Source organism: Lathyrus oleraceus, chromosome 1 (genome assembly GCF_024323335.1).
Source record: "Lathyrus oleraceus cultivar Zhongwan6 chromosome 1, CAAS_Psat_ZW6_1.0, whole genome shotgun sequence".
In the NCBI taxonomy this organism is placed as follows: domain Eukaryota; kingdom Viridiplantae; phylum Streptophyta; class Magnoliopsida; order Fabales; family Fabaceae; genus Lathyrus; species Lathyrus oleraceus.
In genome coordinates this window covers 76,100,603-76,172,691 of record NC_066579.1, presented here as the reverse complement: position 1 = coordinate 76,172,691, position 72,089 = coordinate 76,100,603, and the positions used below count along the sequence as shown (strand labels likewise).

Sequence of the window (72,089 nt, the reverse complement as noted above, 5' to 3'; positions counted from 1 at the left end):
AAGGTTACACTCAAATGGAAGGAGTGGACCTTACGAAACCTTTGCTCTAGTGGCTCGCCTGGAGTCTATCAGATTGTTAATTGGAATGGCATGCCTTTTAAAGTTCAATTTTTTCCAAATAAATGTTAAAAGTTCCTTTCTAAATGGCTATTTAAGTAAAGATGTGTATGTTAAGTAACCAAAAGGATTTGTTGATCCTACGTTTCCAAATCATGTGTTCAAACTAAAGAAGGAATTGTATGGTTTAAAACAAGCTCCAAGAGATTGGTATGAAAGTTTGATTGAGTTTCTCATCAACCATGGATATAGAAAGGGTGGAATTGATAAGACTCTCTTTGTCAAAGAGAAGGATGGAAAACTTATGATAACTCAGATCTATGTGGATGATATTGTCTTTGGAGGGATGTCAGATGAGATGATCCAATATTTTGTCAAGGAAATGCAATCTGAGTTTGAAATGAGATTGGTAGGTGAACTAACAGACTTTCTTAGACTCTAAGTCAAACAAATGGAAGACTCCATTTTTCTGTGTCAAAGCAAATATGCAAAGAGTATTATGAAGAAATTTGGATTGGAGAATGCTAGTCACAAAATAACTCCTGCACCTACTCACTTAAAGTTATCTAAAGATGAAAATGGCATAAGTGTTAATTAGTGTTTATATAGAAGCGTGATTGGTAGCTTTCTATACCTTACAGTAAGCATGCCAGATATAACTTTTGTTGTTGGAGTGTGTGCTAGATATCAAGCAAAACCCAAAGTCAGTCACATCAATCAAGTAAAAAGGATTCTAAAGTATGTGAATGACACATGTGATTATGGAATGTTGTATTCTCATGATTCAAATTCCATGTTAGTGGGGTATTATGATGCTGATTGGGCAGGTAATGCTGATGATAGGAAGAGTACCTCTAGAGGATGTTTCTTTTTGGGAAACAATTTGATTTCATGGTTCAGCAAGAAACAGAATTGTGTATCCTTATCTACTGCCGAAGCTGAGTACATAGCAGCAGGAAACATCTACTCTCAACTAATGTAAATGAAACAAATGTTGATTGAATACAATGTCACACAAGATGTCATGACATTATTCTGTGACAACTTAAGTTCTATTAATATCTTCAAAAATCCTATTCAACATAGTAGGACTAAACACATTGATATCATGCATCATTTTATTAGAGAACTTGTTGAAGACGAAGTCATAACACTTGAGCATGTTAGCACATAAAATCAGCTTGCAGACATTTTTACCAATGCCTTGGATGCAGTTCAATTTGAAAAATTAAGAGGAAAACTTAGGATTTGTGTTAATGAGCATTTATAGCAATTACAACTATTTAAGTGTGTCAAACAAGATTTTAACTCTCATCATTACACTAGACATGCTTACCTAAACCCTTTACCTTATTGTGTATCCTTTTGGACAAAAATATGCTACCCATTCCATTCAAATGCTTCATTCCTCTCAAGATATATGTGCTCACCCTCTCTCAAGTGCCTTTCCCAATTCCATTTGTATCAAGTGTTACCTAAAATGTCGAAACAGTCTTCACCGAAACACATGCATGTTCCAATTGAAACTAGTGGATCATTTTCCCCAAATATTAGGGCAAATAAACCATTCCAAATGATCAACCTGGATGATCTGGTCTTGGATGTTGCTCCCTTATCCACGATTCATCCACCCCCTCATAAGAAATCTACGCCATCTGTGTCTAAGAATGTCAAGACTACTGATAACTCTTCTGAACCTATAATCCCTAATGAAGATAAAACTATTGTTGAAGAAGGGTCTAGGTCTAAAGGGTCTGAGATAAGAAACCCTATTATGCATGCTGGCGGCACTGAGAATCAAACGGAAGAGGAAAGGAGTTCCATTGATAAGGAACTTAGGAAGTTTGTTACACTTGTTTTAAAGGAAGTGAACTCATATGTTTTTCTATATGTTCAAACATCTTTGGAAAAAGAAACTAGCTCTGACAATGATTCTAGTGAAAAAGATGAGGAATATGTTCGTGAACGTGCTTCTCTTGAAAGAAGGAGTAAGAAGAAGGCGGGTGATATTGTCACTGAGCATGTTGCTCATGAGAGAAGAAGTAAAAATAAAGGTGATCATGTTGTCAATGTTGATGAACTAACTTCTGATGAAGAACCTCTTACCAATATTGTGACTCCTGGTATAGCCAAGAGACTGCAGAGACGAAAACGAAAGACAATGGTGTTTGAAGATTCTCCTTCCAAGGAGATAAAAAGAAAATCTGGTGGTTTGAAAAGCACTCCCTCTAGAAGCTCCATATAAAAATCAGTTGTTGGTCCTACTAGATCATGGAGTAAAGTTGTTAACCCTGCCAGGAAGAGGAAAGTTGTCTCTTCTAGTGATTCTGAGTTTGATGTCAAAAAGAATGTCCAGGACATCACGCTTGTAAAAAGATTTGCTACCAAGAAGCCAAATCTTGTTGTGCCCGAGGCTCCACTAGACAATGTTTCTTTACATTATGTGAAGAATGATGAAAGGTGGAAGTATGTTATTCAAAGGTGTGTAGCTCTGGAGAGGGAATTGGGTAAGGATGCCCTAAAACGTAAGGAGGTTGTAGAGATTATATAAGTTATTGGGTTGATGAAGACTGTCACAAAATTTGGCCCTTGCTATGAAAGTCTAGACAAGGAGTTTGTGGTGACTATTCCTTATGGGTGTAATGATATGAAAAGTGATGACTATAGGAAGGTGTATGTTAGAGGAAATGTCGTGACATTTTCTCCAGCTGTGATCAACAAATTTCTGGGAAGAACAGAAGAAACTCAGGCTGAGCTAGAGGTTACAGATGACTTAGTGTGCAAGGAGATAACCGCCAAGCAGGTAAGACACTGGCCAAACAAAGGGAAGTTGTCTGCTAGAAAGTTGAGTGTCAAATATGCTATCCTTCATAGGATTGGGACTGCCAACTGGGTACCCACTAATCACACCATAACCATATCTACTAGTCTTGGGAAGTCTATTTATGCTATTGGGATAATAAGAGCGTTTGACTTTGGGAAGTATATCTTTGAAAAAGTTTTGAAACAAGACTTCTCTAATGTTGTGAACATACCTATCTGATGTCCATCTCTCATCTGTGGGATAATCCTGAGCCAACATCCTGGTATTTTACTGCCTATTGATAGTGTGAAGAAAAGTGATTCTCCTTTATTGCCATGACATCTTCTCAGGTACCTGGCCCTGCCACCTGCAAGAAGAGTGTTATTGCACAACTGAAGGAGACTTGTAAAGAGTTAGAGGATTCCATCAGGTCTAGCACTGCTATAAAGATCAAACTTGATAAATTGATGAAGGCTTTGATGGAAGAAGAGAAGAAGGAAGCTGAATAGGGTGGTGATGACAATGAAGGAACTGATGTTGAGGACTCTGTTGTTGGGGATGATGTCGACACTGATGAAGAGAAAGAAGCTATAGGAGAAAACTATGCAACTGCTGACTCAGATAGTCAAAAAGATATCTGATTGCAGTTTTGTTTTGTTTATTATTTGTTTATGTTTTATGGTCTCTGGCCAGGATTTTATGCACCCTTAGGTGCCCCTTTGTGTGTGATAATTAACTTTATGAATGTGGTTTCTTTGTTTTGTTTAGATGCTTACCTTTGTCATATTATGGCTAAAAATGGGGAGTATTGTCTATGTGTTCTAACCACTAACCACTAACCACTAACCACTTACTGCCTGGCTATGTTTAAGGATGAGTTCCTGTTCTGGAACTTTCTGGGGTGCTGTGATATGATGTCAAACATGATGTTTTGACATACACTTAACTGAGGAGTGTTTTTGTGTGAAGTTATTTTTCTGCTGCATATACCTCTGATGTCTGTTCTTGAACAGGTCATCTCTTGATGGGGAGTTCTGGTTATGTGTGACAGGGGGAGTACAAAATCTGTCTAGTGTGATTGCTTGATTACCTCTGTGATGTGTGTGTTTGATTTATTTTCAAACCTATGATGTTCTTATTGTAACTTGGATTGTGGTGCTTGTGTGCAAGGGGTAATTGGTTATTTTAGCCAAAATTTGCCAAAGGGGGAGATTGTTAATTCTTTGTATTTGTAATTGACAATAATTTTGGTAAAACTAACTTAACTGCAACATGTTGAACAAGATGTCCTAACATGTGGACATCTTGTTTGAAACAAGCATTACTCTTGGCAACGATTGATTGAAACTGATTCCAGAATATTCTAGGAATATTAAGTAATCCCATGTGGCGTCCAAGAGTGAGTAATCATAGATTCTAATTGATTTTAAACTTATTATGTTTTCTAAATGTTGAGATATTTTAGGAAACTTTTGATAATTAACCTAACATTGTGCAGTTGTTTAACTGCGTGCATAAGGCCCAAATCTAGTTCAATATATGGCTATATATAGAATTCCTCAAACCTAATTGAAGTACGAAGAAAAGAAGGTGTTAGTGTGGTGTTAGTGTTTGAGTGTTCTTGTTAATTGTGATCCTCTCTAATATCATCTTGATATATGAGTAGGACTGTGTCTATTGAGTTGTAAGGTTTGTCAAACACTCACAATCTTTTAAGCATTGAGTGGTTGTGTATCTGTGAAGTGTGACTTCAGAATATTTTGTAATTGTTTGAATTATCAATGTTGTGATTGGAAAGTGAAGTGAGAAGGGTCTCATAACTATGAGTGTCTTAGGTAGAAGTTAAGCATGGGTAGTGCAGCGGGAAATTCACGATCATCAGGCTATTGATAAGCTAGAGATCAATTAACAAGAGTCGCCACCCCGATTTTATTGTTTCCCAGGGAAAAGGGAAAAAAATGCGAACAAAACCCAAATAGTAAGAAGTTTTCAAATAAAAACTAATAAAAGTCAGAGATCACAGGTAAGGGGGTTGGTTACACAGAGGGAAGGTGTTAGCACCAAAAGTGTCCTAGGTACTCCTAGGGAGACCTTTTTTGTGTGCATATGTATTTTGTACAAAGTGATGTTTACAGAGAAATAGAATAGGGGGGGGGGGTGAGAAAAGAATTCATTAATTATATTTTTGTGTTTGACAAGACCTTCGGTCTCGTGCCTACGTACGAACATATAAATGAGGGATCAAAACCTCGTAGTTCGGGCTAGAAATTTCAAAGTGAGTATGTTGGTTTTAACAAAAATTAAGTTTGAAAAGCCACAAAGGCTTAAAATGGTTGGAATATTAGTTCTTTTTGGCTTTTTGAAAGTTTAAGTAAAATATAGTTAAGTTTATTTGCAAGTTTGATTTAAGAAAATGAGTTTAAAAATGCAATGGCATAAGGCCAAAGTTTCTATCTTTTGCAAAAGTGGTCTAAGTTTAGAACAAAAGTAGTTCACACAAAGAAGATTTTGAAAATGGAGGGAGAGATTTTGTAATTACAGAATCGGGGAGAAGATGAAGAGACTACCCTAGATACAAGAAATTTAAAAGTTTAAAGTTGAAAAGATTTGAACAAATGGGAGCAATCCAATAGACAAGTATGTCAATAGAAACCCAGAATTCCCTTGGACTTTTTAGATTCAAGCAACACACAAATGGACAATTATATCAATCTTGAAGAGCAAAGGCAACAAATAAAGATGGTCTCTTCGAAGCTTATCCACTTCATGATCTTCTTCAAAATGGCCTATGTAGCAGTTGAAATCCACAAGTCACGGGTTCAACATAACAGCTTAACAAGGATCAATGTTGCAGATGAATCTGGAGAGATCTTGAATGATGTATCAGATGAATTCAAACTTGCAAGTTCTTGGTCTTTCAACAAATTGGCATTGGTCAAGTCCATTAGCAAAGGAATGTTGCCTAAATTCTAAGTCCAATTGGGGAGATCAAACCAACAGTCCACTATAAAGTCTTTTAGGGTTTTTGTTATTATTATGTATATTAATGGTCAAAGACCAATCAAACAAACAAAGCAACAAAGTATATTACACAATATGGTCCAAGTGGACAAAGTGAAAATTTCATAAACATAAACAATTAGAATGACAAATGATAATAGAGCAATAAAAATAAATTGCATTCAAAGTAAAAGCTTGAAAGTAAAAGTTAATGGTTAGTAAGTTAATAGTTAGTTTTCTTTTTCTTTTATGATGTTAAGACATTCTTTGGAGAACACTCAACCCACTTACCACAAGCATGGATCCTTGAACCAAAACATCTTCCAAAGGAAGGAAAGAAAGCCAAGTTTCCACACGATACCATGGAAGAGGGGAGACTTACAATCTCACTAACTAGAATGCTTATGTCTTTTATGTCACAAATTTAGCGTTATGTTAAGCAATCGTAATTGGACTTACGTAGAAGTCATAACTATTTGAGGCCGGGTAATAAACTTTTGGTGTTAATGCATGTTGGAGACATAGTATTAAGAACTATGCTCATTAAACATACCACACACAAAAAATATGCAAAGGTGTGGCCTAATCTCATCCATACTCATGTTAATCTTTCAATCAACTAGCATTTGGACTTTGAGATGTCATTGGCCAATTGAAATGAATGGATGAAGAAGGGGAATTAGATGAAGAGGGAAAGGGATGAATGAGATCACAAATTGGTCAAAGGAGGACTTTTACCAAATTAATATTATTCATTCATTTTGGGAGATGGAATGTACATTCCATCAATCCCCTAAATCCAATATTATTAATTTGACAAAGTCAAATCAACCTTGACCAAGGCCCAACAACAAATGAGAAACCAAAATAAGTCAATCCAAATGGTCAACATAATTAAAATGGCATTTATTCAATTAAAAGTATTAAAATAATGCATTAAATTCAAATATGTTTTTTCTAAATCCTAAAATCACATCAAACACCAAATATATGGGAATGTGATTTATCATAGGTCAAACAAGGTCAAAGGACCTTGGATAAAAAAATTCATAATTTTTGGACACTTAAAAATATTTTTAAACAATTAAAAATAAATGAAAAATCAATTAATTCATGAAAAATATTAATAATGATCCAAAAAATAAATTTAAATCAGAATATAAAAGATAAAAATATTTGAAATTTTTTGGTGAAAGTCCCATATTTTTTTGATCAATATTGAATTTAATATGAATTATTGAAGAAAATAAAAAAAAAGGGAAAATCAGAAATTGCAAAAATACGTGGACCATCAGATCTCCCTCATTAATTGAGGTGGCAGGTCTGATGGTCTACAGCGCGCGTTCCACCATTGCACGAGTCCACTATGCTGTAAACTTCGTAATCACAATGCACGACTAAGATTAGAACACAGGAGTTGGATCATACGGTCTAGACCTCAAACACATCATCATCGGAGCCAGAGCTCCGGTTGTCTTCTCCGGCGAGCCTCGCCGGACTGGTCATCATCAACCATCACCAAAATTTCAAACAGGGACATGATTTTAAAGAGAAAACATCACTGAGCACGAATATCACCTCCATTTCTTCCAATTCCAACTATATTGAGAGATATATGGAATTGAAAAATGAGGTTCATGATCTGAGTTGCTTCGATTCATCATCAAAACAACTCAAACACCTTGCCTACATTGGTAGGATTTCAGCCAACACAATAATCAAGAGAATTGAGCAAGAAACAAGGAGAATCGAAGAGATCAAATTTTCTGCAAAATACCTTGAATGGAGGTCTGAGCTTGCTAGATCTTGATCTAAATCGTGCTTTGCTTCACTCCAATTGCTTGCAGAAGAGGAATGGAATGGCTTAGAATCAAAGGACTCCTGGAGAATTGAATTCCAAAACAGTGGAGATTCAAGCTCAAATTCAACAGAATTTCTCAGGTTTATTCTCTTGGTATAAAGGGTTTTCTGTGGGGAATCAAAGCTTGTGCAGTGTGTGTGTTCATTCTGAGTAATTGAGCTTCAATTTATAGAGATTTCAAGTGATAATTGCACACTCCTTTCAAGTTTCCAATTTTGGCAAAGTGAGGTAAGCAGCTGCATGGGCGTGCATAGGCCCATCAAATGATTGTTCAAAAGTCCACAATGAAGTTCAAATGCATTGGAGGTGGATTGGATTGCAAGGCAATTGAGCATTGTTGTTTGAAGTTTGATCCATGACACAGGATACCAGTCTGTTTAAGCCATGCGCAGCCTATGCATTTATCCTCCAAAATGCATGAATCTTATCTCTTTGGAAAGGTGAGATCAAGAGGAACAAGTTTTATGTTGACCACTTTTTCATTTTGAGCTTGGAACTTGGAGGTATTGGAGGTGGAAGTTTGGAAAAATTTGACATATTGAAAATTTTCTAACTGTCAAGTTATATGTCTCAATATTCCACCTTGCTTAACTTTTTATGGGAGCTTCAAATGAGAAAAGTGTCTTTATAAAAGTTGTAGATCTCTGAAAGACCTTCAAAATGGTCACCAATTTCATGTCATCTGTATTTGAAATGATAGAGTTATGAATTTTTGAAGTTTGGTAAAATCACTTGATCAATGGTATAGGTCAAAAGTGACCTATAATTTAGCCTCATATCACATGTGCAAAGAAGTTGAATTAGCTCTCACTCAAAACATCAAGGTTAAAGTAGACACATTTAAATTTATTTTGAAACTTGGAAATCTTTCATCTCATAAAAATTGAGCAAGTTATGGCCTTGGGAAGTTGACTTTCAAATTAGGGTTTAGACAAAATGACCTATAATGTTTCAACATAGAAAATGATTTTCCAAGAAAAACTAGCTCTAGGTCTCAACATGAAAGTTGTTTATAATGTCATTTAGAGTAAGGTTTCTCTTGGAATCAGTTTCATATGGTGAAAATTGTAGGAGATAGGGTCTAGAGAGACCCAGCTTTGATTAGATGAATTGATCTGGCCAACCACCATCAACCAACTTGCTAATTTCCAATTATCTTGACTTTCTTGGCTCATGGTAGATCATATATGAATAAGATGATGAATGTTGAAGTGTACCTTGATAAGTTTGATAAATTGGTGAGATATATTGTTGGAGAAGTTACTCAAGATACCCAGTCAAACTAGGGTTTCTAAGGCAAATCACCCTCAAACTTTTGAAGCAAACTTGATCAATATAACATATAGAAGAAATTGGGACTCATTCATGATGCTCATAACCATTCTTGAATCAATTCTTGATAGTATTCTTTGTTCATGAGGGCCTCAAACCCTAGATGTGATCAATGAATCAATGATGTCATGTCCCTACCTACAAAAAGTTAGACAACTACAAAGACATATTTTTTTGGTATTTTGGTTAGTAAAAATGATACAATACAAGTATGATATAATCACAAAGTGATTGGTTATCTCTCCCAAAACAAACCCAATGAAAAGGGGTAAGGAGGATGCCATGGTATGATCCCAATGTTAATGCTTGTGATGAAATGCATGAGGGATCTTAGGGTCAAAATTGGGGTCTTACAGCTGCCCCTATTTAAGGACATTCTAACTGAGGAGGTGAAGGTTAAAATCTTCGGCTCGACTCAGTAGAATGGACTTAAATAACAACATAGAGAAACAAATTTTGGTCCCTAAGAGACCTCATGATGCATATGATATGAATGCAAAAGTTAATGCTTTGTGGGGAAATATTGCCACAAAGGAAAAGAAATCAGAAAGACCGAAAGTCCACAGGAGTATAATGCATTTCATAAGGAAAACTCACTGGGGAGTCAGAGACTCTGGGGGACTTGAGGGGATCCATATAAAATGGAAAGACTCAGCCGGGGAGACAAACATCTATAGGGGATACGAAAAAGCCAGGATAAAACTGAAATATTCGACTTGTGCAGGGAAAAGCGATTTCACTAAGGAAATGCACACTCAACTCGACTGGGGAGAAAATAAAATTTCAACACAGGAGGAGAAGACATCTATTATCTATTACCTGCTACTGGGTAAGGAGATAATAAAGACCTGACAGAGGGAACATCCGTCATCGGTTAGGATGAACATATCAAGGATGACTCGCTGAGGAAAAGGCCAGGAGGGAGTACTCATTACCGGTTACTGGGTACCTTGCTGGGGAAAACTGCAGAAAAAGGATTTACAACTACCAGTTACTGGGCAGAAGACCAAAGGGTGAGAGTATCCGTTATCAGTTAAGATGAACATATCAAGGATAAACTCAACAGGGAAGAAAATTCGTCACCGGTTAAGATGAACATATCGAGGATAGACTTGCCTGGGGATGTCAAGGAGGATACCCGTTATCGGTTAGGATGAACATATCAAGGATATACCACCTGAACAACAAAAGGAAAATTACATCTATCAAAAACTGGATAGAAAACCGTCGAAGAGGGAATCCGTCACCGATTAAGATGAATATATCAAGGATAGACTCTGAAAGGGGAGAAAATAGGGATTACATCTATCAGTTACTGGATAGAACACCAAAGAAGAGAATATCCGTCATTGGTTAAAGTGAACATATCAAGGATAGACTCCGAAAGGGGAGAAAATAGGGATTACATCTATCAGTTACTGGATAGAATACCAAAGAAGAGAATATTCGTCACTTGTTAAAGTGAACATATCAAGGATAAACTCCGCCCAGGGGAACAATAGGATTTACAACTACTGGTTATTGGGTAGAAGACCAAAGAAGAGAAAATCTGTCACCGGTTTAAGTGAATATATCAAGGATAAACTCTCTGGGGAACAAAAGAGTAGGAATTACAACTACCTTTTTACTGGGTAGAATACCAAATAAGAGAATATTTGTCACTGGTTAAAGTGAACATATCAAGGATATACTCTTGCGGGGAAAAGAAAGATATCTGTCACCTGGTTAAGATGAACATATCAAGGATATACTTCCGGAGACTCCACTAGGGAGAAAAGGGATACTTTTACCGGGTATTGGGAAAAAATTAACAAACTGCCGACTAAGAAGAATATTACCAGTTACTGGGTAATAGACTCTTAGGGGACCAAAATATCTATCTAGGTAAGAGATAGAAAGAAACGGTCAATCAAGACTCAAACCAATGAGGACATAACTCAAGGGGAGTAATTCCATCCAGAAAATTTGCTGGAGAGGAAACTGAAATAACAATCATCCACGAGGAAACAAACTCAGTGGGGAAACAGAGAAAGGTTAAAGTCTTTTCTGCTTAGGGACTGACACTCTACACTTGAACGAGGACAGACACCGGATTTGGTATGGGGATAAAGTACCGCCATAACAGAGAATGGAAATCTCAAACCAATCAAATATGAAGATGCAGGATATGTAGATCATGAAACTATATGAATGTATATGTATATGTATATATGGTGATTATGCTGACAAAACGATCACGAAGGATACAAAGGTGTCGCAAAGAAGTTGAACCACCGGTACAATCCTCGGTCAATCCACAAAAAATCAAGGAGACAAACTGTTGGAGGACGGAGAGATCAACATCCCAAAAGCTCAAACCCTAGCTGGGGAAGGAGGATATTTGCTAAGGAGAAAGCAAATCCAACTGTAGGGAGTTTTAGGTCAACACCATAAAAATGGGAGACAACCCTACTGGGGAGGAATAAAAAAGCTGCTCAGAAACCAGGAGGAAACTCTGACTGGGAGCAAAGATGCGACGATGGGTGGGGATACCAAAGTGAACTACTGGGGAGAGATCAAACATCTTCTGATGATGATCTACCTGCTGAAGAAATACGAACTCCGCTGGGAAGGCCGAAACTTTGTTGGGGACAGGGATACACCGCTGGGGATTTGAATCAATCAACTCAGCTGGGGAACAGAAAATAAATTCCACTGGTGTATCAAACACTACACCGGGGAATTGAATCCGCTAGCTGAGAATAACAACACTCTACTGAGGAAATGAATCAACATTGATGCCTAGAGATACCCAAAGAGTTACTGCTTGGGGAACCTCGGATGCTTCACACTTAAGGACTTGCTTCTTACTGAAAGGCTGTTGATATTACTGTTACTTGCTTTGGAAAAGTTTTTTGCTTTTATATTTTTAAGAAAATTTGATTTTGATTTAAAAATTTAATTTAAAAATGATCATAATAAAATTTAAAACTATTGGATGAAGTAAATAAGAGTAGAAGCAATTGGATAAAAGCTCAACTTTATTTATAGAATGGTAGTCTGTAAATGACAAGACTCCATAGATTTTACAAAGTTGAAAATGGTAATTTACATGGAAAAGGGTTACATTGAATACAAATGATCCTTAATCCTTCTATCAAATCTTGATATCCACTATGCTTTTTACCGCTGTTGAAGATGAACCGACGTCAACCCTTGTGCTAAAACAAGTCTTCAAAAAAATCACTGAAGATCAGCAGAATGCAGTTACTTGCCGTAATCCCTAATTTTTGCATAAGTTTCCCCAAAGTGGGGTACTCAACTTATCGGGAACTCATTTTCTGTTTTTATGTCTCTAATTTTTTCCTGGATCGCCCGTTCGGGTTTTCAATGCACTGAGACGCTCATTTTTGCCTAAGCCGCCCTTTCGGGTTTTCAACTTAGCGAGTTGTTCTTTTCTTTTTTAGGCGAAGTATTTCTTGACTGCATCTGCGTTCACAGGACGAGTGAACTCTTCACCATCCATAGTTGTAAGAATCAATGCACCGCCTAAAAAGTCTCTCTTGACAACATATGGGCCTTCATATTTAGGAGTCCATTTTCCTCTAGAATCTGGTTTGAACGACAAAATCTTCTTTGAGCACAAGGTCACCTTCTCTGAACACACGAGGTTTGACCTTCTTATCAAAATATTTCTTCATCCTCTGCTGGTATAACTGACCATGACATATGGCAATTAATCTCTTCTCTTCAATTAAATTCAACTAGTCAAATCTGGTCTGACACCATTCAACTTCATTCAACTTGGCTTCCATGAGCACACGCAATGAAGGAATCTCAACCTCTACGGGGAGCACTGCTTCCATACCATAAACAAGAGAGAAAGGGGTTGCCCCTGTTGAAGTGCGGACGGATGTACGATACCCATGCAAAGCAAATGGGAGCATCTCATGCCAATCCTTATACGTAACAACCATCTTCTGGATAATCTTCTTGATGTTCTTGTTCGCAGCTTCAACAGCCCCATTCATCTTGGGTCTATAGGGAGAAGAATTGTGATGTGCAATCTTGAAGGCTTTGCAAAGAGCTTCCACCATATTGTTATTCAAGTTCGAACCATTATCAGTAATGATCTTACTTGGCACACCATAACGGCATATGATCTGATTCTTGATAAACCTTACAAGAACTTGCTTGGTTACATTTGCATACGATGTCGTTTCAACCCATTTTGTGAAGTAGTCAATTGTCACTAAAATGAAACGATGTCCATTTGAAGCTTTGGGCTCAATCATCCCAATCATATCAATTCCCTACATGGAGAAGGGCCATGGGGAAGAGATAACATTCAATAGTGTCGGAGGAACATGAATTTTATCAGCATAGATTTGACACTTGTGGCATTTCTTCACAAACTTGCAACAGTCAGATTCCATTGTCAGCCAATAGTAACCTGCTCGCAACATCTTCTTCGCCATTGCATGTCCATTGGAATGAGTACCAAAGGAACCTTCATGCACTTCGGTCATCAACAAGTCTGCTTCGTGTCTATCCACGCATCTGAGTAAAACCATGTCGAAGTTTCTCTTGTACAGTACATCACCATTCAAGTAGAAATTACCGACTAATCTTCTCAAAGTCTTCTTATCTTTCAAAGATGCCCCAGGCGAGTAAATTTGACTTTGAAGGAAACATTTGATATCGTAATACCACAGCTTCTCGTCTTTGATCTCTTCAACAACAAACACATGAGCTGGCCTATCAAGACGCATCATAGATAAATTGGGAACTTCATTCCAATACTTCACTAAAATCATTGACGCCAACGTTGCAAGAGCGTTCGCCATCCGATTCTAATCTCGAGGGATATGATGAAACTCAACCTTTGTAAAAAAAGTTGAAATCCTCCTCACATAATCTCTATATGGTATTAAACCGGGTTGATTTGTCTCCCATTCTCCTTTGATCTGATTAACTACCAAAGCTGAATCACCAAAGACATCCAAATATTTGATTATGAGATTTATGGCCTCTTCAAGCCCTATAATGCAGGCTTCATATTCTGCCTTGTTGTTTGTACACTTGAAAGTCAATCTAGCTGAAATGGTAGATGTGTGCCTTGAGGAGTAATAATCACTGCCCCAATGCCATTTCCATATTGATTAAACGCTCCATCAAATACAGTGCCCCAACGGGAACCAGGTTCTGGCCCTTCTTCTAGCAATGGTTCGTCACAATCTTTCATTTTCAAGTACAAAATCTCTTCATCAGGAAAATCATACTGCACTGACTGGTAATCTTCAATTGGTTGGTGAGCCAAATGGTCAGCCAAGATACTACCTTTGATTGCTTTCTGAGATCGGTATTCGATATCATACTCTGATAACAACATCTGCCAACGGGAAATTCTCCCAGTTAAAGCAGGCTTCTCAAATATATACATGATTGGATCCATTTTGGATATCAACCAAGTGGTATGATTCAACATATATTGACGCAAACGCTTGGCAGCCCAAGCCAATGCGCAACAAGTCTTCTCAAGCATTGAATACCGAGTTTCATAGTCGGTGAACTTCTTACTGAGGTAGTAAATTGCAAATTCTTTCTTTCCAGTCTCATCTTGCTGACCAAGAACACAACCCATACTATCTTCTAGCATAGTTAAATACATGATCAAAGGTCTTTCTTCAATAGATGGAGACAAAATCGGAGGTTCAAGCAAATACTCTTTGATACTATCAAAAGTTTTTTGGCAGTCTTCAGTCCAATCACAAGACTGATCTTTCTGAAGAAGCTTGAATATAGGCGCACATGTGGCAGTCATGTGGGAAATGAATCTGGAAATATAATTCAAGCGGCCGAGAAAACCTCTAACTTACTTCTCAGTTTTGGGCGCAGGCATATCTTGTATTGCTTTGACCTTGGCAGGATCAACTTCAATACCCTTCTCACTGACAATAAAGCCCAACAACTTACTAGAACGAACACCAAAAGTACACTTATTGGGATTCAAACGGAGTTTATACTTCCTCAAACGCTGGAATAACTTCAACAAATGCTCAACATGTTCCTTTTCATCAATCGATTTAGCAATCATGTCATCGACATATACTTCAATCTCTTTATGCATCATATCATGAAAAAGAGTAGTCATTGCTCTCTGGTAAGTTGCATCAGCATTCTTTAGACCGAAAGGCATCACTCTATAACAGAATGTTCCCCAGGGTGTAATGAATGTGGTTTTCCCCATATCCTCGGGTGCCATCTTGATTTGATTATATCCCGAAAATCCATCCATAAACGAAAAGACTTTGAATTTAGTAGTATTGTCTACTAACATATCAATGTGTGGCAGGGGGAAATCATCTTTCGGACTGGCTTTATTCAAATCTCTATAATCGACACACATGTGGACTTTTCCATCTTTCTTTGGCACAAGCACAATATTGGCCACCCATTGCGGAGACTCAACGGTTACAAGGAAACCGACATCAATCTGCTTCTGAACTTCCTCTTTGATCTTCACTGCCATATCAGGATGCGTTCTTCTCAACTTCTGCTTGACTGGCGGGCATTCTGGCTTCAACGACAATATATGCTCCACAATCTCAGAATCCAACCCAGGCATGTCTTGATAGGACCAAGCAAACACATCTGAATACTCTTGAAGAAGATTAATCAACCCCTTCTTAGCATCTGGACACAGTCGAGACCCAATCTTCACTTCCTTCACATCATTTTCGGAACCCAAGTTGACTAGCTCAATCTGTTCTTCAAACGGATGAATAATCTTTTCATCTTGCTCAAGAAGACGAGACAATTCATCACTTACTTCTACATCACTTTCCTCTTCGGCTTCAAACACAGGGAATTCAAAATTTGGAGAAGGAGAAGGATCATTGTATTCAATGGGGTTAGGAACCAACCTGCATAACGATTTGATATTTTGATTTTAGAGAAGTGAATTTGTGACCAAATATTATGCAGATGGACAATTATATTGTTTATTTATGTTTTTTGTGATTACCATTTTCAGAAATAAGCAAAAAGTAAAAACAAAACATCAAGGATGTGGATGAATAGAATTAATTTTATTGATGATCAATTTAAAATGCCCAACAATGTTCACTTCTCCCTTAGGCATAGGAGAAGGATTTTAAAATATAAAAGCAATTACTTATTTCGATGCAAAATAACAGGAATATCAACAACAGTCCAATTGTTGCATGTCTGTCCATGCGTCACAAAGTTGGTGCAGTCTTCCTCTTTATTATCCTCTAGCACAGCAGCTAAGTGTTGTTCATCCCCATGAATGAACCCTCCGCTACGGAAATTGAGTTGCATTTCTTCAGATCTAGCAGTTGACGAGCCCTTCTGGAACCCCAAACCAGTTCTTCCTTTGTTGTCGAATACCTCTACCACACGCCCCCACTGATCAACATGACCTTCTTCAACAATCTTTTGCGCATCTTTCAGAGAGGACATAGGTGCCCCAACTCTCTTCTCAACAACAATAGACAAGGCTTGGAACGGCATCCCAACCTCATCCTCAACTTCCACATATGGAAAAGATGACAGATGGCTGACCAACAGCGCTTTCTCACCTCCCACAATCACTAACTTGCCATTCTTGACAAATTTGATCTTCTGGTGCAGAGTGGAAGTAACAGTTCCTGCTTCGTGAATCCATGGCCTTCCCAACAAACAACTATAGGCCGGGTGAATATCCATTACCTGGAAAGTAATCTGAAAATCACTCGGACCTATCTTGACTGAAAGGTCCACTTCACCAATGACAATCTTGCGCGAGCCATCAAAGGCTTTAACAATCACCCCACTGTACCTCATGGGAGCTCCTTGGTAAGATAACTTTGACAATGTTAATTTTGGAAGCACATTGAGTGACGACCCGGTATCAACTAATACGTTTGACAAAGCATCTTCTTTGCAATTCATCGAAATATGTAAAGCCAGATTGTGATTCCTTCCCTCCTCAGGGAGTTCTTCATCATAAAAACTCAAACTGTTGCACGAAGTGATGTTAGATACAATGTGATCAAATTGAGCCACATTAACATCTTGCTCCACGTATGCCTGTTCAAGAACTCTCTGAAGTGCTTCTCTGTGCGCTTCAGAATTCAAAAGCAGAGACAACATGGAAATCTTTGAGGGGGTTTAAAGTAACTGCTCAACCACATTGAATTCACTCCTCTTGATCAGTCGGAGTACCTCATCATCGTCACTATTGGTCTTCAACTTGCTGGATTCACCAGACTTATCTCTTGAACAACCAACAGGATCTACACTAGGCACCTCCGCCTTCTTACCACCAATCAATTCTTCCTTACTCCCTGGGACAACTGGCCCAAAAACTCAACCACTGCGGGTCACCTTTGTAATATCTGCAATGCTTACCACTGAACTGGTCGTAGGCAACGAGACCTCTTGACCATTCTCCATCATCGTAGCATTGTATTGATACGGTACAACCTTATCAGATGCACACAGGACTGGGCCCGCCAACCGTATTACCAACGGAGAAACTGATCTATTGCTGACGTTCTTGCTACTATCATACTGCATCACCAACCGCTCTAGTTGCTTGTAAACGGGAATAATGACATTAACACCGTCATCTTCATGACGGGATTGGCAAATTTGGATCATGCCTTCATCCATCAGACGCTGGATGTCCCTTTTCACAACAACGCACCCCCTTGGATTCACACTACAAATATCACAACCTTCGTGATCATGTTCACATTCACTCACCAAACAGGTGTCCTTATGGATCTGCACCAAGGATCCACGAATGAAACGCACATCAAAAACTTTATATTTACCTGGACAACCGTCCACCATATTCACTAAGGTATTCCCATGAGCGGGCAAGGGATTAGCGTTCACATTAGGCGCGCGGTCTTCAAAAGACACCATGCCACTCTTCATAAGCTTTTTCACCTCATACTTCAGTGGATAACAGTTCTCAATATAATGCCCAGGTGCACCCTGGTGAAAAGCACAGTGAAGTTCAGGTTTATACCACCATGGAAGTGGTTCTGGTATCTGCGGCGGATTCCTCGGTTGAATCAAATTCTTGAGGACTAAAGATGGTTACAGCTCGACATATGACATAGGAGTCGGGTCGAAAGAGACCTTCTTCCTCTCAAAGTTCTGTTGCTGGTGATGATTGTTGTTGGAATTGTTGTTGTTGTAGGTGTTTGTTCTTTGTTGCGGTTGTTGTTGACGTTGATTTTGATACTGATGTTGTTGTTGTTGTTGAATTGGTATTGTTGACTGATTTGAAAACACTGGAATAATAGAAGATACTCGATGATGATGATGTTGACGGGGTTGTAAATTCCTTCTTGCTTGAGGCCTCCTCTGCCTCCCACTGCTCACTGGATTTGTTTCATTTTCCTTCCTCTTGTTAAAATTACTCTCATACTCCTTGCTAGTTGACGCCTCTTCTTTCGACAATCGTCCTTCACGGACCCCCTCTTCAAGTCTCATCCCCATATTTACCATTTCGGTAAAATCACTGGGGGCATTGGCAATCATACGTTCATAATAAAATGAACTCAGGGTTTTGAGAAAGATTTTTGTCATCTCCTTCTCCTCTAAAGGAGGAGTAATCTGGGCAGCCAACTCCCTCCAACGCTGGGCGTACTCTTTAAACGTCTCTTTGTCTTTCTGAGACATGGACCTCAGTTAGTCCCTATTGTAGCACCTCAAATTTGCCCCCTCATTCATGTATTCATTTTAGGTCATTTAACATTTCATATTGCATTGCATCATGTCAATCAGCATTAGCTCCAAGAGTTTATCTTCCAAGAAGCTTGGATATCATCCAAGTCTGTTGGTTTCATTTTCAGAGGTTTTCTTCAACAGATCAAGCTTAACCGGCTCAGTACAGTTCAAAATTCAACTGTGAAATCGAAAGTCAACTATTGGTCAACTGAGGGTCAAATGGCTAGAGGATGACTTGAGTTACTTCCAAAATGTTCGAATGAGGCATATTCATCATTCGATATATTACTCTTGAAAGAACAAAGGCCCAGCGCACAGGTTACAAACTTGGAAAGATGACCTGAACTGTCATGCCCGCTAGGCGAGCAGAATGGTTCGCCTAGCGAGCCACCAGAGCCTGAACTGTCATGCTCTCTAGGCGAGCAGATTCTTCACTAGGCGAAGCCCATGTATTTTAAAAATATAACAGAAAAATCATGGACTTGGACCTCTCTCATTTGAGCCCACAAAGCCACAAAGTCAGTATAAATTCTAAAAAGATTCAGAAGAACTAGACCTAGGAGAAAAAAGGGGAATTTGAGGCAGCCTCCAGACACTGAAGAAAAAACTCCTTTTCACAGGATCACCTCTACCAATTCCATCTCATATAAACCCTAAGATTGCTTTGCAAACCCAACCGGGCAATTCAATTTCTTCCGATCTCTCCAATCAGGTTTGCCCTATTTTCAACACTTTACGCTTTCAATTTGAAATTTCTGAATGCATGAAGTATTATGGTTGAATCCGGGAAAGTGGGTATAGTTAGGTTTCACATGTGGGTTTAGACATGCATGAATGTGTAGAGCAATGGCTCGAATGTTTGATCATTTAATTTCTGAAATGGGTACCATAGGATTTGGGGTTTCGGAAATCGTACTGTTATCAAAGAAGAACCCAGAACCCGCAAGCATTCGCTAGCACCTCGCTAGGAGAACATGTAGAGAAGCTTCGCTAAGCCTTCGCTAAGCGAAGCAATAGCGATCGTGATAGTAGTTTTTTTGTTTGCTCTCTAACCTGTTTTGCGTTTTATTGTGACATGTTTTCTATTGCATCCGTGCACTATTTACCTGACACTGTTATTGTTATGTTTCTTTTGTGCAACTCTTGATTGCACCCTATATTTTTATTCTAACTTGTTTGTTGAGTTTTTGTGAGGGCTCACATGACTCTTGAAAAGATAGCTTGCTTGGTATTCCACTTTATTTGTGGGATACCATTTGGAGATTTATTCTGATTGCTTTGCTGACTTGTTTTCTTTGATGGTGCTAGCCTGAGAGATCTCCGGGTTTCTTATTTCTTTAGTTGCTGTTACTTCGGATCTTTATCCGTGTGGTAGATATCTTGATCCCTTTTACATCTTTCCCGTATTTTACCGCTTTCTTAGCTGGAAGACCTCAATAGGAGGCAATGTTTTCTTTTGTTTGTTTACTTTTGTGCCCAAAGACCTCCAAGAAAAGGCACCAGTGCTAAAGACCTCCACGAAGAGGCAATTGACGGATAAAAGGGATTAGTAGTCAATCCCCCGTTATTCAGTGTGTCGTTCTTTATGCTCGCACTACGTGTCGATGCTTCAGAACAAAAGTCCAAGATCTTTTGTCTGGTCGGTCAGTGGAGAGGGTTCCACCTTTCTGAATCCCCACTTTTTGTCATGAGCTCACCCTGTCCAGGGTTAAGAGCTATGAGGTCTTATCCTCGTTACCCTTTTGATCTGCTCACCCTGACGTTCAGTGTCAGTGGTTAAGAGCCCATTTGATTACCCTTCCATGGCTTGTTTGTCGAGGTTGATATGACCCCTCTTGACTAAAGCCCTACCCATGTATGTTTGAGCCCCCTTGTTGGCGTGTTTACTTTATGCATGTTTGTTTCGTATGGTGTGATCGTCTCACCCATAGGATTGCTAGGCTTCGTATAGTCTCTCGTTTGCATGTCAATCAAGGAAGCACGGTTCCTTCGTCTAGGACTTCCTTTTTGCATGAGCATTCCTAAAACACAAACAAACTCATTGATTTTTCTTCTCCTAAGAACACGTTAACTCCTTCTACTACAGGTGAGTAAGTCTCCAAAGGTCGAGCATCCGGTAGATTGCATAGTAACGTCGTTCACCTAAAACACAAAACAAACAAATAGGTAGCCGAACTACGTTTTGCTCTGATTCTCGTTCCAGATGAGATACGTAGGCATAAGACGCGATGTCTTAACGAGCACACTCCTCTTTAACCCATAGGTAGCCGAGCTACGAAGACTCTGATTCTCATATTCAGATGAGATACGTATGCAGTGGATGCGACATCCGTGCGAGTCATTTTCTTTTGACCTCTCTTTTAGTAAATAGTACACTAGATAAACCCACACCCTTCAGACAAGAACAACAAGAGTGGATCCCGTAGAGTACTACGGATGCGTAGGGGTGCTAATACCTTCCCTTCGTATAATCGACTCCCGAACCCAAGATTTGGTTGTGAGACCTTGTCTTCTCCTTTCCTTTTTCCAGGTTTACTTCGAGCGTTTCCTTTCCCTCTTTTGGGATAAATAACGCACGGTGGCGACTCTTCTGTCATTTCTTTTTTTCGTCGGTTGTTTTTTTTCGCATTTCCTTTTTTAGGTTGCGACAGCTGGCGACTCCGCTGGGGACTTGGTCTCCCTAAGCGAGTCCCTCCTTGCTTTTGTAGTTTTCTTGTTTGTTGGGTGTTTATTCTTTTGTACAGTTATTTATTTACCTGCTTTACCTTATTGCATTCATGTACATATGGCTGCTGTATCTGTGGGTTCTGTTGGGTTGTTTGTTTGTTGGGGTGGGATGTTCGATGAGATAAGCCCACTACCCAGGCTTGAGCGTACACACAGGTTTTAGAGTGGATGGTCATGAGGCTTGCGTGGCATGTTGCTACGTTAAGTCGTTCATGAAGACCCACATTCCAAACGAGGTTTCTTTTGGATATATTCGGTCCTATGGGTGTTCCATAACGACAAATGTTCCTTTAGAAATCGTCGACTCTGGTGACCATTTCCCGAGAACTCAGTCGAGGTCTCTCCTCTTAGACGCGTTTATGTTAGCTCTGGTGGGCGCATTCTCGGTGCTCAATCCGAGGACCCCGAGGCTGGGAACCTGCTATTAGGATGTCCTGTTGAGGGGAGTCAGTGGAGGTCTTTTGTTTCGTAATAATGCCAAACCTTCAGTGGTAAACGTATTATTCGACTGAAGGGCAAGAAACTGACAAACTTCTGTTCTTAGAACCTACCAGTGAGGGGCGCGCTAAATTCAGGAAACCTTAACCTTCAACCAACCCGGTTTTATGGAGTAGAGATTTGGTCTTGTATTATATTCCTCAGTGGGTTTCTCTTCAGACAGTGCAACCTGACAGATGTTCAAGCAGATACAGCGATCCTGATTCCCATGTCACTGCATTGCATCACATCATTTTGCATCATAGCATGTTCATTTTCAAAAAAAATAATGCATAAAAAAGAAAAAAAGTTAACCCGCATATGCATATCATTTTTCTGGTTTATTCATGATAAAACATAGCATACGCATCATACACATATCATTCTTGCATCATTATAGGTTTATTCAGGAGTCTGTTCACTAGTGCTGGATTGATGAATCACGAGGATGTCTTTGCAACAGATAATGAAGATGGTGACAGTGATTGTGATATGGATAGTTGGGTGCGCCCGTGTGCTCCAGGGGAGAAGATCAACAACTGGACTGCTGAAGAAATAGTCCAAGTTACTCTTCAGACAGAGTAATTTTCTTTTGTTTTGCATTTTGCATGAAAGCCCTACGCTCTGCCCAAGGCGTAGTGGTTCATTGTAGGGCCACATTATGTTTTGAATTTTCAATGATTATCATCAATAAAGGACGTTTTTGAAATCAAATTTGTGCTCATTGTCTTTCTGTTTTTTTCGTTTTCAAAACCATAAAAATGGCAATGTTTTTTTCCTGTGCCTTCCTTGAACTCTTTTCTAAAATAAAGCATGAAACATCGTTCGTGCAGAATTGATCTTGCGGATTCCATTAAAAACAGTTCTGTTATGGCTCAGTATGACTTTGATAGTCCCATTTACCAAGCCGAAGAGGAGAGTGAAGAAGATTGTGAACTCCCCAAAGAATTGGCCAGACTATTCAAACAGGAGGAAAGGGTCATTCAACCTCATCAGGAAGAGTTGGAAGTCATTAACCTTGGTACTGAGGACGCAAAGAAAGAGATCAAGATAGGGGCTGCTTTAGAAGAAAAGGTCAAGAGAGGGTTGATTGAAATGCTGCAAGAATATGTGGATGTATTCGCATGGTCGTATCAAGATATGCCTAGTTTGGATACATATATTGTGGTGCACAGGTGTAGCGGGGTATTCGTTACCATTAGAAATATTGACTAAATCCAAGGTAAATCATACAAAGTCGAGTCGCCACCGCACTTCTATTTATCCAAAGGAATGGTTAGAAAGCGAACAAAAACCTAAAAGTTTTAACAAAAACTAGTAAAAGAAACAGAGATCTGGGTAAGGGGGTTGGTTATGCAATGGGAAGGTGTTAGGCACCCAAAACATCCTAGGTACTCCTAGGGAGCCCTTTTCACACTTGTTGTAAGGTAGTTGTTTTTGTGAAAATTTTTGTTTGTGCAAACATGATTGAAGAGATGAGAAGAGAATATACAAGTTATTTACATTTTGTGTTTGGATGGATAAACCCATTGCCTACGTACCATCTTAAAAATGTAGGATCAAAACCTCGTAGTTCGGGGTAAAAATCTCAAAAACAAATTGGTGAATTGATTGGTCCAAAAGCCTTAAGGTCTTTTGTTATCAAAGGGAGAAAACTCAACCAAACCACAAATCCACCATGTGAGGATAACTTCAACATGCTAGTGAGGGGTTAACCCTATAATAAGAATGGAAGACTTATTGTCCATCACTAAGGATATAGGTGAGTATTACATCTACCACAAGGATAACTCAAACCTAATAGCTAAAGGTTATGAAAGATTTTGATTAAGAAAGTGGCCACTGGAACCACAAAAAGGAAATTTGAATGGGTTATATTTACCAATTAGAAGTATATACAAAAGTAGTCAAAGTTGACTTAAAGATTCAATTCAAAATGAGTGTTATGAAAAGAAAGTTTGAAAATCAAAAGCATAAGGCTTAGGTTTCTAATGTTGAAAACAAAGGTTAAATGTTTGCACAAAAAGGGTTTTGGCTTGGGTTAGAGTGGAGAGATGACGAAGAAGGGCTAAGTCCTAAGGAAAACAAAAAGATGAGGGATATGAAATGAAACCACACTAGGAGTTCCTCTCTTGAGATCATATTGATGATCCAAGTAGCTCCCATCCTTTGGAATAAGCAAGCACAAAGTATAAGCAATCAAACAAGCCTCATAAGAGATCCTCAATGTATCTTGTATCTTCCACTTGGATGAACATGGTAATGATCCTCCAATTAAGCTCAAATGGAAACTCCTAGTTCAAGAGCACACGCATCAAAAGTTCCATGGGGTAAAGCACTCTCCTAACCAGAGACCAGGGAAACAACAAACTAATAGGGAGATTAAGACTCGAGCTTAATAGTTGTCATGCAATCAACATCCCTAAGTTGAGGTCTCTAACAAGAACTTAACTCACAAGTAAACAAACATAACACACTATATCCATACAAGAGGCTCAAACAATGGGTGGGCTTTAGTCAAGAGGGGGTCATGTCAACCTCGACAAACAAGCCAAACTGTAAAGGGTAATCTGTAGCTCTTAACCACTAACATTGAACGTTAGGGTGAAGCTGATCAAATCGGTAATGAGGATGAGACCTCATGCTCTTAACCTTGGCCAGGGTGAGCTCATGACAAATAAAGCGCGGGGATCCAGAAAGTGGGATCCTTTTCCACTTGACAGACTCTGGACAAAGATCTGGGGCACATGTTCAAAAGCATCAGTACATAGTCCGAGCATAAAGAACGACACACTGAATAACGGGGGATTGGCTACTAATCCTTTTTATCCGTCAATTGCCTCTTCTCTTGGAGGTCTTAACAAATAACACATGCCTCTTCTTGGAGGTCTTTGAGCACAATTTTAAACAAACACAAACAGAGCCTCTGAAGGAGGACTTGCCAGCAAAATGCCTGCAAAAAAGGTGACAGGACTTCAGACTACATGAAGTAAGAAGCTAATTACCTGAGTGGTGTGTCAACCATAATCCAATGCTCAAGCAAGTGCTAAAGCAAGCAAGCAACTTAGGTACCTGTACAAACTAAACAGTTAGTACTTCAGTCATAAAACCAGCAGACAAACAGTGAAACCCTCTAACAGTTACACAATTCAATGCATAAGTGCCTTAGCACTCAAATGAGCTCATGAGTTCACCATATCAATTAAAACCCTTCAAAACAACAAATAGGTCAGTACTCAATGTATTTGCATCTCACAAAGTGAGAACAAACCCAATTACCAATGCTAAGTATCCATTCCTGAAACAAAACAACAAAGTTAACTTATGTACATCCAATCAACACAACAAAGCAGAAACAACCAATGGCATGAGATGAATCAAATCACAAGTCCCAAACAGAACCATATGAACCCCTAAACACCAATCACCATGGCCAAAGATCCATCATACTCCAAATATCATTCAAATGCTTCAAAAGCCTAAAAAATATGCACAAAATGAGCATCCAACTTAGAAAATTCATACCAAATCAGAAATGCATGCAATGACTTTGAGATTTTTTGTATAAGTTTCTCATGCCATGAATGTTCAACATGCAAAAAATCAAATCCATAATGATGCAAATGCTATGTGAACAAAAATGCACCAGTTCAATGTCAAAAATGTGACACAAATTGTCACACTTTTCTCTATGTGTCAAAAATGATGATAACATGTGAGAAAATTCCAAACCAGTGACCAAAAATTCATATTATGTATGAATGTCAAGCATGCAAAAAATTGGATAAAAAGGCTCAAAAATGAGGATTTCACAATACATTGAATGCAATAGGTCAATTTGGCACAACATTGATTCAAAAATTCCCATCTAAAAATCCAGACATCAACAATTCTTGAAACCAGCATCATAAAAACGTAGACATCCATACAAAACCATGAAAAAAAATTGGAACTCATTTGGATCATTTTTGCATTTTTTATGAATTTTCTAAAATGACTAAAATAATTGAAATAACAAATGAAAATGGAGTGAAATGAAAATATTTGAATTAAATCCAGAAAATTCAATGGCTACACGATCTGGCGTGCAATCAAGATCAATGGCTCACATTCAAAAGAATGAAACGCTGCGTTTCATTTATTGAGTCAGCATGCTCAATCATCAATCAAAGCGTGCGTGGCCTCAGTCAAAGCAACCATGTCCAATCAAGCTTCCACGCAATGGCACACATGGCACACAGTCAACACAAACCCTAAACACACACAGACGCCGGAGCTACAGCTCCGGTCGTCTTCCCCGGAGAGACGCACGGTGGTGCCGCCCAAAATTTTCCAGAATTTCACAATGCATATACCATTCTACTCCTCTTCCAACGTAGGTTCCAAATATGACCTTAGATTTCCCTAATTCCTCATAGATTTTGCAGATCGAAGAGAAACATTTTCTAGATCCAAACTTTCAGTCCACATAACATCCTCAATACTCACTCATTTTCAATTATAAACATATGTACATGCTCTACTCAACAAGATCTACAGTTCTATGGCTTAAAAACAGCAAAAGGAGAGATCGAAAATAACATCACCTGGAAATGGAGCTTTCAGAAATCGTGTTCTCACAAGCTCATCAGCTCCAGATCTTCTCCTATGCACCTCTTTTGAAGCTTTAAGCAAAGAGAAATGGCTGAAACCACTTAAATTCACCTCAATTTCCAAAATCCATCAACATGAGAACGCTCTTGATCTGCTCGAATTCTGGTTGAATTGCTCCAAACAGTGGATGATTCTTGCTCAGTGAAGCATGAGGATCAAGAATATGCAAGAAGATTTGAGGTTTGTGTGAAGAAAAATCAAATTCGAGAGAAATTTTAGAGAGTTTCTTGAATTTGGATCTGAAATGGTCGTTTTTTTCAGTTATGATTAGGGTTTTGGTACTTATACTCCTTGCTAATGACAATGCTAATCATCTTTTCCATTTGCTAATCATGATTAGTGAGATATGAAGCAAATTTGCAAAAATGAAAAATGAGCTCACATGCCCATAATACACGTGCACATCCTCATGTTATGATCTCAATCCACTTAAGAACATCCAAGGGTCATGATTTGAAGATCAATTTGCTTGCATCTTAAGCCAAAAATGAATGGTGAAGATTTTCTTCAATTTGCACATATGTGAAATAATGAGAATTTTGACCATGATCCCTTTGCACAATTGAGCCAAATGAGGTCATTTTGAGATGCCTTGAACATGAGAAGCATTTTGCAAAAAGAATGAACCAATTTGAAGCATTACATCAAAAGTTATGCCATTTTGAATTTCCATGCACACTTTGTGATCAAATGACCATAACTTCTCAACCATTCATCATATGGACATGAATTAGAACTTTTTGGAAAGGGGAGACAAAAATCTACAACTTTCTTGTTCACCAAAAATCCATTTGAAACTTCTTTGACATTGACAAGTCAAGTTGAAAGTGGACCAAAACTTGCCAAATTTGGAAACTTTGAATTATAGGTCATTTTCCATTTTTAGTAACTTTTGCCATGACCTTTGAATCTTCAAAATGGATGTCTAGAATGATGAATAGACCCCATTTGAACATGATTGAGGTGTCTCAACTCATTTCCCCACCTCATAGCCCTCAGTTGACTGCACAGTTGACTTTTGATCCTCAGATGACCTTGAAATGTCTTGATTAACTTGAGCCTCTACCACTTGGTGAAATTGCTTCAAAATGAAACCCTAGCTCATGTAAGCTCCTTATAATAATCATGTGATCCTCATCCCAAGAAAATACCTCATCTCTTGCACAAAGGATCTTCTTGAAGCTCTTGACCTGGTGATTGCTTAAGCTACAAACAAAAGATGTTAGTGACATATTTTTATGCTTTTGGTTAGTAAATAAAACAAGAAAAGAAATGATATACAATTCAAGCATGCTTGGTGATCTCAAACCACTCACAAGAGATCCCTACCCACAGGGAAAGGGAGCCAAGATGCTCAATGATCCTTGAGGCTATGCAATGTAATGTTATGATGCCATGAGGGATCTTAGGGACAAAATTGGGGTCTTACAGATGCCCCTATTTAAGGTCATTCTAGCCGGAGAAGTGAAGGTTAAAATCTTCATCTCGACGAGGTAGAATGGGCTTAAATAATAACAAAGAGACAAATTTTGGTCCCTAAGAGACCTCATAATGCAAATGTATGTATGCAAAACAAACAAACTCTGTGGGGATATGTGTCCACAAAGAAGAAAAGATCAGAAGGAATTTGATAATCCCTATGAGTTATCCACCCCATGGGGAAGGGACTCTACCGGGGAGTAAAGGGATGAAAACGCGTGAGCAGGTCACGACTTGAAACTTGGGGAACAGAATCCCAAAGGGAGTAAACCCAATGGAAGGACATCAAGCTGACTCGAAGGTTCATGTGTTGGGGAATATGCCAACACAGCAAAAGGCGATCCACACTAGATACCTCGCAGGGGATGTCTAAAAAGACTCTCCTGGGGAAGCAGCGGGATGAGGTGTTACCGGTTACTGGGTAACAAGCTCAATGAGACATGTGATCTGATCACCGGTATAAGGGTGAGAGAACAACAAGCTCGGGAAGAATGAATATCTAAGACCGGTATAAGGGTGAGAGATATCAATCAACCAAATCATCTGAGGAAGACCTAAAAGGTATATCTCAACTCAGGAAAATCTAACTCCACAGGGGACCAAAGTCATAATAGGGAGCAGAAGGAAGGAACACCAGGGGTACCGGTTACTGGGCATATAATAGGTGACCAACCAAAGCATGAATTGGGGAATATTCCCAAAACACTCATCATCCAAAAAGAGGGCAGAACGCAAACTCGATTATGGGATGGACATTCAATTCCAAAACAGGGATACAAATCTTACTCGACTGGGGAAGAACAAAAGGCTTCGACCAAAGAGTGCATGAGATATATTATCTATTACCGTCGGAACGTAGATAATATACTCGCATGGAAGATTATCCACAACCGGTTACTGGGTTAATAAAGGATAAATCGACCGACAGAGAAAGGCATCGGGATACCAAAACTAGGTATATAATGATGACTAAACAAGGGGAGCAACAAACATCACCGGCAAACGATAAATGAAAGAGAACCCGCTGGGGATAAAATTGCTTAATCAGAGGAATTATCCAAAAGAAGGAGGGAATATCAATACCGAATATTGGATAATGATAACCGTCAAAGAGGGGATTACATCTACCGGATATTGGGTAGAAAACCACGGAAGAGTAACCGTCATCAACTAGGATGAACAACAATGGTTAACTCTGCAAAGGGGGGAAAATAGGGTTTACAACTACCGGTATAAGGGTAGAAAACCACAAACTCCGCTGAGGATAAGGTGAATAATTATTGATTACTGAGCAATTATTCATTTACCACAGGGAAACACCAGGAACAGTCACAAGAGGGCAATTTAGGATCCAACCAAAAAGGCAAACTGAATCGAGACTCACCCTAATGAGGATATAACTCAATAGGGGAACCCATCCCAATATATGTGTTGGGAGGTGTAGCAGAAACAACCGTCGTCCACAAGGATATAACTCAGTGGAGAATATGGCAGGAAAGATAAACACTTTCTGCTTAAAGGGGCTGACTCTATATTGAGGGATCAGACACCGACATCTGCTTGGGAAATGTATTACTAACTAGCAGAGGATAACAAACAATAGATATATGGCAAAAAAATGCAATATGAATATCCAAATGTTTGAAGGTTATATGCACATATGCATGATTTATGTATGATGAATGCTGACAAACAGACATTCTAACACAAACAGCTCCAAAGGAAAGGCACACAGCCGTCCGGTACTACATCTCAAGGGAGGAAGCCCAAGATTCCAATGGAGAGTATCCAATCTGCCGGGGAATCAGAGATACCAGGAAATCACAAAATCTCTGGGGGATGGATCATCAGTCAATCCGGCTGGGGAAAAAAGTTCATTGCACAGGCAGAAACTGCCACAAAAGCAACTCTACTGGGGAATCCATCTGAGGGATATAAGAGGAATCTGGTTGATCAGACACCAAGTACCAAACTCACCAAGGAGATCACACCTGCTGAGGGAAAGATCGCTCTTTCGCTGAAGGGGAGAGTGGTGAACATCTCAACAAGCATACCACTCGGGGATGAACCATAAAAGGGGCTCCGGAGGAAGAAGATACAGTCATGCCAGGGATATGAACAAATGTCTTACCCTGTTGGGGATCATACCACCCTTGGGAGAGCACTGAGGATCTCCTAAGTATCCTTTTGTCATTGTGAATGTTCACTTTGTTTAAAACAAGTTATGAAAAATTCATTTATTTAAAACAATGATATTTTCTCAATTAAATAATGCAAAACATTTGTTGAATAGAAATAAATAAGAGTGCAAATAATTGGTTAAAAGGCTCAAATTTATTTGATGGAATGGTAGTCTGCAAATGGCAAAACTCCATAGATCTTTACAAGTTTGAAATATATATTGGAAAAGGGCTACATTGAACATAATGACCATTTCTCCACCAATTCTGAATTCGATGTATTCGAAGCTTTGGTTGACGACGAATGAACAAGAATCTCTGATAGATGACAGTTGTAGAACACAGTCTTGTCAGGATGCAGTTACTTGCCAAATCCCTAATTTTTGCCTAGACTGCCCCAGGATGAGGTACTCAATCTAGCGGGATGCATATATTCATTTTTTATGTCTCTAACTTTTGCCTGGATCGCCCTTTTGGGTTTTTAATCGACCAAGACGCTCATTTTTGCCTAAGCCGCCCTTTCGGGTTTTCAACTTAGCGAGTTATTCTGTTTTTTTTAGGCGAAGTATTTCTTGACTGCATCTGAATTCACAGGACGAGTGAAATCCTCCCCATCCATAGTTGTAAGTATCAAAACACCGCCTGAAAAGGCTCTCTTAACAACATATGGACCTTCATAGTTTGGAGTCCACTTGCCCCTGGAATCGGGCGCGAAAGACAAGACCTTCTTGAGCACGAGGTCACCCTCTCGGAACACACGAGGCTTGACCTTCTTATCAAAAGCCTTCTTCATTCTCTGCTGATACAACTGACCATGACACATGGCAGTCAATCTCTTCTCTTCAATCAAATTCAGCTGGTCATAACGACTCTGAACCCATTCAGCATCAGTCAACTTGGCCTCCATCAAAACTCTCATTGATGGGATCTCCACCTCTACTGGGAGTACGGCCTCCATGCCATAAACAAGAGAGAAAGGGGTTGCCCCTGTTGAAGTGCGGGCATATGTACGATATCCATACAAAGCAAATGGCAGCATCTCATGCCAATCTTTGTACGTAACAACCATCTTTTGGATAATTTTCTTGATATTCTTATTAGCGGCTTCAACAGCCCCATTCATCTTGGGTCTATAAGGAGAAGAATTATGGTGTGCAATCTTGAACTCACTACACAACTCTTTCATCATCTTGTTATTCAAGTTAGATCCATTATCAGTAATGATCTTATCTGGCACACCATATCGGCATATGAGTTAATTCTTGATAAACTTCACGACCACCTGCCTTGTCACATTTGCATATGATGTTTCTTCAACCCACTTAGTGAAATAATCAATTGCTACGAGAATAAACCTGTGTCCATTGGACGCTTTTGGTTCTATCATGCCAATCATGTCAATTCCCCACATAGAGAAAGGCCATGGTGATGAAATCACATTCAGAAGTGTAGGGGGAATATGAATCTTATCCGCATAAATCTGACACTTATGGCATTTCTTTACATATTTGCAGCAGTCAGACTCCATTGTCAGCCAATAGTAGCCTGCCCTCAACATCTTTCTAGCCATGGAATGTCCATTGGAATGGGTACCAAATGAACCTTCATGGACCTCAGCCATCAACAGGTCTGCTTCGTGTCTATCCACGCATCTGAGCAGAACCATGTCAAAATTTCTCTTATAAAGCACTTCGTCATTGAGGTAGAAACTTCCTGACAATCTCCTCAAGGTTTTCCTATCTTTCACAGATGCTCCAGGCGGGTAAACCTGGTTCTGGAGGAAACACTTGATGTCATAATACCATGGTTTATCATCCTTCACTTCTTCAACTGCAAATACATGAGCTGGTCTATCCAAGCGCATCACGGTGATATTGGGAACTTCATTCCAATATTTAACCACAATCATCGAGGCTAGCGTAGCAAGAGCATCTGCCATCCGATTCTCATCTCGAGTTATATGGTGGAAGTCAACTTCAGTAAAGAACGTTGAAACCCTCCTCGCGTAATCCCTATATGGAATAAGACTAGGCTGATTCGTCTCCCATTCACCCTTGATTTGATTGACAACGAGGGCCGAATCACCATAAACATCAAGACGTTTGATCCTTAGATCAATGCATTCTTCCAATCCCATAATACAGGCCTCATACTTGGCCATATTATTCGTGCATTTGAAAGTTAGCCTTGCTGTAAAAGGAATATGTGTGCTCTGAGGAGTAATAATTACTGCCCCAATACCATTTCCATACTGATTTACAGCGCCATCAAATACCATACTCCATCTGGAACCAGGCTCTGGCCCTTCATCGAGTGTAGGCTCATCACAATCTTTCATCTTCAAATACAGAATCTCCTCATCTGGGAAGTCATACTGAACTCACTGATAATCCTCAATAGGCTGATATGCCAAGTGGTCAGCCAAGATACTACCTTTAATAGCCTTCTGAGCTCGATACTCAATATCATACTCAGATAACAACATCTGCCAACGGGAAATCCTCCCGGTTAAAGCAGGCTTCTCAAATATATACTTGATTGGATCCATTCTGGATATCAACCAAGTTGTATGATTTAGCATGTACTGGCGTAAACGCTTAGCGGCCCAAGTCAAAGCACAACATGTCTTCTCAAGCATTGAGTATCGAGACTCACAATCAGTGAACTTCTTACTTAGGTAGTAAATAGCATACTCTTTCTTCTCTGATCCGTCTTGCTGACCAAGTACACAACCCATCGAGTCTTCAGATCAAAGGTCTTCCTTCTTCAGGCGGAGACAGGATTGGAGGTTCAGACAAATACTCTTTGATACTAACGAAAGCTTTCTGGCAATCCTCGGTCCAATCATGGGACTGATCTTTCCAGAGGAGCTTGAATTTCGGCTCACATGTGGCAGTCATGTGGGATATGAATCTGGAAATATAATTCAAGCGGCCAAGAAAACCTCGGACTTGCTTCTCAGTTTTGGGCGCATGCATCTCTTGTATGGCTTTGACCTTTGCAGGATCAACCTCAATACCTCTTTCGCTGACAATAAAGCCCAATAACTTGCCAGAACGGACTCCAAATGTACACTTGTTGGGATTCAGACGAAGCTTTTACTTCCTCAAACGCTAAAAAAGCATCAACAAGTGCTCTACATGTTCAACTTCCGTTCTTGACTTAGCAATCATATCATCAACATATACCTCAATCTCCTTGTGCATCATATCATGGAACAAGGTGGTCATAGCTCGTTGATACGTGGCTCCGGCGTTCTTCAAACCAAAAGGCATCACTCGATAACAGAATGTTCCCCAAGGTGTGATGAATGTTGTCTTCTTCATATCCTCGGGTGCCATCTTAATCTGGTTATATCCGGAAAATCCATCCATAAATGAGAAGACATTGAATTTAGTTGTGTTGTCTACCAACATATCAATATGTGGTAGAGGGAAATCATCTTTCGGACTAGCTTTATTCAAATCTCTATAATCCACACACATCTGGACTTTTCCATCTTTCTTAGACACGGGCACAATATTGGCCACCCATTGAGGATATGTAGAAGTCACCAGAAACCCCGCATCAATTTGCTTCTGAACCTCCTCTTTGATCCTCACTGCCATATCAGGATGAGTTCTTCTGAGCTTCTGCTTCACAGGCACGCACTCAGGCTTCAAGGGTAAGAAATGTTGCACAATATCTGTATCTATACCCGGCATGTCTTCATACGACCAAGCAAAGATATCGACATATTCTCGTAGCAAATCAATCAACCCCTTCTTAACAGATTCTTCCAGGAGTGCCCCAATCTTCACTTCTCGCACACAATCCTCAGACCCCAAGTTGAATGTTTCCAAATTCTCAAGATGCGGCTGAATGATCTTCTCTTCATGCTCAAGTAGACGGGTAATCTCGTCAGGAATCTCTTCACCATCATCTTCCTCTGCCTCAAATACAGGGAACTCAAAATTGGGAGATGGTGTCAGATCATTATGTTCAATGGGTCTAGAAACCAACCTGCATAATGATTTTGGATATGAAAAGCTTTTTAGAAATCAAACAAGGCAAATCATTATGCATATGAAAAGATTGATTTTATTCTATTTTTAGGGTTTTATGTGATCACCAATTTCACGCAAAAACGAAAAGGGAAAATAATTGGAAAAACAAACATTTAACATGAATTTATTGAATGAAAATATCATTGTATTTATATTGCCAACAATGTCATCACTCCTCTTTTTGGCATGGGAGAAGGGTTTTTAAACAAAGTGATCATTACGTGGACTTGTGGACAACTGTAGGAATATCCACAGCGACCCAATTGTTGCAGATCCCTCCAGGGATGATGAAATTGTCAGAATCCTCTGCATCCTCTTCCAAGACAGCAGCAGCTTCCTCATCCTGACCGGCGTGGATAAAACCTCCACTCTTGAATAATCCTTTCTCGTTGAAGACCCCAGAAGAAAAGCCAATGCCAGCCCGGGACTTATTGTCTTCCAGCTCAATCATTTTTCCTAGACCAGCAATTGCACCACACTCAATGGCCAACTTCGTATCTTTGTAGGAAGCAAATGAAGGAGTTCTCTTTTCAACAAGCTCAGCTATAGATAAAGCTTGGAAAGGAGTTCCAACTTCATCTTCAGCATCTATGTATGAGAAGGAAGACAAGTGGTTAACCAGGAGAGCCTTTTCTCCCCCTACCACCACAAGTTTCTTATTCTTCACAAATTTCAGCTTCTGGTGTAGGGTGGATGTCACGGCGCCAGCCTCGTGAATCCATGGTCTGCCTAGGAGACAACTGTACGATGGGTGAATATCCATAACCTGGAAGGTAATTTGGAAATCACTTGGTCCAATATTGATAGGGAGATCAACTTCCCCAATCACAGTCTTTCGAGACCCATCAAAAGCTTTCACAACTACCCCACTCTGCCTCACGGGAGGCCCTTGATAAGACAATTTTGAGAGAGTGGTTTTTGGCAATACATTCAGGGATGACCCAGTGTCCACCAACACATTGGACATGGCGTCGTCTCTACAATTCATGGATATGTGTAAAGCCAAGTTGTGGTCTCTTCCCTCCTCAGGGAGATCAGAGTCACAGAAACTCAAATTATTACAAGTAGTAATGTTTGCAACAATGCTATCGAACTGTTCTATTGTGACATCATGATCTACATCCAAAACTTTCTGCAGAGCCTCTCTATGTGGTTCTGAACTCAGGAGTAATGATAACACGGATATCTTGGATGGCGTTTGTAGAAGCTGGTCTACAACATTGTACTCACTCTTCTTGATGAGCCTCAACATCTCATCACAAGCACCCCGAATCCGGCACCTGTTGTTATGCGAGTACAGTCATTACAACAGGTGCCGGATTCGGGGTGCTTACAACATTCCCAATCGCGCGTTCAACAAAATCAACCTTAGCCTGGGGCTTCGGTGGTGCTGAAAACACACGACCGCTGCGGGTCAAACCACTTACGTCAGCAATATTCACAACAGAGGAGGATGGCAAAGTCACCTCTTTCCCATATTCTACAGCAACAGCGTTGTAACGAAAGGGGATTGCCTTTTCAGAAGAATACGGTACTGGACCAGCAGTCTTAATGATCAGGGTAGGAGAAACCTTTTGCTTGCTACCATCGTACTTAACGATAACAGGCTCGGGCATCCGGAATACTGGGGAAATTACGTTGACCTCTGGCTCATCTTCGTCAACATTCCTATTCTGAAGGATCTCGATAACTCCTTCGTCCAGCATTTCCTGAAGATCTTTGCGCACCTGGCGACAACCCAATCGGTTAACAGGGCAGATTCGACATCTATCATGATCGTGTTCATAATGACTGTACTCGCATAGCAAACGATGCATTTCAACCAACGATTGTCGAATATGACTGACATATTTGACCTTGTATTTTCCAGGGCAGCCCTGGACCATGTTAACAGATTTCCCATGCTCGGGCAATGGGTTCTTCTTCACATTAGGACCTACGTCCTCAAAACACAGGATGCCACACCTCACAAGGTCTTGAACCTTGGTCTTCAAAGGATAACAATTCTCCACGTCGTGGCCGGGAGCACCAGAGTGCTATACATAATGCAATTCAGGCTTATATCACCACTGAGGGTTAGCAGGTATAGCTGGTGGGTCTCTCGGAGTAATCAACTTCCTCTCTATCAAAGAGGGATATAGTTCTGCGTATGTCATTATAATCGGATCAAAAGTGACTTTTTTCCTCTCGTAACTCGTGCTGGTTTGATTACTATTTCGAGGCTGATAGACCTACTGTTGCGGATGGTGCTGTTGTTGTTGTTGATATTGCTGAGGTGGTTGTTGATTGTTGCTATGATGCTGATACTGTTGATTGTCTCTGAAAACAGGTGCTATATGAGCCACCTAGTGCTGGTTACCGGCGGGACGCACAGTCTTCCTCCTCACAGAGGGTCTTCTAGGTTTCACATGGGAGGTCACAGTATGTGCCTCTCCATCTTTCTTCTTTGCAAACGCCCCATAACGTTTGGCAGAAGAGCCTTCTTCCTTGGTTAGACGTCCTTCTCTAACTCCTTCTTCTAGACGCATCCCCATGTTCACCATCTCAATGAAGTCAGAAGGAGCGCTAGCAACCATCCGCTCATAATAGAATGAACTCAAGGTCTTCAGAAATATCTTGGTCATTTCCTTCTCTTTTAGCGGAGGCACGATCTGTGCTGCCAACTCTCGCCACCTCTGGGCGTACTCTTTGAATGTTTCTTTGTCCTTATGGGACATGGCCCTCAGAATAATAGATGGTGTCGTCTACCCTAGGCATGGTATGCACGACAGGCGGAGGAACAGCAAGGACCAGGCTAGATGTCGGCATAGAAGCAAAAGTTGGAGCAGGGCCCTCAGGCATGAAATTGGGAGGCATCCCCCACGGGAACCCGGTTGGCATAGAGGCTGGAGCAAAATGTGCATTGGCTGCAGGCACAGTTGAGGAAACAATCTCAGAGATGATTGCCCTCTGGATAGGAGTTGAAGGTGTTGGAGAAGACTGGCTCTGGGCAGCCAGGAATGATTCCATCAAAGCACTCAGTCTGGCGATTTCTTCTTTGAGTTCACGGTTCTCTTGCTCTAGATGATCCATCAGTCTTGAAGAGTTGGCTCTAGTGTAGTACCGGTGAGTCAGCTTGTCTTCAAAATAAATGAAGAACACAGAGTTAGACCACAGGATCAGAAACCGGGAACCAAAACCTGCTTATGCATATGATGCATGCAATGCTTGTGCATATGATTTGTTTTTATTTCAAACGAACTCTAGGGTTTTATTTGCAAATTTTGGAAATATTAACTGTTTATCACATATGGAAATATCTCATCAAATAATATCAGGGAAAAGAAGTACAGCATTGTCAATCATATACAAGAGAAAAGGAAAATAATCATCCTATGGATCCCTAGAAACAATCATCTAAAGCTCGGGACACAGGAAGAAAAGATGCACGAAGCCTCTTCACCTCCCTCTCGTAAGCTGCCTCCATATCTGCCTTTTCCTTGGCGAGTCGATCGTACTTCCTCTTCCAAAACTTGGAAGACTGGGGAAGTAGAGAAGTCCATGCATCATTAGGATCATCAATAACCTGATGCTTGAGGAACTCTATCAAAGCATCTTTCTCCTTAATTTGCTGAAGCAACTCTTCCCTTTCACGGATCCAGGCACGTGATAGGTCTTCGTCTCTCAACTCCTCTACTCCTTGGTTAGGGAGGGTTGAAGGTCCAGCCACAACCAAAGGTATAGGTCTCGGATATTCGTAAGGCATGAGATACTCAGATGCTCTATTCCTTACCCAAGCAGTGTAAGGCTCCAAAGCAATGCAATTCTTAGGACCCAACTCCTTCCTTCCTTTCTTATGCAACTTGCGCCAAGCACGAACCATTCTGCCCTTCAAGCCTTGGGGATCTTTACCCTCCTGAAAGAACAAACCCTCTAACAGAATGTTATTAGGTTTATCCTTTAGGGGGAACCCAAGTTGACGACGTGCTAAAACAGGGTCGTAGTTAATCCCACCACATGTACCAAGAAGAGGCACATTGTAGAATTCACCACAAGAGTCGATAATCTGCACACCATCATATACACGGTTATACCAAGAGATATCATCATTAGTGAGAGACATGAGTCTCGTGGACCACCGTAGACATCCCTTGTTCTCCTTGAAAGCGACCGTCTGAGGTAAGTGAGAAATAAACCACTTATACAACAGAGGCAAACAGCACACAATAGCACTACCACCCTTTGCATTCCTCATATGCAAAGAGAAATAGGTATCACCCAACAGAGTTGGAACGGGATTAAGAGTAGAGAAGATCCTAATAGCGTTCACATCCACAAACTTGTCGATGTTGGGGAACAATACCAATCCATAGATGAGAAGTACAAATATGGCTTCAAAGGCATCCTCACTCATGGCCTTCCCATACACAGTAGCTTGAGCAATGAGGAACTCAGAAGGGAGACCTTGAATTCCACCTTTGGTAATCATATGAGCACCAACCAGAGATTCATCTATGTACAACATGTCTGCTATCTCCTGAGAAGTAGGAATACTCTCCAAGCCACTGAACGACAACTGGTCTAGGATAGGTATACCCACGAGATAAGCATACTCCTCAAGGGTAGGAAAAAGCTGGAAGTCCGGAAACGTGAAGCAACGGTACAAGGGATCATAAAACAAGACCAATACGCTCATCAGCCCTTCATCCACCTGAGTAGTCAGAAGAGGAAGACGCTTCCCAAAGCGAGCCTTGAAACCCAAGGGATCTAATACATAGGATGTCAGATTCCTTAACTCTTTCAAATCTGGTTGCCTGAAGTTATACTTCTTTGTATTCCTTCTTTGTCTTTCCATGTCTGAAAATTTTCCAAATAAACCCCTTAAGTTCCTTGAAAATTTCTTTTATTATTGATGATATGGATGCAAATGAGTGCATGAATGAATGAATGCATGAATCCAACAATCACACTCAAGGATCACGCAAAGCACACCAAACAAAGGTCATGGGATGGATCATATTATCCTTAATATCAATCATCCATTTTGGTGGATTATGGTTTACACCTTATCAACACCCAAGTTCCATTGATATTAAGGATGTATGAACGGATCAACCATGAATCAAGGGTTTGTTGCAAGTCACGAGCATGGAGTCTCGGTTAAGAACCACCCAAAGGGAATGTACCAGGGTTTAAACCTGCCAAACATGTTCTACAAGAGGTTCCCATAGTCATCATCCCATCTTTCGGATATTATCGGAGAAACAACTACTCGTATTCCAAAAATATCCTCAAGAGAGACTCTTATGAGTGTAGTATCGCGTAACAATCGTATCAAATCTTACATTTGAACGACCTTCGCACTACATCCTAAAAATAGGCCAAGATGGGTTTGGTAAACTAAGGTCCTTGGCTTCTAAGGTCTATATTGGAAAGAGTAATGTCTAACCACAACTTACTTGTGTGACATTATTGATTACAACATGACCTCCACCAAGTGAATGGACTTGCAAGTCAACTTGCTAAGGAATAACTCCACACAAGTCAACAAGACTACGCCACTCTCCTATCCTAAGTGCACTCGAGTCCGGGTATAGAACTCATCTCACAAAGATCACCAAGCATACAAGGAATTAATATCAAGCAAATCAATCATTACATACAATACAGTAATCCCAAATTGCACAAAAATATGTCACAAAACAATACAATACAACAAGCATGAAAAGTAGGCAAAACCCACTAGGCAAGTCCCCAGCAGAGTCGCCACTTTTCTGTAGCGGGGTATTCGTTACCATTAGAAATATTGACTAAATCCAAGGTAAATCATACAAAGTCGAGTCGCCACTGCACTTCTATTTATCCAAAGGAATGGTTAGAAAGCGAACAAAAACCTAAAAGTTTTAACAAAAACTAGTAAAAGAAACAGAGATCTGGATAAAGGGGTTGGTTATGCAATGGGAAGGTGTTAGGCACCCAAAACATCCTAGGTACTCCTAGGGAGCCCTTTTCACACTTGTTGTAAGGTAGTTGTTTTTGTGAAAAATTTTGTTTGTGAAAACATGATTGAAGAGATGAGAAGAGAATATACAAGTTATTTACATTTTGGGTTTGGATGGATAAACCCATTGCCTACGTACCATCTTAAAAAGGTAGGATCAAAACCTCGTAGTTCGGGGTAAAAATCTTAAAAACAAATTGGTGAATTGATTGGTCCAAAAGCCTTAAGGTCTTTTGTTATCAAAGGGAGAAAACTCAACCAAACCACAAATCCACCATATGAGGATAACTTCAACATGCTAGTGAGGGGTTAACCCTATAATAAGCATGGAAGACTTATTGTCCATCACTAAGGATATAGGTGAGTATTACATCTACCACAAGGATAACTCAAACCTAATAGCTAAAGGTTATGAAAGATTTTGATTAAGAAAGTGGCCACTGGAACCACAAAAAGGAAATTTGAATGGGTTATATTTACCAATTAGAAGTATATACAAAAGTAGTCAAAGTTGACTTAAAGATTCAATTCAAAATGAGTGTTATGAAAAGAAAGTTTGAAAATCAAAAGCATAAGGCTTAGGTTTCTAATGTTGAAAACAAAGGTTAAATGTTTGCACAAAAATGGTTTTGGCTTGGGTTAGAGTGGAGAGATGACGAAGAAGGGCTAAGTCCTAAGGAAAACAAAAAGATGAGGGATATGAAATGAAACCACACTAGGAGATCCTCTCTTGAGATCATATTGATGATCCAAGTAGCTCCCATCCTTTGGAATAAGCAAGCACAAAGTATAAGCAATCAAACAAGTCTCATAAGAGATCCTCAATGTATCTTGTATCTTCCACTTGGATGAGCATGGTAATGATCCTCCAATTAAGCTCAAATGGAAACTCCTAGTTCAAGAGCGCACACATCAAAAGTTCCATGGGGTAAAGCACTCTCCTAACCAGAGACCAGGGAAACAACAAACTAGTAGGGAGATTAAGACTCGAGCCTAATAGTTGTCATGCAATCAACATCCCTAAGTTGAGGTCTCTAACAAGAACTTAACTCACAAGTAAACAAACATCACACACTATATCCATACAAGAGGTTCAAACAATGGGTGGGCTTTAGTCAAGAGGGGGTCATGTCAACCTCGACAAACAAGCCAAATTGTAAAGGGTAATCTGTAGCTCTTAACCACTAACATTGAACGTTAGGGTGAAGCTGATCAAATCGGTAATGAGGATGAGACCTCATGCTTTTAACCCTGGCCAAGGTGAGCTCATGACAAAGAAAGCGTGGGGATCCAGAAAGTGGGACCCTTTTCCACTTGACAGACTCTGGACAAAGATCTGGGGCACATGTTCAGAAGCATCAGCACGTAGTGCGAGCATAAAGAACGACACACTGAATAACAGGGGATTGGCTACTAATCCCTTTTATCCGTCAATTGCCTATTCTCTTGGAGGTCTTAAAAAATAACACATGCCTCTTCTTGGAGGTCTTTGAGCACAATTTTAAACAAACACAATCAGAGCCTCTGAAGGAGGACTTGCTAGCAAAATGCCTGCCAAAAAGGTGACAGGACTTCAGACTACATGAAGTAAGAAGCTAACTACCTGAGTGGTGTGTCAACCACAATCCAATTCTCAAGTAAGAGCTAAAGCAATAAAGCAACTAAGGTACCTGTACAAAGACTAAACAGTTAGTACTTCAGTCATAAAACCAGCAGACAAACAGCGAAACCCTTTAACAGTTACACAATTCAGTGCATAAGTGCCTTAGCACTCAAATGAGCTCATGAGTTCACCACATCAATTAAAATCCTACAAAACAACAAATAGGTCAGTACTCAATGTATTTGCATCTCACAAAGTGAGAACAAACCCAATTACCAATGCTAAGTATCCAATCCTGAAACAAAACAACAAAGTTAGCTTATGTACATCCAATCAACACAACAAAGCATAAACAACCAATGGCATGAGATGAATCAAATCACAAGTCCCAAACAGAACCATATGAACCCCTAAACACCAATCACCATGGCCAAAGATCCACCATACTCCAAATATCATTCAAATGCTTCAAAAGCCTCAAAAATATGCACAAAATGAGCTTCCAACTTAGAAAATTCATACCAAATCAGAAATGCATGCAATGACTTTGAGATTTTTTGTATAAGTTTCTCATGCCATGAATGTTCAACATGCAAAAAATAAAATCCAGAATGATGCAAATGCTATGTGAACAAAAATGCACCAGTTCAATGTCAAAATGGTGACACAAATTGTCACACTTTTCTCTATGTGTCAAAAATGATGATAACATGTGAGAAAAATTCCAAACTAGTGACCAAAAATTCATATTATATATGAATGTCAAGCATGCAAAAAATTGGATCAAAAGGCTCAAAAATGAGGATTTCACAATACATTGAATGCAATAGGTCAATTTGGCACAACATTGATTCAAAAATTCCCATCTAAAAATCCAGACATCAACAATTCTTGAAACCAGCATCAAAAAAAGTAGACATCCATACAAAACCATGAAAAAAAATTGGGACTCATTTGGATCATTTTTGCATTTTTTATGAATTTTCTAAAATGACTAAAATAATTGAAATAACAAATTAAAATGGAGGGAAATGAAAATATTTGAATTAAATCCAGAAAATTCAATGGCCACACGATCTGGCGCGCAATCAAGATCAATGGCTCACGCTCAAAAGAATGAAACGCTGCGTTTCATTTATTGAGTCAGCATGCTCAATCATCAGTCAAAGCGTGCGTGGCCTCAGTCAAAGCAACCATGTCCAATCAAGCTTCCACGCAATGGCACACATGGCACACAGTCAGCATAAAATTTTCCAGAATTTCACAATGCATATACCCTTCTACTCCTCTTCCAACGTAGGTTCCAAATATGACCTTAGATTTCCCTAATTCCTCATAGATTTTGCAGATCGAAGAGAAACATTTTCTAGATCCAAACTTTCAGTCCATATAACATCCTTAATACTGACTCATTTTCAATTCTAAACATATGTACATGCTCTACTCAACAAGATCTACAGTTTTATGGCTTAAAAATAGCAAAAGGAGAGATCGAGAATAGCATCACCTGGAAATGGAGCTTTCAGAAATCGTGTTCTCACAAGCTCATTAGCTCCAGATCTTTTCCTATGCACCTCTTTTGAAACTTTAAGCAAAGAGCAATGGCTGAAACCACTTGAATTCACCTCAACTTCCAAAATCCATCAACATGAGAACACTCTTGATCTGCTCGAATTCTGGCTGAATTGCTCCAAATAATGGATGATTCTTGCTCAGTGAAGCATGAGGGTCAAGAATATGCAAGAAGATTTGAGGTTTGTGTGAAGAAAAATCAAATTCGAAGAGAGAGAAATTTTAGAGAGTTTCTTGAATTTGGATCTGAAATGGTCGTTTTTTCAGTTATGATTAGGGTTTTGGTACTTATACTCCTTGCTAATGACAATGCTAATCATCTTTTCCATTTGCTAATCATGATTAGTGAGATATGAAGCAAATTTTCAAAAATGCAAAATGAGCTCACATGCCCATAATACACGTGCACATCCTCGTGTTATGATCTCAATCCACTTAAGAACATCCAAGGGTCATGATTTGAAGATCAATTTGCTTGCATCTTAAGCCAAAAATGAATGGTGAAGATTTTCTTCAATTTGCACATGTGTGAAATAATGTGAATTTTGACCATGATCCCTTTGCACAATTGAGCCAAATGAGGTCATTTTGAGATGCCTTGAACATGAGAAGCATTTTGTAAAAAGAATGAACCAATTTGAAGCATTACATCAAAAGTTATGCCATTTTGAATTTCCATGCACACTTTGTGATCAAATGACCATAACTTCTCAACCATTCATCATATGGACATGAATTAGGACTTTTTGGAAAGGGGAGACAAAAATCTACAACTTTCATGTTCACCAAAAATCCATTTGAAACTTCTTTGACATTGACAAGTCAAGTTGAATGTGGACCAAAACCTGCCAAATTTGGAAACTTTGAATTATAGGTCATTTTCCATTTTTAGTAACTATTGCCATGACCTTTGAATCTTCAAGATGGATGTCTAGAATGATGAATAGACCCCATTTGAACATGATTGAGGTGTCTCAACTCATTTCCCCACCTCATAGCCCTTAGTTGACTGCACAATTGACTTTTGGTCCTCAGATGACCTTGAAATGTCTTGATTAACTTGAGCCTCTACCACTTGGTGAAATTGCTTCAAAATGAAACCCTAGCTCATGTAAGCTCCTTATAATAATCATGTGATCCTCATCCCAAGAAAATACCTCATCTCTTGCACAAAGGATCTTCTTGAAGCTCTTGACCTGGTGATTGCTTAAGCTACAAACAAAAGATGTTAGTGACATATTTTTGTGCTTTTGGTTAGTAAATAAAACAAGAAAAGTAATGATATACAATTCAAGCATGCTTGGTGATCTCAAGCCACTCACAAGAGATCCCTACCCACTGGGAAAGGGAGCCAATATGCTCAATGATCCTTCAGGCTATGCAATGCAATGTTATGATGCCATGAGGGATCTTAGGGACAAAATTGGGGTCTTACAATAGGCTACCTCTCAGAGAAGATTGTTGTAGCGGTGTATTCGTCGCTATATGATTTATTGATTAAATCAAAAGCAAAGCATACAATGAATTGAGTCGCCACCGCACTTTTATTTATCCAAAGGACTGGCTAAAAAGCGAACAAAAGCCTAAGAAGTTTTACACATAGAAAACTAATGAAAAGATCAGAGAGTCTGGGTAAGGGGTAAATTACGCAATGGGAAGGTGTTAGGCACCCAAAACGTCCTAGGTACTCCTAGGGAGCCCTTTTCACACTTGTTGTACAAAATTGTTATTTGTTATGAAATATTTATTGTGCAAACATGAATGGGATGATGAGAAAAGAATATACAATTTTTATTGTTTTTGTGTTCGAACGGATGAACCCGTTGCCTACGTACCTTCCATCAAAGGTAAGGATTAAAACGCCGTAGTTCGGCTAAAAGATTTCCAAAAGTTAGTGGATTCAATTTTAAACACAAGCCCTAAGGTCTTACGTTATCCACGGGAGAAAACTCAACCTTATACAAACAACGAGTCCACCATGTGAGAAAAGCTTCAACTTGCTAGTGAGGGGTTAACCCTATAATAAGCAGGGAAGACTTACAATTCAATCAACTAAGGACAAATAGGTGAGATTGACATCAACCAACTAAGATAAATCAAACCTATGGCTAATGTATGAAAACTTAACAAGAATGGACAAAGCCACAAAACAATTGAATGGGTGAAGTTAATTGATTATGATTATTTATGAAGATAGGGTTAAAGTATGATTAAGGTTGATTCAAAAGAAGTATTAGGAAATGGAGTTTGAAAAGTCAAGGACTTAAGGTCCAGGTTTCTAATTTGAAAGTATGAAGATGTTTGCACAATATTTATCTCAAGTTTTGAAAGCAATGTGTGAAAAGGATTAGGACAAAATGGATGAATGGATAAAGATGGAGTGTAAAACTTCCTAGAAGGTTCACCTCTTGAAATCATATAGAAGATGATTCAAGTGTGTCCTTTGGAATAGGCAATGAGTAATATCAAACAAGCAAAGGAAAAGAAGAAAGTTAACAAAAGCGAATACCGGATGCCAATCACTGGACTTATACCAATCTCCTAAAACAAAACTGGATATCAGAGGCCACTCTATGGACTTATACCAATCTCCTCAACAAAGAAATAAAAAGTGGATACCGGATGCCAATCTATCTGGACTTATACCAATCTCCAACAAAGCAAAGCAAGACATGGATGTCAGATGCCAATATATCTGGGCTTACTCTAACCTCCAACATATGATCATGGGAAAACAAATGCCAAATTACATGGACTTACAATGGCATCCTCACATACAACAAACAAATGCATCAAGCAAAGAGAAGATGAGTGACCAATGAGATGGTCTTATACTCACTTCCATATCATAGGAACAATGGCCAATGAATGGTCTTACAATTGTCCTCAATGGGCAAACAACAAAGATATATCACAAAGACCAATGAAATGATCATGCACTAATGGGAAATTAATGATGATAAATGCACAAAGCATGCAAGCAGACATGTACAAATGAACTAAGTAATCAATCAACCAAAGTCATTCAACACACTCTATAACCAAACAATTAGGCTCATACAAAGGGTAAGGCATTGAAGCCAACTGGAATAGGGTTAATGGTGCTCTTAACCTTGACATTGAGAGCCAAGGTGAAACAGATGAAAGGATATGAGGGGTGTGCCTCATGCTCTTATCCCTGGTCAGGGAGAGCTTCAAATGATAGAAGGTGTGGGAGTTCAGAAAGTAGGAACTCTCTCCACAAGTTAGACTCGATAGATCTTGGGTTTTTACTCACTATGCATCAACACATGTGGTGTGAGCAAGGTGAGTGACACACAGAATAGTAGGAGATAGGCTACATATCTCTTTTGTCTACCAATTGCCTTATTCAAAGGACTTTTCCTGTTTGGGACAAAAGTAAATAAGCACAAACATCGCCTCTTAAGGAGGACTTCAGACAGTTGCCTGGCCAAGTAACAGGCCAGGTCTTCCAGACTACATGAAGATAAGAGATTCTACCTCAATGCAAATGCTATCAAGCAAAGCAATGCAAGTTCTCAAAGAACTATTAACAACTAATGGTACCTGAAATCAATCAAATAAAATCAGTATACAACTCAAATTCAAAACCAATATAGGATAAAGATCAACAGAATCAGTCAAATGTGCAATGCACAAAGCTCAAAGCATATGAGCTAAGCATCCTACAAAACAAACAAGTTAGTTCATGATAATCAATCAAACTCAATCAACTTGCATTGATCTCCTTAAAGCATTTGCTTCTTAACCTGAAAAACCAAACTCAAACATGAGCAACAAGACCACTAGGACAAGCCTAGGGTCAAAAGAAGATAAAAAAATCCAAAACAGCAAGTGAAAGCTATCCAAAATCAAGTCTAAACAATTAAGAAACAAACCCAAGTGGTTTCTCATTCATATCATTCATCATTATCATTTCACAAACAAATTAGATCAAAACATGTCATATAGAACCTCAAAGAAGTCAACAGAAAGACTTCACTCAAATCCAATCACAAACATTTCAATAAATCCTCAAATAATTCATGATCAAACATCATCCATAACATGATAAGCATACCAAATTTCAGCTCATTTGGATCAAGGGAAGTAGGTCAATGAAATTCAGAAAGTCAAAGCAAGTTCAAGCAAACTCATGCAAAGCCTCAAAACATGCACCAACTTCAATTAATCATAAAACAGAAACAAAACATGATAAATGAATGGGACCAAACCCATGATAAACTTCAAGATGTCTACATTACTCATGCCAAATTTCAAGTCCATCCCATTAAGCATTAGAATTTCACAAATCAAATAACATCATGTGTCACAAGGGGTCAACAATTTGGTCAAACAGGGGAGAAATTATCAAACAAATAGGAAATGAATTCAAAAATTCCAGGAAAATTCACAAGCATTCTCAACATGCACAAGTAACTTCATGCAAAAATCCATCAATGATAATTAAAATCATGGTAATTAAAATCATGAAGTTGGACATGAATGGTGTGACACAAATTGTCACACCTCTATTCAAAAAATCATATCTCATCAACCAGCAATGACAAAATCACAAACTCTACACCAAAATCACCATGAACATGTCTAGTTTAAGCACAAAAAGTTTGAGAGGCATTGGATTAAGTATCATCATTTCATAAGCAAAATAGCATGGCATACACAAAATGGACACACATGAACAAACCCTAGCACATTTAAAAATCTACACGTGCAAAAAATCTGGAAAAATCACCATAATAAACTAGAGATCAAGAGGAGAATTTCACAAAAAATCCCATCAAATTTGGATAAGTATTGGCAGAGTTATGAATTTTTGAAGATTGAAGATCAAAATGAAATTAAAATTGAAAAAAAAGAAAATGATTTAAATGAATTAAAAATCTGCAGTGGCAAACTTGTAATTTGGGAGCAGCTTAAGTGAAACACTGCGTTTCACTTAAGCGCGTGGCAGTCTGGGATTGGTTTCATGGGGAAAAAACCGCAGAACGCATGCATGACACGGGATTTGAAGATCAAACACGGGTTTCTGGGTTGGGAATTAGGGTTTATGCGTGATCATCATCATCTTTTCCAGATTTTCCAGCAAGAACAATTTGCAACCAAAATCAACAAACAATATACCAATGTGTTCATCTCATCATGCTCATCAATAATCCAACAATGCTTTAACCTAAATCAAACTATCATGGATGAATCGAGCAAAATAAAGTCTAACAACCAAACTTCATTTCAACATAACTTTCACAATACTTGATGAAATTTCACTATTTAAAGTTCAGTATAACCAACAAGGCAAGATCTATCCAAAGCATGTCAACATTTCAAGAATAGCAAGGTTCGAAAGTTCACCTGATTTGAAGAACAGTGTTGCTTTCGTGGTTCTTTGGCCGTGTATTGTAGAAACAGATGTTCCTTCAAGCTCCAGAAGGTGTATGGATGGTGAATCGTGGCTCAAACTTGCTTGATTGTGTTCAAAACAAAAACTGCCATGTGAGGTGCTTCTTCCAACAGTCCACGGAAACAGCTCTACAGTTGCAGATTGATGCTTGCAAAAGGCTCAAAAATGATGGTAGGTGATGCACCAATGAGCAAGGGCACGAGCTCTTTGGAATTTTTCAGAAAAAAGTCCAAGTGAAGAATGAGAGTTTTTTGAGAGAAAATGTTTGAATCTCAGTTTTGTAAATTGTGGCTAGGGTTTTTCAGTCTGAAAATGAGTCATATATACTCTGATTAACAAAGCCTAAGTTTGGTTAGTGGAATGGTAATTGAATTTAGCTTAATGAAGTGTTTTGGTCAATTGGTGAAATCCACTCATGTTGCATGTGCATGGCATGCTACAGTGCGAAAATGGGCCTAAACAATCTCCAAATGTGGTTTTTGATCAGATGTAATTGGTAGAAAGTGTAGGCAAGGCTTAATTTGAAAGTCCATTTTTCACCCCTCTCTTTTTAAATTCAATGCACTTGAAAAAAGGCCATTTTGATTGGATGATTTTTGGTGCAATGTGATGAAGGATTTGGATAGAGCATGTCAAATATGACTTGTAGCAAAAAACCTCACTCAATTTGGCCAAATGGTTTGGAAGTTATCTCACTTTGAAGTTCAAAAATTCTTGAGAATGATTTGATCATAACTTGCCAACCACACATGAGAAATGAGTGTTCTTGGACTTTTTGGACATGGGAGAACAAGATCTTCAACTTTCATGTTGGACAAAAATTCATTTGAAGCTTTTATGATGATGTAATTTTAAGGAGAAGAACTTTCCATTTTTGGCAAATTCCAATTACAGGTCAACTTACTATTTTTGGAAACTTCTTGTCTGACCCCAAATTCTTCACTGTGGATGTTTGACATGTTATATGAGGCTTATATGTACATGAATGAGACCTCTCAAACCAATTCCCACCATCAAATCACTGATTAAATGCACAGTTGACCACAGTTGACTTTGCTAGGGTTTTGGTTGACTGAACCATGTTCTGATGAATTCCAAGCCCCTACCACTTGAGATCTTGATTCAAGATGATGTCACAACTCATATGAACTCTTGATGGATGATCATGGTGCCCAAATTCTTCAAGAATGGCCACCATCCACTGTTCAATGAATGATTTGACTGTTTCCTCCATAACTTGCTTCATCTACAAGTAACATGGTTAGATGACAATATTTTTGTACTTTTGGTTAGTAAACAAATGAAAAGCAATGATATACAAATGCAATACATGCTTGGTGATCAAGAACCATAATCACAAGATAACCCACCCACTAGGAGGGAAGCAAAGGTGCACAAAGATCCTTGAGGCAATGATATGGTATGATATGATGCCATGAGGGATCTTAGGGACAAAATTGGGGTCTTACAGATGCCCCTATTTAAGGTCATTCTAGCCGGAGAAGTGAAGTTTAGAAATCTTCATCTCGACGCGGTAGAATGGGCTTAAATAACAGTAATGAGACAAATTTTGGTCCCTAAGAGACCTCATGATGCAAATGTATGTATGCAAAAGACACAAACTCTGTGGGGATACAGTTCACACAGAAGAAAAAAACGATCCATCGGAGTAATACACTCACCAGGAACAGAGACTCTAACAAGACTCTCATTGAGGATAGTAAAAGAAAAAGAATGCGTGAGCAGGACACGACTTCAAGTTGGGGAAAAACAAAACTGACACAGCGTGAACAAGACACGACTCTGATTAGGGTAATAACAGAAATCAGACTGGAGACCTCCCTGGGGAGTGAAGGACTCACACTGGGGAAAAGGAAATTCCACAGGAAGAACATCCATTGGAGAGACACAAGCTGACTCCTGGGGAGAAGCAACAAGAAACTCCACTGGGGAAGCACCAAAGAATTGAGGTGTTACCGGTATAAGGGCAACAAACTCAGGATGAATGAATATCTAAGACCGGTATAAGGGTGAGAGATATCAATCAACCAAGCATCTGAGAAAGACCTGAAAAAGGTACATCAACTCAGGCAAATCTGACTCCGCAGGGGACCGAGGTCATAATAGGGAGCAGAAAGGAAGGAACACCAGGGATACCGAGGTATATAATAGGTGACCGACCAAAGCGTGAATTGGTATATATGCCAAAACACTCATCATCCGAAAGGAGGGCTTGAAGAAGCAAATCGACTTACAGGATGGACATTCGAATCCACAACGGGAAAGCGAACCTTACTCAACTGGGGACACAAACCCAAAAAGTGCATGAGATATAATATCCATTACCGGCAGACCGTGGATAAGAATACTCGCATGAGATGTATTATCTATTACCGTCGGAACGTAGATAATAAACTCGCATGGTAAGAAACACCAGAGATACCGAAGCATATAATAGGTGATCTACCGAAAACGTGAATTGGTATATATGCCAAAACACTCATCATCCGAAACACAAACTGGTTTAAGGATGGATATTCGATTCTACAAAGAATACGAATCTTGCTCAGCTGGGGAAAATCAACAAAGGATTCCAACTAAAGAGCGCATGAGACATATTATTCATTACCGGCAGACCGTGAATAATATACTTGAAAGGAAAAGACACCAGAGATACCGAAGTATATAATAGGTGACTAACCAAAAAGAGAGACAATCGATACCAAGCATTCGGGTAAACGAAAGACAACTCAAAGAGATAAATTGCAAGCATCTGGCAATTATCCAAAGAATATTCGATTCCGCAAAGGGAAGTATGAATCTTACTCGATCGGGGAAACACAAAGGGCTTCGACTGAAGAGTGCATGAGATATATTATTCATTACCGGCAGACCGTGAATAACATACTCGCATGGAAGATTATCCACAACCGGTTACTGGGTTAATAAAGGATAAATCAACCGAAAAGAAAGGTATCGGGATACCAAACTAGATATATAATGATGACCAATCAAAGGGAACAACGACACTACCAACACAAGGGTAAATGAAAGGAGACCCGCTGGGGATAAATTGCAAGCATCCGACAATTATCCAACTGTACCACAAGGCACAAACTCCGCTGGGGAGAAACATCACCACTTGGGATTTACAACTACCGAATACGGGGTAGAAGACCACAAACTCAACTGGGGATAGAAATCACCACAGGGAGACACCAACTCTGTTAGGGATAAAACCACAACAACAGAAATCCACTTATAATCAGGACGAACCACAAAGGTTATCTCTGTTAGGGGAAAAGAGATAGGACTTACAACTACCGAATACGGGGTAATAGCCATACTCTGGTGGGGATAACCATGAATTAGGGTTTACATCTACCGAATAAGGGGTAGAAAACCAAACTTGTCGAGGAATAAAAGGTATATAACCACCAATTCCGCTGAAAGGGCAAAGAAAAATAGGACTTACAACTACCGGTATAAGGGTAGAGGCCCGAAAAACTCCGCTGGGGAACAACCCACTAGGAAGCACAAGACAGTTGACAAATAGCCAATTCGGGTATAATCCGAAAAGACAGACTGAATCAAGACACGTCCTAATGAGAATGTAACTCAAATAGGAAAATCCATCCCAATATATATGTTGGGAGGAAACGGAAGAAACCGTCATCCACGAGGATATATCTCAGTGGGGAACTGCAGAAGGACAAGACAAAAGACACTTTCTGCTTATGGGGCTGACTCTATATGGAGAGATTTAACACCCGACATCTGCTAGGGGGAGATCTATTGGGGATCTGCATCACCATAGCAAGGAACAATCAACAAGAGATATATGGCAAGAAATGCAACATGAATATCTGAATGTTTATGAATATGCATGAATATGCGTGATTTATGTTTGATGAATGCTGACAAAACAGACAATATCTAACACAAACAGGTCCAGGAATCAAACGCCCGGTACTATACTTCCAAGGAAAAACCAACTGGAAAGCCAATTTGAGGAGATCTACATGCTATAAAGCATAGATCTACGGGTACTGCTGGGGAGCAGAGGATCAGAAATATCAAGAAACACCAAATCTCTGAGTGATGGAACAACAAACAACCCAACCAGGGTACAGAAAGTCACAACGGGCAAAACAGCCACCAAGACGAATCTGTTGGGGAACAAGAGAAAATCTCGAAGATCCGCAGGGGATCTCAGCATCAACTGAGAAACAAAGAGCTTTGCAACTCCAAACAACTCCGGGGAACAACCCACTGAAGGAGAATAACATCATCCAAGTAGAATCCAACTGCATAAGCAACTCTACTGGGGAAAACTGCTGCTGGAGAAAACTGAGTCTTCAACAACACTTTGCTTGCAACTATGCTGGGGAACAACCCCATCTCAATATCGGGAGAAAGAAGATACAACCAAACCAGGAATATGAACCAAATGTCTTACCTGTTGGAGATCATGCCACCCTTGGGAGAGCACTGAGATATTCTTGAGTATCCTTTCAACCTTATGGATATTCACTTTGTTTAAAAACAGCAAATTTTGAAAAATTTGATTTGTTTAAAAACAATGATATTTTATCAGTTAAAACGTGCAAAACATTTGTTGAATTGAAACAAATAAGAGTGCAAATAATTGGATAAAAAGCTCAAATTCATTTGATGGAATGGTAGCCTGCAAATGGCAAGACTCCATAGATCTGTACAAATTTGAAATCAGTGATATATATTGGAAGAGGGCTACATTGAACATAATGATCCTTTCTCTACCAATTTGAATCTCGATGTATTCGAAGCTTCAGTTTGACGATAAATCGAGAATCCTCTGACGAAATGACAGCTGTGGAACAGAAAGTCTTGTCAGGATGCAGTTACTTGCCAAATCCCTAATTTTTGCCTAGATTGCCCCAGGGTGAGGTACTCAATCTAGCGGGATGCAAATATTCTCTTTTTTTCAAGTCTCTAATTTTTGCCTGGATTACCCTTGCAGGTTCTCCACCAAGACGCTCATTTTTGCCTAAGCCGCCCTTTCGGGTTTTCAACTTAGCGAGCTATTCTGTTTTTTCATTTGCATATACTTTTTTTTTAGGCAAAGTATTTCTTGACTGCATCTGAGTTCACAGGACGAGTGAAATCCTCCCCATCCATTGTTGTAAGCATCAAAGCTCCGCCTGAAAAGGCTCTCTTAACAACATATGGACCCTCGTAGTTTGGAGTCCACTTGCCCCTGGAATCGGGCGCGAAAGACAAAACATTCTTAAGCACGAGGTCACCTTCTCGGAACACACGAGGCTTAACCTTCTTATCGAATGCTTTCTTCATTCTCTGCTGATATAACTGACCATGACACATGGCAGTCAATCGCTTCTCTTCGATCAAATTCAATTGGTCATAACGACTCTGAATCCATTCAGCATCAGTCAACTTGGCTTCCATCAAGACTCTCATTGATGGGATCTCCACCTCTACTGGGAGAACAGCTTCCAGGCCATAAACAAGAGAGAAAGGGGTTTCCCCTGTTGAAGTGCGTACAGACGTACGATATCCATGCAAAGCAAATGGCAGCATCTCATGCCAATCCTTGTACGTGACAGTCATCTTCTGGATAATCTTCTTGATATTCTTATTAGCAGCTTCGACAACCCCATTTATCTTGGGTCTGTAAGGAGAGGAATTATGGTGTGCAATCTTGAATTCAGCGCACAACTCATCCATCATCTTATTATTCAGATTAGATCCATTATCAGTAATGATCCTCTCTGGCACACCATAACGGCAAATCAGCTGGTTTTTGATAAACTTCACAACCACCTGCCTGGTTACATTCGCGTACGAAGCGGCTTCAACCCATTTGGTGAAGTAATCAATTGCTACGAGAATAAACCTGTGTCCGTTGGACGCTTTCGGCTCAATCATGCCGATCATGTCGATTCCCCACATAGAGAAAGGCCATGGTGATGAAATCACATTCAGAAGTGTCGGAGGAATATGGATCTTATCCGCATAAATTTGACACTTGTGACATTTCTTCACATACTTGCAACAGTCAGACTCCATTGTCAGCCAATAGTAGCCTGCTCTCAACATCTTCTTAGCCATGGCATGTCCATTGGAATGAGTACCAAATGAACCCTCATGGACCTCAGTCATCAACAGGTTTGCTTCGTGTCTATCCACGCATCTGAGCAAAACCATATCAAAATTTCTCTTATACAGCACTTCACCACTGAGGTAGAAACTGCCTGACAACCTTCTCAAAGTTTTCCTATCTTTCACAGATGCCCCAGGCGGGTAGACCTGGTTCTGGAGGAAATTCTTGATATCAAAATACCAAGGCTTATCATCTTTCACTTCTTCAATTGCAAATATGTGAGCTGGTCTGTCCAAACGCATCACAGTAATATTGGGGACATCATTCCACCGTCTGACCACAATCATGGAGGCAAGCGTAGCAAGAGCATCTGCCATCCGATTATCCTCTCGAGGAATGTGATAAAATTCAACTTCTGTGAAGAATGTTGAAATTCTCCTTGCATAATCTTTGTACGGAATAAGACCAGGTTGATTCGTCTCCCATTCTCCCTTGATCTGATTAACAACCAGGGCCGAATCACCATACACATCAAGATACTTGATTCTCAAATCAATGCATTCTTCAAGTCCCATAATACAGGCTTCATACTCCGCCATATTATTCGTGCATTTGAAAGTTAGCCTTGCTGTAAACGGAATGTGTGAACCTTGAGGAGTAATGATCACTGCCCCAATTCCATTTCCATATTAATTAACAGCGCCATCAAACACCATCGTCCATCTGGAACCAGGTTCCGGACCTTCATCAAGTGTAGGCTCATTGCAATCTTTCATCTTCAAATACAGAATTTCCTCATCAGGGAAGTCATACTGAACAGACTGATGATCTTCGATCGGCTGGTGCGCTAAATGGTCAGCCAAGATACTACCTTTGATAGCTTTCTAAGCTCGATACTCAATATCATACTCAGATAATAACATCTGCCAACGGGCAATCCTCCCAGTTAAAGCAGGCTTCTCGAAGATATACTTAATTGGATCCATTCTGGATATCAACCAAGTTGTATGATTTATCATGTACTGGCGCAAACGCTTAGCAGCCCAAGCCAAAGCACAACACGTCTTTTCAAGCATAGAGTACCGAGACTCACAATCTGTAAACTTCTTACTGAGGTAGTATATAGCAAATTCCTTCTTCCCCGATTCATCTTGTTGACCGAGTACACAACCCATCGAGTCTTCAAGAACTGTCAAATACATGATCAGAGGTCTTCCTTCCACAGGCGGAGACAATATCGAAGGTTCAGACATATATTCTTTGATACTGTCGAAAGCTTTCTGGCAATCCTCGGTCCAATCATGAGACTGATCTTTCCGGAGGAGCTTGAATATCGGCGCACATGTGGCAGTCATGTGGGATATAAATCTGGAAATGTAGTTCAAGCGGCCAAGAAAACCTCGGACTTGCTTCTCAGTTTTGGGTGCAGGCATCTCTTGTATTGCTTTGACCTTTGCAGGATCAACCTCAATACCTCTTTCACTTACCACAAAACCCAACAATTTGCCGGAACGGACTCCAAATGTACATTTGTTTGGATTTAGGCGAAGTCTAAACTTCCTCAAACGCTGAAAAAGCTTCAACAAATGCTCAACATGTTCAACTTCCGTTCGGGACTTAGCAATCATATCATCAACATAGACCTCTATCTCCTTGTGCATCATATCATGAAACAAGGTAGTCATAGCTCGTTGATACGTGGCTCCGGCGTTCTTCAAACTGAAGGGCATCACTCGATAACAGAATGTTCCCCAAGGTGTAATGAATGTTGTCTTCTCCATATCCTCTGGTGCCATCTTGATTTGATTATATCCGGAGAATCCGTCCATAAAGGAAAAGACTTTGAATTTGGCTGTATTGTCTACCAACATGTCGATGTGTGGTAGAGGAAAATCGTCTTTCGGACTAGCCTTGTTCAAATCTCTATAATCAATGCACATACGGACTTTTCCGTCCTTCTTAGGAACAAGCACAATATTGGCCACCCATTGAGGATATGTAGAAGTCACCAGAAACCCCGCATCAATTTGCTTCTGAACTTCCTCTTTGATCTTCACTGCCATATCTGGATGAGTTCTTCTGAGCTTCTGCTTCACAGGCACGCACTCAGGCTTTAAAGGCAGGAAATGTTGCACAATATCTGTATCTAAACCCGGCATATCTTCATAGGACCAAGCAAAGATATCGGAATATTCTCGTAGCAAACCGATCAAATCTTCCTTGACAGACCCTTCAAGAAGTGCCCCAATCTTCACCAGGCGAACACAATCCTCAGACCCCAAGTTGACTGTTTCCAAGTCTTCGAGATGCGGCTGAATGATCTTCTCTTCGTGCTCAAGGAGACGGGTAATCTCATCAGGAATCCCCTCAACATCATCTTCCTCTGCCTCAAATACAGGGAATTCAAAATTGGGAGATGGCGTTGGATCATTATGTTCAATGGGTTTTAGGATCAACCTGCATAATGATTTTGGTTAATGAAAAACTTTAGAATTTAAACAAGCAAACCATTATGCAGATGAAAAAGATTGCTTTTATTCTTGTTTTTATGGGTTTTTTGTGATCACTGATTTCATGCAAAAGCAAAAAGTGAAAACAAAGGAAAAACAAATGTTAAACAATGCATTAATTGAATGAAAACATCATTGTATATATGCTTTGCCAACAATGTCATCACTTCTCCTTTTGGCATGGGAGAAGGGTTTCAAACAAAGTGAACAATTACTCTGATCTATGGATGACCGTAGGAACATCTACAGCAACCCAATTATGGCAGACACCACCAGGAATAACGAAGTTGTTCACGTCCTCTGCATCCTCTTCCAAGATAGCAGCAGCTTCCTCCTCAGGTTGATCACCATGAATGAATCCTCCACTCGTGAACAAACCTTGCTCATTACATGCCCCAGAACAGTAGCCAATGCCAGCCCGGGATCTATTGTCTTCAAGCTCGATCACCTTCCCTAAACCAGCAACTGCGCCACATTCAATGGCCAGTTTCGCATCACGGTAGGAAGTGAATGAAGGATACTTCTTCTCGATTGGTTCATCAATAGATAAAGCTTGGAACGGAGTTCCAACTTCATCCTCAGCGTCAATATACGAGAAAGAAGACAGATGGCTAACCAGGAGAGCCTTTTCTCCCCATACCACAACCAGTTTCTTATTCTTGACAAATTTCAGCTTCTGGTGTAGGGTGGATGTCACGGCGCCAGCCTCGTGAATCCATGGTCTGCCTAAGAGACAGCTATAATATGGGTGGATATCCATTACCTGGAAGGTAACTTGGAAATCACTTGGTCCTATCTTGATTGGGAGATCAACTTCCCCAATCACGGTCTTACGCGACCCATCAAATGCCTTCACAACAACCCCACTCTGCCTCATAGGAGGACCTTGATATGACAATCTGGAGAGTGTGGTTTTTGGCAATACATTTAAAGAAGATCCAGTGTCCACCAGCACATTGGACATTGCATCAGATTTATAATCCATGGAGATATGTAAAGCCATGTTGTGGTCTCTTCCCTCCTCAGGGAGATCACCGTCACAAAAGCTCAAAGTGTTGCAAGCGGTAATGTTTGCAACAATACTATCAAATTGCTCGATGGTGACGTCGTGATCAACATACGCCAGATCTAAGACTTTCTGCAGAGCCTCCCTATGGGGTTCTGAATTCAGCAGCAGAGAAAGGATGGAAATCTTGGATGGTGTTTGTAGAAGCTGGTCTACAACGTTGTACTCACTCTTTCTGATGAGCCTCAGCATCTCATCAGATTCTTCATCTACAATGCCACTCGGGCCAACTGAAGAAACGGGAGTTTTTTGTACAGAGGAGGATGGTTTGGCAACATCACGTGCCTGATTCTGAATATTAATAGCGGTCCCAACCGGACGCTCAACCGTATCAGAAGCAACAACCTTAGGAGGCGCAGAAAACACACGACCACTTCGGGTCAAGCCACTTACATCAGCGACGTTGGTCACAGAAGTTGAAGGTAAAGGCACTTCTACCCCATCTTGCACAGCAACAGGGTTATATCTGAATGGTACGGCTCTGTCTGAAGAGTAAGGCACAGGGCCTGCAGGTTTAATGACCAAAGAAGGGGAAGCCTTCGGCTTGCTGCTATCATAGCGGATAACAACAGGCTCGGGCAGCTTGAACACTGGTAAAATCACATTCACCTCCGGCTCGTCTTCATCAACATTGGATTCTGCAGAACCTCAATGGTACCCTCATCCAACAACTTTTGGAGTTCTCGGCGTACCTGGTTGCAACCCAAGCGGTTAACCGAGCAGACGCGGCACTTGTCGTGGTTATGCTCTAAGTAGCTGTACTGACACAGCAAACGATGTAATTCAACCAACGACTGTCTAATGTGGCTTACATATCTGACCTTGTACTTCCCAAGGCATTCCTGAACCATATTAACTGACTTCCCATGTGCAGGCAATGAGTTCTTGGCGACATTCGGGCCTGAATCTTCAAAGCTCAAAATTCCACATCTCATAAGGTCTTGAACCTTAGTCTTGAGTGGGTAGTAATTCTCGATGTTATGGCCTGGAGCACCGGAATGGTAAACACAATGTTGATCTGGTTTATACCACCATTGTGGATTTGCAGGAATGGCAGGAGGATCCCTGGGAGAAACCAATTTCCTTTCCAACAAGGAAGGATAAAGCTCTGCATATGTCATAGGAATTGGATCGAAGCTGATCTTCTTCCTATCATAATTCAAGTTAGCTTGATTGGTTGTACTTCCAGGAGGCTGGTAAGCCTGTTGCTGTGGACGATGTTGTTGCTGGTGCTGAGGCTGTTGATATTGTTGCTGATGCTGATATTGCTGATGTTGCTGAGCATTGTCTTTAAAGACAGGTGCTATATGAGCCACCTGGTGCTGATGACCGGCACGACGTGTAGGCTTCCTCTGAACAGAGGGTCTTCGATGCTTGGGATGGTATTGCACAGCATGTGCTTCCCCATCCTTCCTCTTAAACGCCCCATATCGTTTAGAAGAAGAGCTCTCATCTTTAGCCAATCGTCCTTCACGGACACCTTCCTCAAGACGCATCCCCATATTCACCATCTCGGTGAAATCAGAGGGAGCGCTTGCTACCATCCGCTCATAATAGAATGAGCCAAGGGTCTTCAAAAAGATCTTGGTCATTTCTTTCTCCTCCAGCGGTGGAGTAATCTGAGCTGCCAGCTCTCGCCACCTCTGGGCGTACTCCTTGAAAGTTTCCTTGTCCTTCTGCGACATGGACCTGAGTTGATCTCGGTCAGGCGCCATATCGACGTTATACTTGTACTGCTTGACGAAGGCTTCGCCAAGGTCGTTGAAGGATATGATATTGGCACTGTCTAAGCTCATGTACCATCTGAGTGCGGCACCGGACAGACTGTCTTGGAAATAATGAATCAACAGCTGATCATTATCAGTCTGGGTAGACATCTTCCTGGCGTACATGACCAGGTTAGCGAGTGGACAGGTGTTCCCTTTATACTTTTCAAAGTCAGGTACTTTGAATTTAATCGGTATCTTTACACCGGGAACAAGGCACAACTCGGCAGCAAACTTGCCGAACAAATCTTTACCTCGAAGAGTCTTCAATTCCTTTCTCAGCTCAAGGAATTGGTCGTTCATGGCGTCCATCTTTTCATAAACGTCCGGGCCCTCAGACGGCTCGGAGTGATAGATGGTGTCGTCTACCCTTGGCATGGTATGCACGACAGGAGGAGCGGCAACAGGGACCGGGCTAGATGTCGGCATATGAGCAAAAGTTGGCTCAGGCAGATCAGGCATAAAACCTGGAGGCATTCCCCAAGGGAACCCGGGTGGCATAGCATTGGGCACCTGATGAGCACTGACTGGCACAGTCGAAGTGACGACCTCTGAGATGACCGTCCTCTGGGAAAGAGTTGCAGGCGATTGAGCAGGTTGATTTTGACCAGCGAGGAGTTGCTCCATCAAAGCGCCAAGTCTGGCGACCTCTTCTTTCAATTCTCTGTTCTCTTGTTCTAGCTGCTCCATAACTCTTGCAGAATTGACTCGAGTATAATACCGGTGAGTCAGCTTGTCTTCAAAATAAATGAAGAACACAGGGTTAGGACAAGAAGACCAGAAACAAAGGGTACCTGCTTATGCAAAAAATGATGCATGAAATGCTTGTGCAGATGCTTTGTTTATTTTCAAGGAACCCTTAGGGTATTATTTGCAATATTTTGAATAGTTAAAGCATTTTAATTTCTCACGGAAAATATTTCATTCAATATACCGAGACAAAGAAGTACAGCATTTTTGATCATTACAAAGAGAAAAGGGAAATAAACATCCTATGGATCCCTAGAAGCTCGGGATGCTGGAAGACGAGAAGTACACAGCTTCTTGATCTCTCTCTCATAGGTCGCTTCCATATCTGCTTTCTCCTTTGCAAGTCGATCATACTTCCTCTTCCAGAATTTAGAAGACTGAGGAAGCAGAGAGGTCCAAGTGTCGTTCGGATTGTCGATCACTCGATGCTCGAGGAACTCAATCATAGCGTCCTTCTCCCTAAGCTGCTGAAGCAATTCTTCTCTTTAACGGATCCAAGCACGTGAAAGGTCTTCTTCTCTCAACTCCTCTACACGTTGGGTAGGAAGGGTTGAAGGCCCAGCCACATCCAACGGTGTAGGTCTCGGATGATCATATGGCATCAAGTACACGACATCTCTCTGTCTGACCCAAGAGGTGTATGGCTCCAAAGCAATGCAGTTCTTTGGACCCAACTCATTCCTACTCTTCTTGTGAATACTGCGCCAAGCACGGACAAATCTGGCTTTCAGGCCTTGGGGATCTTTACCCTCCTGGAAGAACACACCTTCTAACAGAATGTTATGAGGTTTATCCTTTAGGGGGAACCCAAGCTGACGTCGTGCTAAGATAGGATTGTAGCTGATCCCACCACATGTGCCAAGAAGAGGCACATTAAGGAATTCACCACAATAGTCAATGATCTGGACGGTATCATACATGCGATCATACCAAGTGATATCATCATTAGTGAGAGACATAAGTCTCTGAGACCACCGTAGACATCCCTTGTTCTCCTTGAAAGCAACTGTCTGCGGCAAGTGCGAAATAAACCACTTGTACAGCAGAGGTAGACAGCAGTCAATAACTCCTCCACCCTTTGCGTTCCTCAGATGCAAAGAGACATAGGCATCGCCCAACAAAGTCGGAACGGGATTAAGAACTGAGAAGATCCTAATGGCGTTCATGTCCACGAACTTGTCGAAGTTGGGAAACAACACCAATCCATAGATGAGCAGCACAAACAAAGCCTCAAAGGCATCCTCACTCATGGCCTTTCCATAAAAGGTAGCTTGAGCAATGAGGAACTCGGAAGGAAAACCCTGAATTCCGCCTTTGGTAGTCAGATTAGCTCTAATCAGATCTTCATCTATGTGCAACAAGTTGGCAATCTCTCGAGCAGTCGGAATATTCTCTAGGCCACTGAACGACACTTGATCCAGAATCGGAATCCCAATAAGGTGAGAATACTCCTCCAAAGTAGGCAGCAGCTGGAAGTCCGGAAATGAGAAGCAATGATACAGAGGATCATAAAACTGGGCTAGAGTACTCATCAACCCTTCATCAACCTGAGTAGTCAGCAGAGGTAGAAGCTTCCCATATCGAGCTTTGAAACCCAAGGGATCTAATACATAAGATGTCAGATTCCTTAACTCTTTTACATCGGGCTGTCTAAAGCTGTACTTCTTTGTATGCCTTTTTGGTCTTTCCATGTCTGAAAATTTTGCAAATAAACCCTTTTAAATTCCTTGAATTTTTTTTTTTTTTTTTTATGACATGAAGTGCAGATGAATGCATGAATGCATGAATGCAACAATCACACTCAAGGATCAAACAAGTCACACCAAACAAAGGTCATGGGAAAGCTCATTGTATCCCTAATATTAATCATCCATTTTGGTGGATTTAGGCTTTCACCTTATCGACACCCAAGTTCCATTGATATTAACGGTACATGAACCGGCTCGAACATCCTTAATATCAACCATCCGTTTTGGGGGATTTAGGTTTTATACCTAATCAACGCCCAGGTTCCATTGATATTAAGGTTGTCTGAACGACTCAACCACGAATCACGGGTTTGCTGAGAGTCACGAGCATGGAGTCTCGGTTAAGAACCACCCAAAGGGAGTGTACTAGGGTTTAAACCTGCCAGACATGTTCTACCAGAGGTTCCCATAATCATCATTCCATCTTTCGAATATTATCGGAGGAACGAATGAGTGTAGTATCGCGTAACAATCACATCAGAACTTACATCTGAACGACCTCCGCACTACGTCCTAAAAATAGGCCAAGATGGGTTTGGTAAACTACGGTCCTTGGCTTCTGCGGCACATGATTGAAAGAATAATGCCTAACCACAAATAACTTGTGTGACATTATTAATCCAACATGACCTCCACCAAGTGAATGGACTCGCAAGTCAACTGGCTAAGGAATACTCCACACCAGTCAACAAGACTACGCCATTCTCCTATCCTAGAGTGCACTCGAGTTCGGGTATAGAACTCATCTCACAGATCACCAAAGCAAACAACAATTGTATATCAAGCAATTCAAACATTACAATCAATACAGTTATCCCAAATGGTACAAAAATATGTCAAATAACAATATATCACACAACAAGGGTGAAAAGTAGGCAATACCGCCAAGGATCGATCCCCAGTAGAGTCGCCACTTTTCTGTAGCGGTGTATTCGTCGCTATATGATTTATTGATTAAATCAAAAGCAAAGCATACAATGAATTGAGTCGCCACCGCACTTTTATTTATCCAAAGGACTGGCTAAAAAGCGAACAAAAGCCTAAGAAGTTTTACACATAGAAAACTAATGAAAAGATCAGAGAGTCTGGGTAAGGGGTAAATTACGCAATGGGAAGGTGTTAGGCACCCAAAACGTCCTAGGTACTCCTAGGGAGCCCTTTTCACACTTGTTGTACAAAATTGTTATTTGTTATGAAATATTTATTGTGCAAACATGAATGGGATGATGAGAAAAGAATATACAATTTTTATTGTTTTTGTGTTCGAACGGATGAACCCATTGCCTACGTACCTTCCATCAAAGGTAAGGATCAAAACGCCGTAGTTCGGCTAAAAGATTTCCAAAAGTTAGTGGATTCAATTTTAAACACAAGCCCTAAGGTCTTACGTTATCCACGGGAGAAAACTCAACCTTATACAAACAACGAGTCCACCATGTGAGAAAAGCTTCAACTTGCTAGTGAGGGGTTAACCCTATAATAAGCAGGGAAGACTTACAATTCAATCAACTAAGGACAAATAGGTGAGATTGACATCAACCAACTAAGATAAATCAAACCTATGGCTAATGTATGAAAACTTAACAAGAATGGACAAAGCCACAAAACAATTGAATGGGTGAAGTTAATTGATTATGATTATTTATGAAGATAGGGTTAAAGTATGATTAAGGTTGATTCAAAAGAAGTATTAGGAAATGGAGTTTGAAAAGTCAAGGACTTAGGGTCCAGGTTTCTAATTTGAAAGTATGAAGATGTTTGCACAATATTTATCTCAAGTTTTGAAAGCAATGTGTGAAAAGGATTAGGACAAAATGGATGAATGGATAAAGATGGAGTGTAAAACTTCCTAGAAGGTTCACCTCTTGAAATCATATAGAAGATGATTCAAGTGTGTCCTTTGGAATAGGCAATGAGTAATATCAAACAAGCAAAGGAACAATGGGAAAACGAATGCCAAATTACATGGACTTACAATGGCATCCTCACATACAACAAACAAATGCATCAAGCAAAGAGAAGATGAGTGACCAATGAGATGGTCTTATACTCACTTCCATATCATAGGAACAATGGCCAATGAATGGTCTTACAATTGTCCTCAATGGGCAAACAACAAAGATATGTCACAAAGACCAATGAAATGATCATGCACTAATGGGAAATTAATGATGATAAATGCACAAAGCATGCAAGCAGACATGTACAAATGAACTAAGTAATCAATCAACCAAAGTCATTCAGCACACTCTATAACCAAACAATTAGGCTCATACAAAGGGTAAGGCATTGAAGCCAACTGGAATAGGGTTAATGGTGCTCTTAACCTTGACATTGAGAGCCAAGGTGAAGCAGATGAAAGGATATGAGGGGTGTGCCTCATGCTCTTATCCCTGGTCAGGGAGAGCTTCAAATGATAGAAGGTGTGGGAGTTCAGAAAGTAGGAACTCTCTCCACAAGTTAGACTCGATAGATCTTGGGTTTTTACTCATTATGCATCAACACATGTGGTGTGAGCAAGGTGAGTGACACACAGAATAGTAGGAGATAGGCTACATATCTCTTTTGTCTACCAATTGCCTTATTCAAAGGACTTTTCCTGCTTCGGACAAAAGTAAACAAGCACAAACATTGCCTCTTAAGGAGGACTTCAGACAGTTGCCTGGCCAAGTAACAGGCCAGGTCTTCCAGACTACATGAAGACAAGAGATTCTACCTCAATGCAAATTCTATCAAGCAAAGCAATGCAAGTTCTCAAAGAACTATTAGCAACTAATGGTACCTGAAATCAATCAAATAAAATCAGTATACAACTCAAATTCAAAACCAATATAGGATAAAGATCAACAGAATCAGTCAAATGTGCAATGCACAAAGCTCAAAGCATATGAGCTAAGCATCCTACAAAACAAACAAGTTAGTTCATGATAATCAATCAAACTCAATCAACTTGCATTGATCTCCTTAAAGCATTTGCTTCTTAACCTGAAAAACCAAACTCAAACATGAGCAACAAGACCACTAGGACAAGCCTAGGGTCAAAAGGAGATAAAAAATCCAAAACAGCAAGTGAAAGCTATCCAAAATCAAGTCTAAACAATTAAGAAACAAACCCAAGTGGTTTCTCATTCATATCATTCATCATTATCATTTCACAAACAAATTAGATCAAAACATGTCATATAGAACCTCAAAGAAGTCAACAGAAAGACTTCACTCAAATCCAATCACAAACATTTCAATAAATCCTCAAATAATTCATGATCAAACATCATCCATAACATGATAAGCATACCAAATTTCAGCTCATTTGGATCAAGGGAAGTAGGTCAATGAAAATCAGAAAGTCAAAGCAAGTTCAAGCAAACTCATGCAAAGCCTCAAAACATGCACCAACTTCAATTAATCATAAAACAGAAACAAAACATGATAAATGAATGGGACCAAACCCATGATAAACTTCAAGATGTCTACATTACTCATGCCAAATTTCAAGTCCATCCCATTAAGCATTAGAATTTCACAAATCAAATAACATCATGTGTCACAAGGGGTCAACAATTTGGTCAAACAGGGGAGAAATTATCAAACAAATAGGAAATAAATTCAAAAATTCCAGGAAAATTCACAAGCATTCTCAACATGCACAAGTAACTTCATGCAAAAATCCAGCAATGATAATTAAAATCATGGTAATTAAAATCATGAAGTTGGACATGAATGGTGTGACACAAATTGTCACACCTCTATTCAAAAAATCATATCTCATCAACCAGCAATGACAAAATCACAAACTCTACACCAAAATCACCATGAACATGTCTAGTTTAAGCACAAAAAGTTTGAGAGGCATTGGATTAAGTATCATCATTTCATAAGCAAAATAGCATGGCATACACAAAATGGACACTCATGAACAAACCCTAGCACATTTAAAAATCTACACGTGCAAAAAATCTGGAAAAATCACCATAATAAACTAGAGATCAAGAGGAGAATTTCACAAAAAATCCCATCAAATTTGGATAAGTATTGGCAGAGTTATGAATTTTTGAAGATTGAAGATCAAAATGAAATTAAAATTGAAAAAAAAGAAAATGATTTAAATGAATTAAAAATCTGCAGTGGCAAACTTGTAATTTGGGAGCAGCTTAAGTGAAACACTGCGTTTCACTTAAGCGCGTGGCAGTCTGGGATTGGTTTCATGGGGAAAAAACCGCAGAACGCATGCAGGACACGGGATTTGAAGATCAAACACGGGTTTCTGGGTTGGGAATTAGGGTTTATGCGTGATCATCATCATCTTTTCCAGATTTTCCAGCAAGAACAATTTGCAACCAAAATCAACAAACAATATACCAATGTGTTCATCTCATCATGCTCATCAATAATCCAACAATGCTTTAACCTAAATCAAACTATCATGGATGAATCGAGCAAAATAAAGTCTAACAACCAAACTTCATTTCAACATAACTTTCACAATACTTGATGAAATTTCACGATTTAAAGTTCAGTATAACCAGCAAGGCAAGATCTATCCAAAGCATGTCAACATTTCAAGAATAGCAAGGTTCGAAAGTTCACCTGATTTGAAGAACAGTGTTGCTTTCGTGGTTCTTTGGCCGTGTATTGTAGAAACAGATGTTCCTTCAAGCTCCAGAAGGTGTATGGATGGTGAATCGTGGCTCAAACTTGCTTGATTGTGTTCAAAATAAAAACTGCCATGTGAGGTGCTTCTTCCAACAGTCCACGGAAACAGCTCTACAGTTGCAGATTGATGCTTGCAAAAGGCTCAAAAATGATGGTAGGTGATGCACCAATGAGCAAGGGCACGAGCTCTTTGGAATTTTTCAGAAAAAAGTCCAAGTGAAGAATGAGAGTTTTTTGAGAGAAAATGTTTGAATCTCAGTTTTGTAAATTGTGGCTAGGGTTTTTCAGTCTGAAAATGAGTCATATATACTCTGATTAACAAAGCCTAAGTTTGGTTAGTGGAATGGTAATTGAATTTAGCTTAATGAAGTGTTTTGGTCAATTGGTGAAATCCACTCATGTTGCATGTGCATGGCATGCTACAGTGCGAAAATGGGCCTAAACAATCTCCAAATGTGGTTTTTGATCAGATGTAATTGGTAGAAAGTGTAGGCAAGGCTTAATTTGAAAGTCCATTTTTCACCCCTCTTTTTAAATTCAATGCACTTGAAAAAAGGCCATTTTGATTGGATGATTTTTGGTGCAATGTGATGAAGGATTTGGATAGAGCATGTCAAATGTGACTTGTAGCAAAAAACCTCACTCAATTTGGCCAAATGGTTTGGAAGTTATCTCACTTTGAAGTTCAAAAATTCTTGAGAATGATTTGATCATAACTTGCCAACCACACATGAGAAATGAGTGTTCTTGGACTTTTTGGAAATGGGAGAATAAGATCTTCAACTTTCATGTTGGACAAAAATTCATTTGAAGCTTGTATGATGATGTAATTTTGAGGAGAAGAACTTTCTATTTTTGGCAAATTCCAATTACAGGTCAACTTACTATTTTTGGAAACTTCTTGTCTGACCCCAAATTCTTCACCGTGGATGTTTGACATGTTATATGAGGCTTATATGGACATGAATGAGACCTCTCAAACCAATTCCCACCATCAAATCACTGATTAAATGCACAGTTGACCACAGTTGACTTTGTTAGGGTTTTGGTTGACTGAACCATGTTCTGATGAATTCCAAGCCCCTACCACTTGAGATCTTGATTCAAGATGATGTCACAACTCATATGAACTCTTGATGGATGATCATGGTGCCCAAATTTTTCAAGAATGGCCACCATCCACTGTTCAATGAATGATTTGACTGTTTTCCCCCTAGCTTGCTTCATCTACAAGTAACATGGTTAGATGACAATATTTTTGTACTTTTGGTTAGTAAACAAATGAAAAGAAATGATATACAAATGCAATACATGCTTGGTGATCAAGAACCACACTCACAAGATAACCCACCCACTAGGAGGGAAGCAAAGGTGCACAAAGATCCTTGAGGCAATGATATGGTATGATATGATGCCATGAGGGATCTTAGGGACAAAATTAGGGTCTTACAATTGTCCTTCGGTAAATCAGAAGCTTCACAGAACTAGTCCTGATATAGCTGTAAAGATCAAAGAGGAGGTTCAGAAACAGTTGGATGCAGGTTTTTCTGGCAGTTACCAATTATCCCCCTTGGGTGGCCAACATCGTACCTGTGCCGAAGAAGGATGGTAAAGTCAGGATGTGTGTTGATTACCGAGATTTAAACAGAGCCAGTCCGAAAGATGACTTCCCATTACCTCACATTAATGTATTGATCGATAACACTGCTCAGTCCTCGGTTTTCTCTTTCATGGATGGATTTTCTGGCTATAATCAGATCAAGATGGCACCAGAAGACATGGAGAAGACGACATTCATTACACCTTGGGGCACGTTCTGTTATAAGGTAATGCCATTTGGGTTGAAGAACGCCGATGCTACCTACCAAAGAGCTATGACGATTCTCTTTCATGACATGATGCACAAAGAAATTGAAGTGTACGTGGATGATATAATTGCGAAGTCTCAGACAGAAGAGGAGCACTTGGTAAACTTGCAAATGTTGTTCGAAAGATTGAGAAAGTTCAAACTGAGGCTGAATCCAAACAAGTGTACATTTGGAGTGAGATCTGGAAAGCTGTTAGGTTTCATTGTCAGTGAGAAAGGGATTGAGGTTGATCCAGCGAAAGTAAAAGTTATTCAAGAAATGCCTGAACCAAGAACGGAAAAGCAGGTTCGTGGGTTTTTAGGGAGGCTGAACTACATTGCACAGTTCATATCTCACCTAATAGCTCTGTGCGAACCGATATTTAAATTGCTAAGAAAAGATCAAGCAATCAGGTGGAGCAATGATTGTCAAAAAGCTTTTGATAAGATAAAAGAATATTTGCAGAAACCTCCAATTCTTATACCTCCAGTTCCTGGGAGGCCTCTGATAATGTACCTTTCAGTAACAGAGAATTCGATGGGGTGTGTATTGGGACAGCATGACGAGTCTGGTCGAAAAGAGCATGCAATATACTACCTTAGCAAAAAGTTTACCGACTGTGAAACAAGATATTCGCTGCTCGAGAAAACTTGCTGCGCTTTGGCATGGGCTGCTCGCCGACTAAGACAGTATATGTTGAACCATACTACCTTGTTGATTTCTAAGATGGACCCAATAAAGTATATCTTTGAAAAGTCGGCTCTTACCGGATGAGTGGCTCGTTGGAAGATGATTTTGATAAAGTATGATATCCAGCACACGTTGCAAAAGGCCATCAAGGGTAGTATTCTGTCTGACTACCTTGTCGAGCAACCAATTGATGACTATCAGCCGATGATGTTTGAATTCCCCGATGAAGATGTCATGTACTTAAAAATGAAAGATTGTGAAGAGCCTCTTGTCGAGGAAGGACTGGATCCCGATGACAAGTGGACACTGATGTTTGATGGGGCGGTAAACGTGAATGGAAATGGTGTTAGGGCAGTACTCATTAATCCTAAAGGTGCACACATACCTTTTTCTGCCAGATTGACTTTTGAAGTAACCAACAACGAAGCTGAGTACGAAGCCTGTATCATGGGGATTGAGGAAGCCATCGATCTAAGGATCAAAACTATGGATATTTATGGAGATTCTGCTATAGTCATTAACCAAGTCAATGGAGACTGGAATACTCATCAGCCGCATTTGATTCCCTATAGAGATTACACTAGAAGGATACTGACTTTCTTCAAGACAGTAAAGTTGTATCATGTACCCCGAGATAAAAATCAAATGGCTGATGCCTTAGCCATATTGTCTTCCGTGATCAAAGTTCATTGGCAGAATCATGTGCCACACGTTGTTGTGAATCGACTCAAGAGGCCCGCGTATGTGTTTGCAGCCGAGTCTGTTATTGATGAGAAGCCGTGGTTTTATGATATTAAGAATTTCCTCAAAAGCCAAGAGTATCCTGAAGGAGCGTCAAAGAATGACAAGAAGACACTGAGAAGGCTAGCTGGAAGCTTTTACTTGAACAAGGATGATGTGTTGTACAAGAGGAACTTTGACATGGTTCTGCTCAGATGCGTGGTTAGACACGAAGCAGACATGTTAATGCAGGAAGTACACGAGGGATCTTTCGGTACCCAAGTTGGTGGTCATGCAATGGCCAAGAAGTTGTTAAGAGCCGGTTATTACTGGATAACCATGGAATCTGATTGTTACAAATACGCTCGGAAGTGTCACAAATGTCAGATCTATGCAGATAAAGTGCATGTACCACCAAACCCTCTGAATATTTTGAATTCTCCTTGGCCATTCGCGATGTGGGGCATCGATATGATTGGAAAGATTGAACCTACTGCTTCTAATGGACATCGCTTCATCCTAGTCGCGATTGATTACTTTACCAAGTGGGTGGAAGCAGCTTCCTATGCCAATGTTACCAAACAAGTGGTTGCTCGATTCGTTAAGAAAGAAATTATCTGTCGTTATGGGGTTCCTGAGAGAATCATCACTGATAATGGTTCGAATCTCAATAACAAGATGATGAAAGAGCTTTGCAAAGACTTTAAGATCGAACACCATAATTCTTCTCCTTATAGACCAAAGATGAATGGTGTTGTAGAAGCGGCAAACAAGAACATTAAGAAGATTGTGCAAAATATGGTTGTGACGTACAAGGATTGGCATGAGATGTTGCCTTTCGCTTTGCATGGGTTTCGTACCTCAGTGCGTACGTCAACCGGGGCAACTTCGTTTTCACTTGTGTATGGCGTGGAGGCAGTCTTGCCAGTAGAAGTTGAAATCCCTTCTTTGAGGGTAATGATGGATATAAAACTTGACGAGGCTGAGTGGGTTCAAGCCAGGTTTGATGAGTTAAATTTAATTGAGGAAAAGCGATTAGCAGCTGTGTGCCATGGACAACTATATCAGAGAAGGATGAAGAAGGCCTTTGATCAGAAAGTGCATCCTCGAAGCTATCAGATAGGTGACTTAGTTTTGAAGAGGATCCTTCCTCCCAGTACAGATAACAGGGGCAAGTGGACTCCGAATTATGAAGGTCCATATGTTGTTAAAAAGGTCTTTTCTGGTGGACCCTTGATGCTTACAACTATGGATGGTGAAGATTTTCTGTCTCCTATGAATTCAGATGTAGTCAAAAAATACTTCGCATAAACTG

At 40.0% G+C, this 72,089-nt stretch overlaps 1 protein-coding gene across 1 annotated transcript; it reads left to right on the top strand.

Annotated features, from left to right (window-relative positions):
• The first annotated feature begins 703 nt into the window (after positions 1-703).
• LOC127092244 (secreted RxLR effector protein 161-like) lies at positions 704-1,039 on the top strand. Its single transcript, XM_051031096.1, has one exon. The coding sequence runs from the start codon at positions 704-706 to the stop codon at positions 1,037-1,039; it is 336 nt and encodes a 111-aa protein (XP_050887053.1).
• The last annotated feature ends 71,050 nt before the right edge of the window (positions 1,040-72,089 follow it).

Excerpts from the sequence above, each read along its gene's own strand:
- LOC127092244 (XM_051031096.1), top strand. The coding sequence starts at position 704 with ATGCCAGATATAACTTTTGTTGTTGGAGTGTGTGCTAGATATCAAGCA.